This window comes from Pongo abelii, chromosome 18 (assembly GCF_028885655.2).
Source record: "Pongo abelii isolate AG06213 chromosome 18, NHGRI_mPonAbe1-v2.0_pri, whole genome shotgun sequence".
In the NCBI taxonomy this organism is placed as follows: Eukaryota; Metazoa; Chordata; class Mammalia; order Primates; family Hominidae; genus Pongo; species Pongo abelii.
This window is the reverse complement of record NC_072003.2, coordinates 34,679,614-34,744,947: the sequence shown is the minus strand read 5'-3', so window position 1 is coordinate 34,744,947 and position 65,334 is coordinate 34,679,614. Positions and strand designations below refer to the sequence as shown.

Here is a 65,334-nt window from a genome sequence, read left to right as displayed (position 1 = left end):
TATTCCTAACTGGATTCTTTGTTTTTTTACAATTGAGTATTAAAAATTCATTTTTTTCTTTATATGTCATAGAAACTTGCCCTTTGTCATGTATGTGGCTTGCAAAATTTATTTTTCAGTCTGTAGTTTGTCTTTGTATCCTCTTAACAGGTATTTTGCTGAACAGAAGTTTTTAACTTTAATGAGGTCCAATTTATCAACTTTTCCTCTTGGGAATTATGCTTTTGATGTTATCTAAGAATTCTTTGCCTAATCCTAGATCCTGAAGCATTTTTCTATGTTTTAGAAACAAATTTATTGTTTTATAATTTATTTATGTCTATTATGAATTTTGAGTTAATTATTGTATAAGATGTGAGGGTCTAGTTGATGGATTTTTGTTTTATTCTTGCCTATGGATGCTCACTGCTCCAGCACCAGTGATTGAAAGGCTTCCCTTCTGTCACCGAATTACTTTTGTGCTTTTGTCACAAATCAACTGGGAAACAATCAGTTGAAAATATTTATGGGGTCTATTTTTATGTTTTATTTTCTGTTCCATGGATCTGTGTGCCTATCCCTCTGCCAATACCAGACACTCTTGATTATTGTCACCATATTATAAACCTCAATATCAGGTAGAGTAATTCCTTTCACCTTATTCTTTTTATATTGTTTTAGATGTTCCAGGATTTGGTGCTTTTGATATACATTTTAGAATAAGCTATCCAATGCCTACAAAATAATTTGCTTGAATTTTGATAAGAATTGCCTTAAGCCTGCAGATCAATTTGGGGAGGGCTGACATTTTTACTATGTTGAATCTTCCGGTCTCTGAAGAAGGTATATCTCTGTTTAGGTAATCACTTCCTTCTTTCATTCACATTTGCAATGTTCAGCATACAGATAGTGCATATTTTTTGTTAAGTTTATGCTTAATAATTTCATTTTCTTTGGATTTATTGTAAACGTGTTTTAAGCTTGGCTTTTGTATGTTCATTGTTCCTATAATAAATCTTCTCTTAATGTCATTGATATGTTCTTGGAAACTACAATGTTAGGCTAAATGACTTACAGCATGTCCCAATAGCATCATTTTTTGCAATGTCATTTTGTTATAGCTTTGATGAGAAAAAAATTGGTTCACTTAAGTGTTGTTTGTTTAAACTTGCAGTTTCCAAAAACCTATTGATGATGTTAAGTGAGAACTTGCTGTCCATCAAAACGACATTGATTTTTATGTTGATCTTGTATCCTGTGAACTTGCAGAAATCACCTTTTTCATTCTAGGTGTTTTATTTTTGTATTATCCATGGAACTCACTAAGTAGAAAATCATGTCACTTGCAAATACAGACATTTTTTATTTCTTGCTTTTAAATCTGTATGCCTTTTATTACTTTTCTTCTTCTTTCTCTTTTTGTTTTATTGATTGATTGATTCATTCATTGATTTTTGCCTTATTGCAGTGGCTAGAAGTGCTGGTACTGTGTTAAAGAGGAGTGCTGGCAGCTGGATATTTGCCTTGCTCCCTATCTTAGAGGAAAGCATTCTGTCTTTCATCATTAAGAATAACAACTGTAAGATTTTTTTAACAAAGTTTATTTTTTAGAGCACTTTTGGGCTCACAGAAAAGTTGAGTAAAAGGCACAGAAATTGCTCACATATCTGCTTTCCCCACACATGTATAGCTTCCCTCAGTATCAACATCCCTCAAGAGAGTGGTACATTTGTTAAAATTAATGAAAATACTTTAAGTTTTTAAAGATATTCTTTATCAAGTTAAGGTAGTTCCTGTTTATTTCTAACTTGCTGAGAGTTTTTAATTATGAATGAGTATTGTATTTTGTTGAATGCTTTTTCTGCATTAAACGACACAATCAACTTCTTTAGCCTGCCAATTCCTTCTCCTCATTCTGTAAACTGGGGGCTTATGATGATAAGGTTTCCTATGAAAATTGAGTCTTGGTAAAAAGCCAAGTGTCAGTCATGAAGAATTAAAATAAAATAAAGTCCAAAAAATTGATTCGTAATACATAGTGCAGGAATTCCCTACTGTATGTTAAGACTGAGTGGCAGTCAGTGGAATTAAGAATAAATTGTTAATAAATAATAGAGCAGGCTGGGTGTGGTGGCTTGGGCCTGTAATCCCAGGAGAAGGCGGGAAGATTCCTTGAGCCCAGGAGTTTGAGACAAGCCTGGTCAAGATAGTGAGACCCATCTCTCTATATAAAAAAAATTGTATTTTAAGTTAGCCAAGCATGATGTCATGTGCCTGTAGTTCCAGCTACTCAGGAGGCTGAGGTGAGAGGATTCCTTGAGCTCGAGATGTTGAGGCTGCAGTGAGCCATGATCGTGCCACTGAAATCCAACCTGGGAGACAGAGTAAGACCTTGTCTCAAATAATAATAATAATAATAATAATAATAATAATAATAGAGCAGAAAAGAATACATGTACATTGAGTACTGGAGCATAGAGAAATGTATCACCTAAAAAGACAAAAGCCACTGTTTTCTAGGATTTACTGTGTCTTAAGTGCAGTAACTTCATTTCAATAACTAGTATTATGTAACAATACCTCTTCAACTTTACAGGGTCCTACCATCTGTTCATTCTACCTCATTTTCACTATGTTTAACCCTACACTCCCCATGTTCCATGGTCCATTTCTGTTCTTGCTCCCTTGCCAATGTCCTTATCTTCCTTGCCCCACTCTCCCTCTGCTGCAGTTGCCTGACCCTCCATCCAATTAAATCTAACTCTCCAACTACTCCAGGCCTACACAGACATGGCAGAGAGTGGCTCCACAAAAAAAACTGTACATTTGTGACTGTTCATATCCTATGGGCACTTAGGCCCAATAATCTTACGGCTCAGCATTTTTATTATCTATTTTCTGTTTACTCTTTTTTTTAGATCACTATATATATTTTTTTACCCAAAATCTTTAACACTTTCTTATCTTCACTCAGCTGATGCTTTTGCTTCCTATTTCATTGAGAAAAGAGAAATACTTGAGAAAGAAGGTTCACAAACACCCACTACAACAGGTGCCCACTTAACCATCTTCTTAGTGGTTTCTACAGATAAATTTTCTGTCCTCAAACCAAGACCCATCCATTACTTCTAGAGTTTTTCCCCTCTCAACCATTCTAGGACATAATTTCAACAATCTTCTCTTTCTTTCCTGCATCAGCAAGATTTCCACCCTGAGGAGATCATTTCTGTTAGCATATAAACATGCTATAATTAGATTTTCCTTTCAAAGATAGGAAGGATTTCTCTGCCACCCTGCACAGAAAAGTCCCTGGAATGATTCCCCTGTAGTCTTCATCTGCTACTGCTCTTTTTCCATTTACTCTTGAATGCTCTCCAGTTACGCTTTTTCCTCCAACACTCCACAAAGCCTGATCATGTGAAGACCACTAATGGCTTCCACAATACCAAATATAATGATCAATTTTTGGACCATATATTCTTTACTGTTAGTAATACTAATACAAATATCTTGACTTTACTCTACCTGATTCTCCCCAAGCTTTTGCCACCTTAATAAATTAGTGAAGAAAGTTCACTAATAACCAATCCCAAGAGAAGACTCCCATTGTGCATAGGACAACAGAAATCATCACTAGGCCAACCACCAGGAATAAGAATCTGAATACTTTTGCCCACTGCATCATGGGCTATGGTGTTACCAATTACTTGAGTTCATGAGACAGAATACACTTGTGTGCAGAATATTATAGGAGAAAGTTTTATTACTTGCAGACGGGCAACAATAAACAAAAGAAGCCTAGTGTCCCTGGTGGGTCAGTTCCCCTAAGGTCCAAGAGAGCTGCCCTGGGCAGATGGAGCCTTGCTTGTGTGTGCTTCATTTACACCCCAGCTGAGGGACCTGAAAAGGCAGCTTGCCCTTGGTTATACACTTCAGGGGCAATGTGAGTCACCAGGTAAGCTTTGAAGGCCATCCAGCTTCCAGGGAGAGAACAATGCCTAGGCTGTCCCGGAAAGAGCCTCCTTAACTCAAGATGTCACATTCCCTAAGATGGACAGAACCAATGCCCAGGCTCTAGGAAGGTCTGCCCTATCAACGTATTACATTCCCAGAACATTCTACAGTTATTCTTGAGAACTGAAAGCAAGAAAGGGGAAGAACTATGTGGGTCCAAGGCCACTCAGAGAACAGTCCTGCAATAAATGTCAATGTCTTCCTTCTGGCTGCCCAGATTAAACATCCTGGTATCAAGCTTGAGGCCTCTTACATACATCTCATGTATAATCCTTCAGCAGAACGCAATCACTTCCCACCACCCCTGTGCTATCACTCTAGTTCAAGCTATACTCACCTTTTGCATGGATTATTTCAATTGCCTTGAAACTATTATTTCTTTTTTTTATCATTCCATGAATTCCCATCCAATTCACCTAAAGGACTTACCTAAACCCAACAGATTATGTCTCCTCAGCTAAAAACTCTCCAACAGCTTTCTGTCACTCTTCATAAAAGCCACAGTACCTAGAATTACCTGCAAAACCTTACACAATTCTGGCTCCGCATTATTCTTCTGACCCCACCTCCTTTTCCTTTCTCTCTGACTTACTCCACTCTGGCCACAAAGACCTCCTTGCTGCATCTCAGACACCAGCAACTTTCCTGTCTCAAGTCCTTGCTTTTACTGTGCCCTCTCCCTCAGATAGCAACATACCTCACTTTTCACAGGTCTTTGTTCAAATGGGAGGGCTTCTTTAACTGTTATATTTAATATTGTAACCCTTCTTCCTGGGCCCTGCACTCACTATCTCCCTCTTCATATCCCCATCTATTTTATCTAATTTTAAAAAATGTTTTGTCTCGCCTATTAGAATGCAAGCTCCAAGAGATCAGAAATTTTTAATGTTTCATTCACTGTGTCTAGAACAGTAGTTTGCACACAGTTGTTGCTTAATAAATATTTGTTGAATACATGAATGGATGAATGAATGAATGCATGCATGCGTGAATGAATAGCAGAGATGACAACTTTGGGACAGGTTTCAGAAAAGAAGCCTTGTGATCTAATACTTGAATTCATGACCATGTTGTGGTGAGATTAATGTAAGTTGTGAACATATTCTAGCCCCTTGTGCTTCTCAGAATATCTAGGAAGAGCTGCGTTCCCCTGGGAGGTGGGGAAAATCCTGGGTCAAAGAGCAGACTCAAGCTCTCATCAGCACAGAGATGCAGCTTCCTAAGGGCAGCTCTACTGGATAAAATCAAACATAACTCATACCAGCTGTTCCTAAAGATTGTATCATATGACATGACCAATTACTGTGGTATGCAGTACGAGTTTCAGTAGTTTTTGTTTTTGTTTTCTGAAACTAAGTCTCACTGTGTTGCCCAGGCTGGAGTGCAGTGGCATGATCTCGGCCCGCTGCCAACTTCTGCCTGCCAGGTTCAAGCAATTCTCATCCCTCAGCCTCCCAAGTATCTGGGACTACAGGCATGGGCTACCACGCTCAGCTAATTTTTGTATTTTTAGTAGAGATGGTGTTTCACCATGTTGGCCAGGCTGGTTTTGAACTCCTGACCTCAGGTGATCCATTCGCCTCGGCCTCCCAAAGTGCTAGGATTACAGGCGCGAGCCACCATGCTGGCTTCAGTAGTTTTTGAATGTGGGGATGACAGAGGGAATTAACATGTTGAAAATAGTGCTCATGAGGCCACAAATAGTGCTGCTGGTTGCTTTATGTTTTGTCATCTTCTTTGTTGTCATCATTGTCATCTCTGTCATTACCATTATTGGAGTAATTATAAGAAGGAAAGTACTAATCTATCTAATACATGTTTAATTTCCCTAATCTGAAAATCCAAAATCTGATGTTTCAAAATCCAAAACTCTTTGAGTGCTGACATGATGCACTCCAGGTCACAAGTGGAAAATTCCACATTTGACCTCATGTAATGGGTCACAGTCAAACAAAGTAAAAACTTTGCTGTATGCACAAAACCATTTTTAAAATATTGTAATAAATTAAATTAAATATAAGGTAATAAATTACCTTATGTATACCTTATATGTATAAGGTATATATAAAGCATAAATTTTGTGTTTAGACATAAGTCCCATCTCCACGATATCTAATTATGTATTTGCGAATATTGCAAAATCTAAAAAAATTCTAAATCTGAAACACCTTTGGTCCCAAGAATTTTGAATAAGGGATTTTCAGCCTGAGGTGCATTTCCCAAGTTTCTGTGAGGTAGATTCAGGAAAGAAAGTTGAAATATTTCTTGTAATACCAGTTGGGGTCGTTGCTTCTGAGATGCTTCTGATAAATGAATATTGCTTGAGATCTGAGGCAATCTGTTTGTCATTGCCTTCTTTCCACCTCGCCTTTTATTGCTCAAGATTGGTGGCAATTTTAATGGTAGTCAAGGTAACTTTAATTTATATCTTCTAAAATTCCTTCTTATTCAACAATTTCACACATTCCTGCCAAGTGCTGTTTAGGGTAGCAGACTGTTTCATAACCCTGACTTAATGTAGGTTTAAGATGGTTTAGAAAATTAGAAAGTTTAAAAGGGGAGATATTTACATCCTCATTCCCTGCCTTTTTGTGTTTTAAGTAAGGAGTTCGAGTACTTCAGATCATAGGGCAAGAAAACTTGCTGAAACTCTACTTCCATTTAATTAATTTTCAGGACAGATTTATATCTCTGGTCCAGAGAAGAAAGGAGGAAAGTAGTGATAAAGAGCAAGAGGAAGGTGAGATGGCTGGGTAGACGATAAGGGAGAAGAAGAGTAAGTGTGTGATTGTTCTCTTTTCTTGTCTCACCAGGTGCTACTTGGACTATTTGTCATGTGGATGAGCAGGATGAGGCAAACTGTTTTAGGTTTAGAACAAGCTCTTCCAGTAAAGTGGATTCAACTTCCAAGGATAAATGAAGGAAGTAAATGTAGCATGGGTTAGAATGCCCTTCCTTTTTAAGGGCAAATAATATTCCATTGTATGGATAGACCACATTTAAAAAATTCATTCGCCTGTTGATAAACACTTGGGTTGCTTCCACCTTTTGTTATTATGAATAATGCTGCTATAAACATTTGTGTATAAATGTGTCTTTGAGACCCTGTTTTCAATTCTTTTGGGAATATACCCAGAAGCAGAATTGCTGGATCCTATGGTCATTCCACGTTTAATCTTTTGAGGAAGCGCCACGCTCTTTCCCACAGCGGCTGCACCATCATTCTCTTGGTTTCAGACACCATCTATAGGCTGATGAATTCCAGCTTCATAGCTACAACTTTATGCCGCCCCTGAGTTGTAGACAGATGTATACAATTTCCTACTTGATTTTGTCAATTAGATGTCTCATGGATCTTCTTCAAACTGCACCTCCCCCTTGCCCCTCTTTTACTTTCCCTCATTTTGGTAAATGGTGCTAACTGAGCAGTGAGTTGTCCCAGCTGAACATTTTCTACAGAGCCCAGTGCAGAGGGAAGATGTGGAGCCTCAACCAGGACCGGGGAAGTCAATCCCCCCTTCCTACAAGCCTGTGGCCCCAACCCACAGCGGACAGGCCACCCCAAAGGGATCTGGGGTGGTTGAAAGCCCTAGATCACTAGGGAAAAGATTCCTTGACTCCACTTGGAGAGGAATTTATCCGATTGAGTGTGCACCATGTGCCAGACATCATCTAGGTGATGGGGATACAACAGAGAACAGAACAGATGAAATCCTGTTGTCATGAAACTTTTATTCTGTGATATTGCACTTACTCTATGTCTATTACTAAGCTCTTGTCAAGAGCCAGGCCCTGACCTTGCACTAAGATACAGCAGTGAGCAAAATGCACAAACATATAATTACATATGGTGATAAATTAATCCATTTAACCAGTAGTCCAGATTGCTATATGAAAACATAGCAGGCGATTAGATCTGGCTTGAGGAACTGGGGAATTTCTCAAAAATGTAAATTAAATTAATTTCATTTTCTGAGCCAGAGTCTCTGTTGCCCAGGCTGGAGTACAGCAGTGGTGTGATCTTAGCTCACCGCAACCTCCACTTCCCAGGTTCAAGCAATTCTCATGCCTCAGCCTCCCGAGTAGCTGGGACTACAAGTGTGCACCACCACACCTGGCTAATTTTTTGTATTTTTAGTAGAGATGGGGTTTCACCATGTTGTCCAGGCTGGTCTTGAACTCCTGACCTCAAATGAGCTGCCCACCTTGGCCTCCCAGAGTGCTGGGATTACAGGCGTGAGCCACCATGCCCAGCCAGGTATTCAGATTTCTGTGGTTTCTATCTGATGTCATTTTTCTGTCCAAGGACCCCATCCGTGTAACCATATTACATTTAGTAATTGTGTCTCCTGACGCTTCTCTTAGCTGTGACATTTTCTCAGCCTTTCCTTGCTTTTGATGACCTTGACAATTTTGAAGAGTATTGATCAGGTAAATTTTGTAGGATGTTCTCTATTAGAATTTGTCTGATGTTCTTCTCATGATTAGATTGTGGTTATGGGTTTTGAGAGGAAGCTCACAGAGATAATGTGCCATTTTCGGCAAGGCATGGTGTGGCTCATGCCTGTAATCCTTGCCCTTTGGAAGGTCGAGGTGAGAGGACTGCTTGAGGCCAGGAGTTCAAGACCAGCCTGGGTAATATAGTGAGACTCTAACCCTTAAAAAAAAATTAGCTCAGCATGGTGACACATGCCTGTGGTCCCATCTACTTGGGAGGCGGAGGCAGGAGGATCGCTTGAGCCCTGGTTGTTGAGGCTGCAGTGAGCAGAGATCATGCCACTGCACACTCTAGCCTGGGTGACAGAGGGAGGCTCTGTCTCAAAAAAAATTTCATTTGAAAGAAAAGAGGGGTTACGGTTATGCATCACCTCCTTGACAGTGTGTTTTGTTTTCAACAGTGTTATTGAGGTATAATTTACATGCCACAAAATTCACCTATTTTAGGTGAACAGTTCGATGAGTTTTAGTAAATGCATGCAGTTGTGCCTGAGGGAACTGCTCTTTCAGCTGACCACCAAAGGATAGAAATGCTTTAATGAGACAAAGGAGGGAAAAAACTGCTCCAGGCAGAGATGATGGCACGAGCCTCTGCAGGGAGCATAGCACAGTTAAGGAACTCAGGTGAATCCTGAATTGCCATGAAAAGGCAAAATATGTCACCCCACTTCATTCACTATGCTTCCTATTTCATATTTAATATTTCCTTCCAAACATGTGAGAGTCAACAGCATTTAATGCCTAAATGCATAAACTTTAGTTATGCGAAACACTTGCCTAGAACAACTTAGTCCCTGATGGTTTACTCAAGGTTTTACTATAACAAGAAGTAAATATTAGGATTGTAAAATTCAGAATGGTCCCTGAAGGGGAATAAAATTGTCATAAAATTTCCTCCTCTTTCATGTCTTGTTTCAGTGAGAATGTAAAGTACATGTGCTATGTGCTTTGTGATGAAGTCATTGATTTTTTTCTCTTTGGAACAAGCACACCACAACAAAGTGAGAATGAGAAGGTAATTCAGAGGGAGAAGAAGGGAACAGAACTCTACTCAGAACTATATCCTCATATACACTTAGAATCTCAAATAAATCCAGGTCGTAAAAACACCAAAAGGCTGTTTCCATGAGTGAGGCAACCAAGATGCCCTCTCAAGACTTCTGTGGGACATTGGAATCCCCTGGCATATATGAAATCCAAATTAGTCAGGATAGGTATGGTAGTGCTGCAGTAACAAAGAAACCTTTTATTTTCAATGGCTTCATACTGAAGCAGCGTCATTGTCTTGGGTAAATACTGGAGGTTCGTCATCTCATGCTAAGTAACTAGAGGATGCAGGCATATGAGAAGTGAGTTTTAAAGCGGAGGCTTAATAGTGAGAGAGATTTTATAGAGAGAAAGAGAAAACCTCTCTCTCCTGCAGAGAGAGAGTGGCTCCCGAGTGGGTCTTCTGGTCCCATGGTGAAGTGCACAGGGTTTTATAGACTGGCTTGAAGAGGTGGTGTCTGATTTACATAGGGCCCAAAGATTGGTTGGACCAGGTGTGACATTTACATAGCACACAAAGAAGCTGGCCAACTCACCCTAATCTTTTATTATGCAAATGGGTTTTCTACCTGGCGAGTGCCATGTTGTCTGCTCCTTACTGTACAAATGGTTGACAAAGAAAAGGGAAGACTGAGCTGCCATGTTGAACATGTCTGGTCCACTGGTAGCCTTTTCCTATTGTCACAGCTGCTGGCATTCACTTGTGCAAGCTTCCAGCTTGCTTATCTATGTCTGCAGCCTTATCTATGTCTGCAGCTCGATTTTACAGGCTGCTTTTTGTTAGAAAAGAAATGATTTGGGGGCTGCTTTTTATTAAAAGGGAAATCTTACTGAAGACTTCCTTACCCTTACTATCTGCCTAAATCATTTCTTTTTAACTCCTATATCAATACAACAGGTTATTGTTTGATGTAGGTCAAGTGGCTTTCCTTCGTGGCTTTCCTCCAATAATTGGTTCAGAAATCTAGGCTGCATCCATCTTGTGATGGTGTCATCTCCATCATGTGCCCTCAAGAATTTGCCACAGACCAAGTGTGGTGGCTCATGATGCCTGTACTCCCAGCACTTTGAGAGGCCAAGGTGGGAGGATCACTTGAGTCCAGCAGTTTGAGACCAGCCTGGGCAACCTAGCAAGACCCCATCTCTACAAATAAAATCAGCCAGGTATGGTAGTGCACACTTGTGGTCCCAGCTATGTGGAAGTCTGAGGTGGGAGGATCTCTCAAGTCCAGGATATCAAGGCTACACTGAGCCATGATCACACCACTGCACTCCAGCCTTGGTGACAGAATGAGACCCTGTCTCAAAAAGAAATTTGCCACAGAAAGAGGAAGAGAGAGGGTGGAAGATGACATGGGAGATTTTATGGCCAGGCTTGGAAGTAGTATACATCCCTTCTGCCCATGTCCCTTTGGTCAGAATCCAGTTATGGCAGCCCAACCTAAGGACAAAAATGGCTGGGAATTGTAGTCTTCTTGTGTACATAGGAAGAAGAAAAATAAAATGGGATTTGGTGAACGTATAATATTATCTTTGCCACAAGCTCCTAATTTTGTTATTAGATGCTTTTCAAGTTATAAAAGAATCCTGCTTGTTGTAGCAGATGTAACATAGGTGTGTAAAGGTAAAACTAATGACCTCCCACCTCTCTTGTCTCCTGGCTTCTACACCCTGTGTCGTCTGCCACACCGCCCTCCTTGTTGGTGTAATTGTATTCCACATGCCTGAATGGTTCAGGAGACATTAACTCTGGAAGGCCCTTCTTAACTGAAAGTTCTCCTGATAAACCTTCTAGAGTGGCTGAAAAATGCCCAAATGAAATGTTTATCCAAGCAGTCCAGCAGGTTGACAGGGGAGCAATAGCGTTTTGCTGGAATTTAAGATCTAGTGCTTTCGTTTATGTTTTCTTCCATTGACTGCAGTGTTTGCCAGGAGCTGTGGCAACAGAAAGACCTTGGTTCAGACCTGGCTCTTCTTCCTACCCTCCATGTGACTTTGGACAAGTAGTAAACTCCTCTGAACATTATTTACCTCAGCTTTGAAACAGATATCTGGTGTCTACCCCATGTAGTATTTGCAACGCTATAAGATAAAGTCTAGTCTTAAATCTGCCAGATTGTTGGGTACCTCTGACATCTCAGCATCCACAACTAGAGAACAAGCCAGCTCTCATTTCAAATGTGTACAGTGGGTCGGGTGCATTGGCTCACGCCTGTAATCCCAGCACTTTGGGAGGCCTAGGGGATTGCTTGAGTCCAGGAGTGCTAAACCAGCCTGGGCAACATGGTGAAACCCCGTCTTTATGAAAAATACAAAAATTAGCCAGACATGGTGGTGCACACCTGTAATCCCAGCTACTTGGGAGGCTGAGACAGAAGAATTGCTTGAACCTGGGAGGTGGAGGTTGCAGTGAGCCAAGATCATGCCACTGCACTCCAGCCTGGGTGACAGAGTGAGACCCTGTCAAAAAAAAAAAAAAGAAAAAAAAGAAAAGAAAAAAATCAAATGTGTACAGTTGACCAAGAAGCTGGTTTAATCCTCTGCAGAGCAAAGTGCTATATGATGGGGAGGAAAGGAAAAGCAAATATAGACTCAAATATGTCTGGGTTTGAAGGTTTGGAGTAACCATTTAGGAAGAAAAGAAGGATACATAAGGAAATCTAGACTGGGAAAGTTGGAAGTTATTAGAAGCATGTTGAGAAGAATCAGGCCATGTTGCTACTAATTTTCCTGTTCATTAGTTAGGCATAGTTCCTATCAACAGGGGCAGAGCCCCGCTGTGGCAGATCTTGGTGTTTTTTGGGTTTTTTTTTTAGATGAAGTCTCTACATATGGCTAGCCAGTTCTCCCAGCACCATTTATTAAATCTATTAAATCTATCACAAGAACAAAAAACCAAACACTGCATATTCTCACTCATAGGTGGGAATTGAACAATGAGAACACATGGACACAGGAAGGGGAACATCACACTCTGGGGACTGTTGTGGGGTGGGGGGAGGGGGGAGGGATAGCATTAGGAGACATACCTAATGCTAAATGATGAGTTAATGGGTGCAGCACACCAACATGACACAGGTATACGTATGTAACTAACCTGCACATTGTGCACATGTACCCTAAAACTTAAAGTATAATAATAAAAAAAAAAAAAAAGAAGTCTCGCTTTGTCACCCAGGCTGGAGTGCAATGGCATGATCTTGGCTCACTGCAACTTCTGACTCCTGGGTTCAAGCAATTCTCCTGTCTCAGCCTCCTGAGCAGCTGGGACTACAGGTGTGTGCCACAACACTCAGCTAATTTTTTTGTATTTTTGTAGAGACAGAGTTTGGCCATGTTGGCCAGGCTGGCCTCGAATTCCTGACCTCAAGTGATACGCTGGCCTCAGCCTCCCAAAATGCTGGGATTACAGGCATGAGCCACCGCACCTGGCCTGTAGATCTTGTTTCTAATGACCTAGTAGAACAAAACGTTCAGCGATGCTCCCAGGTGGTAGTGTCCCAGATGAAGGGACTGGGTTGTCCAGTGCTTTAGCTGCTTTGTAGTCTAATGTAACAGGGATGTAAGAGCAAAGGAGAGCAATAAAAGGCAAGCATCAACTCTCGCCTGTCAATGTTGAGAGGGTGGTGGGAAGAAAGGATGGTAACCAAAAAATTAAAACCAGAAAGGGCAGGGAGCAGTGTCTCATGCCTGTAATGCCAGCATTTTGGGAGGCCAAGGCAGGCGAATCACCTGAGGTCAGGAGTTCGAGACCAGCCTCATCAACATGGCAAAACCCCATCTCTGCTAAAAATACAAAAAAATTAGCTGGGCATGGTGGCTAGTGCCTATAGTTCCAGCTACTTAGGAGGCTGAGGCACAAGAATCCCTTGAACCTGAGAGGCAGAGGTTGCAGTGAGCCGACGTCATGCCACTGCACTCCAGCCTCGGTGACAGAGTGAGACTCCGTCTCAAAAAAAAAAATAAAATAAAATCAGAAAGGTCACATTGAAGAACTCAGCAAAAAGCAGAAAGGACAGGCACCTGAATAGTAAAACCTTGGGTATTTACACAAATCTACAAAGGAAAAGAAATGGAAAAATGGTTTATCAGTAAGTGTTCAGTAGAAAAAGCAGAAATCACCTTAGATATTTCAAACAGAGAGAGCTTGAATACAGAGAATTAAGTTATAAAGCTGGTGGAAGGACTGGGAGAGCAAAAATGGGAGAACTGTGTTACCCAGAGATTAGAAACTACAGGAAGCTGGGAACATACTCCATGTAGTTAAATTCTGGGCATTAAAACTGCTTATCATCTGAAGTTTTATGAACAGCTGTGGGTAGAGTGTAGAGGCTCATGCCAATAATCCCACCACTTTGGGAGTTGAAGGTGGGAGGATTGCTTGAGGCCAGGAGGTCAAAGCTGCAGGAAGACCAACCTAGGCAACATAGCTAGACCCCAGTTCTAAAAAAAAAAAAAAAATTTAGCTGGGCATGGTGGTGCATGCCTGTAGTCCCAACTACTTGGGAAGCTGAGGTAGGTAGGTTGCTTGAGCCCAGGAGTTCAAGGCTGCATTAAGCTATTGATATAGGAGTTAAAAAGAAATTATTTTGGCAGATAGTGAGGGTAAAGAAGTCCTCCATAAGGTTTTAAAAGTTTTCCTTTTACTGAAAAGCAGCCCCCAAATCATTTCTTTTCTAACAAAGATCAGCCTGTAATATCGAGCTGCACGCATATATGTCTTGTTGAGTTGTCAAGTGAAAGACTCTATGTGCAATGCCTGGCACGTGGTAGGTACTCAGATATTAGCTGTTGTTACAAATCAGCTCACTGTACCTACATTTGAAGCCTGCCCAGTAGTTCATCGGAATTCAAGCTGTGGTGCAGGAAGATAAACGTCTCATCTGGATCCTGACAGCATGTGGATAAGGAAGAATCTTACCCCACGAACTAGCCTGTGATCTTGGGAAGTCACTTAACCCCCATGAACGTGTTCTCTGTGTTGCAAAGGGGAGATAATATTTCTCTTACTGGGTTGTTGTAAGAATGAAATGAGATCATGTGGCCAAGCCTGACACACAGAACGTGTTCAGTAAATGTTAGCTCTTATTGTTAGATGCACAGTTTTGGCAAAGGAGGCTCTTGGGAATGGTGGAGGTGTCAGAGGCTTTTGAACCAGAGCAACCCCATTCTGAATAGGGGCTGGGTAAAATGAGGCTAAGATCTACTGGGCTGCATTCCCAGATGGTTAAGGCATTTTAAGTCACAGAATGAGATAGGAGGTCAGTTCAAGATACAGGTCACGAAGACCTTGCTAATAAAGCGGGTTGCAGTAGAGAAGCCGGCCCAAATCCACCACAACCAAGATGGCAACAAGAGTGTCCTCTGGTGGTCCTCACTGCTACACTCCTACCAGTGCCATGACAGTTTATTTTTTTTTATTTTTTATTTTTTTTTATTATTATTATACTTTAAGTTTTAGGGTACATGTGCACAATGTGCAGGTTAGTTACATATGTATACATGTGCCATGCTGGTGTGCTGCACCCATTAACTCGCCATTTAGCAATAGGTATATCTCCCAATGCTATCCCTCCCCCCTCCCCCCACCCCACAACAGTCTCCAGAGTGTGATGTTCCCCTTGTCCATGTGTTCTCATTGTTCAATTCTCATCTATGAGTGAGAACACACGGTGTTTGGTTTTTTGTCCTTGCGATAGTTTACTGAGAATGATGATTTCCAATTTCATTCATGTCCCTACAAAGGACATGAACTCATCATTTTTTATGGCTGCATAGTATTCCATGGTGTATATGTGCCACATTTTCTTAATCCAGTCTGTCATTGTTGGACATTTGGGTTGGTTCCAAGTCTTTGTTATTGTGAATAGTGCCGCAATAAACATACGTGTGCATGTTTAAAATACCATGGCAACATCACAAAGTTACCCTATATAGTGTAAAAAGGGGAGGCATGAATAATCCACCCGTTGTTTAGCATATAATCCAGAAAGAACCATAAAAATGGGAAACCAGCAGCCTCCGGGGGCTGCTCTGCCTATAGAATAGCCATTCTTCATTCCTTTACTTTTTTAATAAACTTTCACTTTACTCTGTGAACTCACCCTGAATTCTTTCTTGGGTGAAATCCAAGAACCCCTCTTGGGGTCTGTATCAGGACCCCTTTCCTGTAACAGAGGGGTGGCAATGTGAAACAGATCTTGGTGGTGAAGGATCCCCGTTAGGGGGCACTATTTCAGCACATTTTTCAAAGGTAATATCTATCAGTTAAAAAAAAAATTTGAGAAAGCTGCTCCGTTCACTACCTTATTAAAAGAAGAGTGGTTTGACTCTAAAACCCGAAAAGTCGGTAACTGGAACGGTGTGCTGTTTTATGCTGCAGGCTCTTGAGCCAGGCTCGTGCCTCTGATATCAGTAGTCCTAATGCGTCAGAGGAGAAGGGATCAGGACTGGAGGCGTATTGTGATTTCTTGGCTGCAGCACCCCAGGCCCTACACTTCAGGTATGTCAGGAACTGCAGATCAAACTGAAATCTCCAGGATTCAGGCCCCATCTCGGTTTGCCTGGAGGGCTGTTGGGGCAGATTCCAGGCCTGGCACCAACCCGGAAAGGTAACTTTTAGCACAGCAAGGCCACATATCGTCCTCCGGACTTCCTCGGGGATCTTAGGAGTGCCTGAGAACCTACACCATGCCCCCACGCTGGGGTGCTGGGGTGATTCAGGCTTCTGTCTTCTTTAGGGAGCAAGTGCATAGCAAGGGGGCTGGATTGATGTCCTGCTTGGCCACAGGCACGTGCGTCGGAGGCAGGACTAGGATGAAGCACCTTCCTGGAGCTTCCAGGCTTTCAGAGGTTGGGGCAGTGCCTGTCCTTTCAGAAAACCAGTGTTAGAATTGGAGGAAATAGCGTATACCATGGGGTTGTTGAGAGAATCACAAATACCCATGAGATGTCCCAGAAATGATGGGAGAAGCTTTTGGGTGGCTGGGGAAACTAACAATGGTAGACAGGTTTGGAGCTAGAGAACTGTTTCTTATAGCTTTTATGGGTGATGTTTTGTTTGGGATCTGGTCTCTGCCAGCAGGCAGAGTCTCCACCCTCCTGTTGAGTGACCACCCAGAGGTGAAAGAGCTGTAGGCCACGAGTGAATGTGTATATTTTCGCTACAAGCAAGAGGTAGCTCCAGGCTCTGGAAGCTCTTCTTGAGGTCACTGGTTTGGTTTGGCTTGCAATAAGTGTGCTCTTTTTGCTCTGTAAAGCCCAGATCAAGGGTTGATCATCAAAGGCACAAGTGGCCAAGGTGGCAAGAAATCTCATTTTCATTAGATTTCTTGGGACAGGACTATGCCTTGCCCACCTTTTCATTCCCTGTCCCACCTCTAATTGGTACTAATATATGTTTTGGTTTTTTTTTTTTTTTTGAGACGGAGTCTCGCTCTTGTTGCCCAGGCTGGAGTGCAGTGGTGCAATCTTGGCTCACTGTAACCTTAGTGTCCCGGGTTCAAGTGATTCTCCTGCCTCATCCTCATGAGTAGCTGGAATTAGAGATGCCCACCACCATGCCCTGCTAATTTTTGTATTTTTAGTAGAGACAGGGTTTTGCCATGTTGGCCAGGCTGGTCTTGGACTCCTGACCTCAGGTGATCTGCCTGCCTCAGCCTCCCAAAATGCTGGGATTACAGGCATGAGCCAAGTGATCATCCTTGTTGATCACTGATTAGATTCTGGAGTCCAGAAGTAGGTCTACAGCGACCCAGTGCAGCACTTTGTTTCACGCGCTTGGTCTCCAGGAGCTGGAATGACACCTAGATTTGGGTTCTGTGTCCTCTCAGCAGGGCTGGCTTCACAAAGAGCCCATGCTCAGAAGGACCCTGGACTTGGTTAATGCTCTGCTGCTGCCATCTTGAAATTCTCCATTTTTCTTATTTTATAACTTTAAAAGAATTGTGATAAAATATATATAATATAGTAGTTTGCCACAATTAACAAAAAAGCACACACAAAAACACAGTTTTATGTGTATATGTGTGCTTTAATTTTAGTTGTGAGACATTTTGTTTTAATTGTGAGTCTATTTTTTTTCTGAGACAGGGTCTTACACTGTCACCCAGGCTGGAGTGCAGTGGCGTGATCATGGTTCACTGCAGCCTCGACTTCCTGGGCTCAGGTGATCCTCCCACCTCTACCTCCTGGGTAGCTGGGACTACAGGTGTGCACCATCACACTCAGCTATTTTGTGTGTGTGTTTTTTTGTAGAGATGAGGTTTCGCCATGTTGCCCAGACTGATCTCAAACTCCTGGACTCATGCGATTTGCCTGCCTCAGCCTCCCCAAGTGCTGGGATAACAGGTCACCACACCTGGCCATTTTCACTATAGTTAAGTGTACAATTCAGTGGCGTTGATTACACTCACAATGTTGTGGAACCGTCACCACTATCTATTTCAAAAACTTTTTGTTACTCCAAATAGAAACTCTGTACCCATTAAGCAGTAACTCCCCATTTCCCCTCCCCTCAGCCCCTGGTATCCTCTACTTTGTCTCTACGAAATTGCCTATTCTGGATATTTCGTAAAAGTGGAATAATGCAATATTTGTCCTTTAGTGTTGAGCTTATTTCGCTTGGCATAATGTTTTTGAGGTTCATCCATATCGCAGCGTGTGTCAGAATGCCATTTTTTTTTATGGCTGAATAGGATCCCGTCATATGGACATACCATTTATCCATTTATCTCTTGATTTCCACCTCTTGGCTGTTGTGAATGGTGCTGCTTTGAACATTGGCATACAGGTATGTATTTGAGTCCTTGTTTTCAATTCTTTTCTCTTTTTCTTTTGAGACGGTGTTTCGCTCTTGTCGCCCAGGCTGGAGTACAATGGCACAATCTTGGCTCACTGCAACCTCTATCTACTGGGTTCAAGCAATTCTCCTGCCTCAATCTCCTGAGTAGCTGGGATTAGAGGGTCCCACCACCACGCCCAGCTAATTTTTGTATTTTTAGTAGAGACGGGGTTTCACCATATTGGCCAGGCTGGTCTCAAATTCGTGACCTCAAGTGATCCACATGCCTCCGCCTCCCAAAGTGCTTGGATTGCAGGCATGAGTCACAGCACCCGGCCTGTTTACACTTCTTTTGGGCACATACCTAGGAGTGGAATTGCTAGCTCATGTGGTGATGCTATGTTTAACTTTTTGAGGAACTACCAAGCTGCTTGAAACCCTCAGGGCTATTGTTAGGGGATATTAAAGTCTAAGGCATCTGAATTTCCTCTCCTTTATATGGCTGAGCCCTCGATGACCAGAAATTAACCATCACCTCTATCTTGGAGCCCACTTAAGCTTTGTTTGCCTTCCTGTGAACAAACATGGTTTACTCTTCTGTATGTGCCACACTGTGGAAGGAGAACAGTTTACTTAAGGCCATTAGCTTGAGGACCGAAACCATCGAAACCCACATAAGCCTCCTCATGTCTGCATTACATGACTACTATAATGTGGCCTTCATAACATGACTTTACTATTCCACTGCCTTTACCAGTGTATTTGTCTGTTCCAACATTGCTATAAAGAAATGACTGAGATGGGGCAACTTATAAAGGAAAGAGGTTTAATTGGTTCATGGCTCCACAGGCTGTACAGGAAGCATAGTGGCTTCTGCTTCTGGGGAGGCCTCAGGAAACTTACATTCATGATGGAAGGTGAAGGAGAAGCAGTCATGTCTTACATGGCTGGAGCAGGAGGAAGTGGTGAGGGAGCTGCCAAACACTTTTAAACAACCAAATCTCATGAGAACTCACCATCATGAGAGCAGCACGGAGGGGAAGGTGCTAAGCCATTCATGAAGGATCAACCCCATGAGCCAATCATCTCTCATTGGGCCCCACTGCCAACGGTAGGGATTACAATTCAACATGAGATTTGGGCAGGGACAGAGATCTAAACTGTATCAACCAACATGATTTTACTATGGCAGGAAATACTTGCCCAGAAAGATAAAGATCGCAAATAACTTTAGTGTTTGTTTTAGGAATTTCCCCCAAACTTACTTAAAACTGCTTAACTTTGGTAGATTGCATCCAATGACTGTTAACTCACCTTGCTGTCTCCATGATCCTGGATGATATCATTATCCTATTCAAACTTAGTCTGCCCCACACTTAAAGAGCTGCCTTAAACCAGACTCTTAAACATCATAAACACCCTGAATTTACCTGTCCCACTCAGACATTATTATGACTGCCAGGGTAGTGCTCTCTCTTACTGCCGTGATCTTTGCTTTATCAACATATTGTCTTGGTGGTATTTTATGGGAGCCAGCATTCAATAAGCTGCAATTTTCTTTTCCACACTTTGTCGTTGCTCCAATCCTATTTTATCCAATATCCAATCCATCCATCCAACCATCCACTGATTTTCTTATTCATTCAACATATATTTATTGAGTGCCTACTATGTATTCAGCACCCTTAGACCCTGGTTCAGGGATGATGGATAATGTTACAGCCCTTGTCTTTACAGCATTCACCCTCTCCTTCATCGTTATGTCACTTTCCTGCTGCTAGGTGAAGCGCCCCAGAATATGCCACTTTGGTTTAAGGATTATTTTGAGCTGAAGGCAATTGGGAAAATACAGACACAGGAAAAGCTCTCTGTCCTCCTTTCTGCCTAAAAGCAGGCTGCGTTTCCCTTTGTAAAGGTAACATAAATTTCCATTTGTAAAGGATTTGTGAAGTGGTGCCTCTCTCCAGTACCAGAAGAGGAGAATAACGCTTAATCACAGAAACGACTTATCACTGGAGACAATACCAAGCTGAGTCTGCATAACAAATCCTTCTATTCATCCCTTATCTAGTGTACATTTCCTAGTTGTTGTTCCACAATTTACCACTCCTAGACGCCCAAATGATTTGCTTTCCTTTGTCTAGTCACTTCACAATTTATCACCGTTTGTTAAAATTGTATATAAGCCCCTGAGTCTGACCACTTTTTGGGGGTCTTCTTTTGTTTTTTCATTTTAGATAGAGTCTCACTCTGTTGCCCAGGCTGGAGTGCAGTGGCACAATCTTGGCTCACTGAAACCTCTGCTTCCCAGGTACAAGCAATTCTCCTGCCTTAGCCTCCCAAGTCAAGTAGCTGGGACTTACAGCTGTGTGTTACCACACCCAGCCAATTTTTGTATTTTTTGTAGAGACAGGGTTTCGCCATATTGGCCAGGCTAATCTTCAACAACTGACCTCAAGTGGTCCACCTGCCTCAGCCTCCCAAAGTATTGGGATTATAGGTGAAAGCCACCACACCCAGCCTGGGGTCTTATTTTCTGTGAGGCCTCCTGTGCAAGAAAAAATATTAGCATCAAATAAAATTTTTACGCATTTCACCTGTTAATCTGGCTTTCATCCATTTAATTCGCAGGCTTTAGTAACTGAATATAAGAGAGTAGACAAGATGTTTTTCTTCCCCTGTGTAGGGAACATGGAGACTAAAAAGTACTTTCTCCCTGAATTGATTTGAAACAAGTTTTCCAACAGCAAAAAAAAAAAAAAAAAAAGCTGCATCTTTGTGCTTTTAAAATCTGGACCCTGGACTTGATCTTCAGAAGGTCAGGAAGCAAGGGGTTTGCAATGAGTTTGTCATGCACAATAGTGATGAATTGACTTGTCAGTGCTGTGCTTCGTTGCCTCTAAGGTCCTGCCTCTTTTTTTTTTTTTTTTTTTTGAGGCAGAGTCTTGCTCTGTCACTAGGCTGGAGTGCAGTGGCACGATCTCAGCTCACTGCAACCTCTGCCTCCTGGGTTCAGGTGATTCTACTGCCTCAGCCTCTTGAGTAGCTGGAATTACAGGCGTGCATCAACATGTCCAGCTAATTTTTGTATTTTTTAGTAGAGACAGGGTTTCACCATGTTGGCCAGGATGGTCCGGATCTCTTCACCTCATGATCCGCCTGCCTTGGCCTCCCAAAGTGTTGGGATTACAGGCGTGAGCCGCCATGCCTGGCCGGTCCTGCCTCTTGCTTCTTTTGCCCTGATGTTATACCCCTGCAGCTGGTGCAGAAACAGAACCAACATCTTAAAAGTCACAAGGGGGCCCCACCCCCCAATTAGGACTGTTCTTTTGAAGCCCACTGCCCAGTTGGTAAAATGACCCACCAGCATTGCACAGGAGAGCCCACAGAGAGATATGTCCAGGATATATGATCAGTCAGGTAGGTAAGGGCCCTATCAGAGGCTTTGCCAAGAGATATGACCTGCCAAGCTGGTTTGTAAACGAGCTCTAGCTGCTTCAGAGTGATCGTGGTGTATGTGGATGAATATAAATCTGGATGCTCAAACAAATCTCTCGATGTTTGGTTTTCTTTCAATTGAGTCCCAGCAGCTTGGGAGTCCGAGGTGGGCACATCACTTGAGGTCAGGAGTTCAAGACCAGCCTGGGCAACATGGTGAAACTCCGTCTCTACCAGAAATACAAAAATTAGCTGGGCGTAGTGGCACATGGCTGTAATCCCAGCTACTCAGGAGCTGAGGCAGGAGAATAGCTTTAGCCCAGGAGGTGGAGTTTGCAGTGAGCCAAGATTGCACCATTGCACTCCAGCCTGGGTGACAGAGCCAGACTTTGTCTCAAAAAAAAAAAAAGCTGTTTCCCTTTTTTCCCTTTTTATCTTTTTTGTAGCTGGTTCTTAGATATACTGCAGCCCAGCTTATTTATCTTGCAAGCTTCAGGCAGCTTACTCTTCCCCCAACCCCTCCCATCTCTCCTTTCCCACGTGATTTCGTCTTTCCTTGGTAATGGGGTCTTGACTGGCCTTTTGTATAACGCTAAGTCACCATGACGCAGAATATTTCTCTCCTTATTTTTTTCAGGCGCTTTTGTTTCCTGAGCTGTTTTTGTAAGTGTGTGTTTTTCTGGTTTTCCTTCTGGTTGGCAAATAGACCCGGTATTCAGGGAGAAGATTGGATACCATGGTGTGTCAATTGGTCTTTAAAAGAAATAAGCAAAAGTTGATCCCATGCTGAAGCTGAGGGCCAATGCAGAGCTGCCTCCCAAGAGGCCAATCAATTTCAATTAAGGAGATTAAAAGTCCCGAGTGCACAGAGGCTCAGTCACCTGTGTTTCTGGACACCTGCCTCCTCCAGCAGCCTGAGCAGGCAATGGAGTCCAGAGTGCTGGACTGAGCCCTTTGGGGGCTCACAATAAGGAGAGGATACAAAAGGAAAAGCTAGCTGATGGAACTCAGTGATTCCTCATGGGGCCATACTAGCAGCATGGGCAGACCTTCCTTCTGCAGGACTGACTTGCTCCGTGTAAGATGTTTGGCAGTGCTGTCCTCAACTCCGTCAAATATGAGTGGCTCTGGATCCAAGCCACTGTGCTGACCAAACCAAACCCAACCTTCAGCAAAAGTGATGCCCCTGCACATTTCCTAGTGGACAGATGCGTCCTTGGTACCAAACAGCCCTGCCTCTGATTTGCTCTCTAGGTGGAGAGGAGGCCTTGTGTGCCTCCCAGGTGGAGAAATGATTTGCCTTGTCCAGGCCCTGCTCGCAGGATTCTAGGGCTTCATGTTCCCTGACTGCCAGGGGATTTGTAGAGCCTCAATCACTGAGGGGCAAGGTCAGGGGTGGCAGAGGAGGGCAAGGGGCAGACTGGCAAGGGCTGGCTGAGTCTGAGGTGGAGGAGAGGGGCTTTGGTATCGTATAGACCCAGGGCTGGACTTGTCTCTGACTCTTACAGGCTCTGCACTGGCTCTGAGCTTCAGCGTGTGATCAGCTTCTGCTTATTGCTTTGTAAGACAGTTTGGTACACCAGATATCCAGTCTGAGCCCAGAATGAAAGTGAGCTTCACTTTTGAAGTTTCTAAAAAAGAAGCCACCACCCACCTCACAGGGGTTATACCAAGCTCACAGGAGGTGGTGTGTGTACATAAAGTGCACAATAGTCCCTAGCCAGCCCTCTATTGCAGGCAGCTATCCAGTGACACTGTACAGGCAGGTGGGGGCAAAAATCCCACGCAGCTGCCCGGATGTGTGGTCTGAATGTTTGTGTGCCTTCAAAATTTCTGTTAAAATCTTAATCCCTGAGGTGATGGAATTAGGAGATGGGGCCTTTGGGAAGTGATTAGGTCACAAGGGTGGAGGCTTTGTGAAAGGAATTAGTGCCCTTATAAAAGAGGCCCAAGGGAACCCTCTCACCCCTTCTGCCATGTGAGGACATAGCATAAAGGCACTGCCTATGAACCAGAAAGCACACCCTCACCAGACACCAAATCTGCCTTGATCTGGGACTTCCCAGCCTCCAGAACTATTCGATTTCTGTGTTGAGGAGCCACCCAGTGTATGACATTTTGTTATAGTAGCCCTAAGATGCCAGAGCTGGTGATTTGTTTTAGAAGCTGACAAATCAATGTATTTTGAGGGTTCAGTGAACATGCCGTGGCAACCATGAATGTTGTGCAAATATCGGGTCTGTGGGATAGCACAGGGGCAGGAGTTAAACAGGGCCAGGGAGAAGAGCTGTGCAGGGAGGCAGGAGGGATTGAGCTGGGCCTTCAGGCTGGGTCTGGTTGGTCCCTGAAGGCAGGAAGGAGTAGGAGCATTTCAGGAAGGGGAGTAGCATGCGGCTGGTGGAAACCACAGGTGTTTGTTGGGCAGGAAAGTTAAGTGGGCTGGGATGAAAGCCAGCTGGACAGAGGCCTGTGGATGGGAACAACTGCAAAGACACACTCAGTCTTCCCAGGCAAATGACAGGAGCCCAAAACCACAGTTCACCTGGCCTCAAGGTGAGATCCTCTTTAGGAACTGACTGTTCACACAGGGCCTCTTCCTTCTTTCTGCTGTCTTTTGGTTAGGATGGCCTCGAAAATGGAGTGGGAAGAGGGTGAGGCTCTACATGAGTCTATGTCAGGCCCTGGCTGCTTGTTTGGTTATCTAAAGTGGGGTTCTCCAACACCCAGACCTTGGACTGGTACTGGCCTGTGGCCTGTTAGGAACCAGGCCACAGAGCCAGAGGTGAGTGGCAGGTGAGCAAGCAAAGCTTCATCTGTATTTACAGCTGCTCCCAATCATTCACGTTACTGCCTGAGCTCTGCCTCCTCTCAGATCAGTGGCAGCATTAGATTCCCATAGGAGCACAAACCCTATTGTGAACTGTGTATGCCAGGGATCTAGATTGCACACTGTTTATGAAAATCTAATGCCTGATGATCTGTCACTATCTCCCATCAACCCTGGATGCGACCATCTAGTTGCAGGAAAACAAGCTCAGATTTCCCACAGCTTCTACATTATGGTGAGTTGTATAATTACTTCATTATGTATTACAATATAATGATAATAGAAATAAGGTGAACAATAAATGTAATGTGCTTGAATCATCTTGAAACCTTCCCCCACACCAGGTCAATGGAACAATTGTCTTCCATGAAACTGGTCTCTGGTGCCAAAAAGGTTGGGAACCACTCATCTAAAGGACAGGAGGGGCCGCTGTCAAAAGCACCTGCCTCAAGATCCAGAGGGTGGCAGAGCCCTAAACCCTCAGGGTAGGGAGGTTCATGCACTTGCCTGAGGTCACTGGGTGGTTAATGGCAGGGCTGGTTTCCTGCTGTCCAGTCAGGAGGTCCTTCTCCTATACCCCCAGCCTCATCCCTATTTTTCACCAGATAATTGAGAAATGAATAGCCAGAGCTGCAGGCTTAGTTTTGTGGTAAACAGTTGGAACAGCCTGCTCACAGTGGCTCACACCTGTAATCCCAGCACTTTGGGAGGCAGAGCTGGGTGGGTCACTTGAAGTCAGGAGTTTGAGACCACCCTGGCCAACATGGCGAAACCCCGTCTTTCCTAAAAATACAAAAATTAGCCAGGTGTGGTGGTATGCACCTGTAGTCCCAGCTGCTTGGGAGGCTGAGGCAGGAGAATTGCTTGAACCCAGGAGACAGAGTTTGCAGTGAGCTGAGATCACACCACTGCACTCCAGCCTGGGCACCAGAGCAAGACTGTCTCAAAAAAAAAAATTAAACGTAAGTCAGATGCTTATGGAAGTCTTGAAATACCTCCTCCACAAAGGAATATCCCAAAAAAAAGTAGTTTAAAAATTGTTTCAGTAGAACTACAGGCTAGAGAAGGGAAAATGACTTCTAACTAATTGTAATAATAGTGAACACATACATAGCACTTACTGTATACCATGCACTGCTCTGAACGCTCACAAATTAAGACATTTATTCCACCGAATAACCCTATGCGGCAGGCACTAGTATTATGATCTCCAGCTTACAGATGAGAAAATCAGGGGACAGAGGATTAAATGATTGGCCCAAGGTCACACCACTAAACCAGGGCTATGGCAGATTGAGACTGCAGTGAGCCAAGACTGTTCCACTGCACTCCAGCCTGAGCGACAGAGCCAGACCCTATTTCAAAAACAAACAAAAAACCCAAACCCAGGGCTAAAAGCCAAATTCTCAACTTCCAGGCCACTGTCCATTTGACTATTCCAGAAAGTCCCTTACTAAGGGTGCAGTTGGTAGCTGAGGGGCTCACGCTGGACTTCCTGGTGGCTGGGCATCCCCTGTGTGGCTCAGCAGGGCTTCTCAAACTATCAGTGGTAAGGACCCAGGTTTTTATTTGCAGTGGGGTCTAATACGTGATGGAAAATGGAAATTTTTGTATTAAAAAACATACAAAATACAAACTCGTTTCTTTTTTATTACTAGATTCTTGCAACATAGCATTGCTCTGTTAAATGTGTATGGGTGTCCCTGAATGCTTACTCTCACTTTCTGTGTTTGCCTCATTGTGGAGCCAGAAGCAATCTTTTGGGTCTCTTTGAGTGGCACAGTTCTTTTTCATTTATTTATTTATTTTGTAGAGATGGGGTCTTGCTATGTTGCCCAGGCTGGTCTCAAACTCCTGGCCTCTAGCTATCCTCCCACCTTGGCATCCCAAAGCACTGGGATTATGGGCATGAGCCACTGTGCCCTGTGAAAAGCATGTCCCTGCCAGCCTCTGCTGTGACAGATTCTGAAACTTCCAGAGACAAAATGTCACAAGCACTAACCCGGCTAGGTCCTGGCTGGGCCTTTCCCCATGGTTACCTTGGAGGGAGAGGAGCTCAAGGCCATCTGGTCACCTCTCTCGCATTGTGTAGCAGCAAAGCACAGGCCTTAGAAACTCAAAAGCATATCCATTCCCCTCAGTCGTGAGCCATGTGAACTCGGGGCAAGTCCTTAACCCATCTGTGCTTCAGTTTCTCCATCTGGCAGATGGAGATGATGATGCCTTCCACTCAGGGAGGCAGTGAAGGTGAGATGCGATCATGTCTGGAAAGTGCTTAGCACAGTGCCTCATTACTCTCTGTTCCTCTTTGTCCACAAAAAGACTCGAGTTAGGGCCGCTGGGAACTGGTCGGACTCAGAACAGGGCGGCGTGGCTGTGAGCCTTATAAGAACAATGTGGCCCTCTTGAACAAAACGTCAGAACAGAGGGTCTGGGTGGGCACAACCTCCTCAAGTCCACACGTGAATGAGGATCTCCCAGGAAAACCTTACCCCAGCCAGAGAATTATCAAGAGAAAGGCAGGAGGTCAACTCAACCTCAGACCAGTTGGCCAAGAAGGCTCCAATTTCACACCTTCCACTGAGATTTGCTGGGGAGGAAGCCTGGTGCTGTGTCTCCAGGGTATCTAGGACAGACGTGGGGTGTGTAAGCATCAAACAACTGGTCAGTCTGTGGTTTCTGGATTTGGCACTGTTAGCTTCAGAGGCACCATCTTGGGGTATAGAGCTCAGCATCAGGACACCTCAGGCCTCTGAATCATCATGGGTAAGGCAGCTGCAATGGCCCAGGTATTGGTATGCTCAGGCTGCAGTCACTTAAAGCAACAGAAATGTATTTTCTCACAGTTCTGGAGGCTGGAAGTCCAGGTCAAGGTGTATGCAGGGCTGGTTCTTCTGAGGGTGTGGGGGAAGGGTCTGCTCTAGGCCTCTCTTCTGGGCTTGCAGATGGCCGTCTTTTCCCCGTGGCTTCTCACTTATCTTCCCTCCTTGTGTATCTCTGTCAAAATCTTCCTCTTGTAATTGGAACACCAGGTTTTAGAATTAGGATTAGGGCCCACTCTAATGTCTTCATTTTAAATTAATGATTTCTGCAAAGACCCTATCTCCAAACCCGCTTGCATTCTGAGGCACCAGAACTTAGCATTTCAACATATGAGTTCTAGGAGATTGAAGGGGGCACATAATTCAGCCTGTAACAGCCCCTAACCCTACTGGCTTCTGCAGAACCAAGCAAATTAGTCCTTAGGACAGACCATCCAGAGGCTGATCAACAACAACAACAAACAAGCTTTCAGACCAACAAGAGAACACAGATTGCAATGTCTTCATAATGACATTGCTTTATTGATGCAATGCAATGAAAACTACATTAGAATCTACTGATTCTCTCTCTCTCTCTCTCTTTTGTTTTTTTTTGTTTGTTTGTTTGTTTGTTTTTTTTTTGAGACGGAGTCTTGTTCTGTCACCCAGGCTGGAGTGCAGTGGTGCGATCTTGGCTCACTGCAACCTCTGCCTCCTGGGATCAAGTGATACTTGTGCCTCAGCCTCCTGAGTAGCTAGGATTACAGGCACCTGCCACCATGCCCAGCTAATTTTTATATTTTTAGTAGAGATGGCTAGGCTTGTCTCGAACTCCTGGCCCCAACTGATCCGCCTGCCTCAGCATCCAAAATTGTTGGGATTACAGGTGTCAGCCACTGTGCCGGGCCTCTATTGATTGTCTTTGAGATCAGCAGTAAAGTAAGGGATGAGCCTGGGATCCCCCAGATTCTTCCTGTCTTTGGTATGTTAAGGCTCAGCGTAGAACTGTGCTCAGCCTTCCCATTGTGGCTGAATGTGGGACTCAGGGCATGTCATGTAATCTTTCCAAGTTGAAATTTATTGATAAAGTCCAGATGACAAAAATAACTTCTATTTATCTCCCTAGGTGTTCTGAGCCTTAAGGTGTGGTTGCAGCAATGATGCATTGCAGAACCAAACGATTTAGTCCTTAGGGTAGACCATCCAAAGGCCAATAAACAACAACAAAAAACAAGCTTTCAAACTAACAAGAGAAGAAAAGATTGCAGTGCCTTCATAAGAGTGTTGCTTTATTGATGCAATGCAAGAAAAGGTACATTAGAATCTATTGATTCTCTTTGAGATTTAGTGATATGCTTTATTCAAATTCTATTCACAAACCACTTCCTCCACTGGTCTTTCACAGGAACTGAAATTGGCCAGTTACAAGCAGAATTGGTTTTACTGTCCTTTGAATCACAGAAGCAGACATCTTTTAGAATACAAAACACACTAAGCTTTCTTTTGGAAACACGTCCTGTTTAGAAAAAGAAAATCTCACTTCTAGACACAAATTAAAAGCATGGCTAACTTCAGATTTATTTGCTTACAGAGTCTTTCTCGGGGCAGTTTTAGAACAGGTTCCTATTGGCATCAGAGAGCCAATAAAAAATCCAGGAGAAGAAGTAACACAACAACTTAGAGAAACAAGGTTGTTCATTTTTTAAACAGCATTGAATTCATATTTACACTGGTGAGTCAAATTTTTTATACATACCCTGTAGGTTTTGCATCTCCAGAATTTGTTAGCATTCAGAGGATGATAAACTGTACCTTGAATTATTTGTGAAAAAATAGTAGATGACACCTGGTGGTGTTTATTGAAACTTTTATTCAGGTGTAGAGCCAGAGAAACTCAGCAGAAAGGAAGGAGGCCAGGATTTTAGATGTCACGATGGATGGTTAAGAATTTCAGCTTTGGGGCAATGTTATAATACTTGAGTTATTTGCCTCTAGCCCTCATTTTCTCCATCTCTAGCATCGGTTCTGAACTCAGGGCTTTCTGCAAGTATTAAATGGAATAATGCATGCTGAGAGATCTGTGTGGGCCTACCCAGGGTTAAGAATCCAATAAATGGTAGCTCATATATCATCATTATTACAGAGAATCTTTGCATGTTTATATTCCATCTTTGGAAAAGAATTAAATTTGTTGGGGAAAAAAGGAAAGAAAGTCTCAGACCTCCTTAGCATGTGTTCTCTCTCAGTTCTAAGAAGGGATGTTGTCTCCCTACGCCCCCAGCATGGAACTGGCAGGACGGAGGGGCTAGTTAGCAGGCAAGGTGAGGAAACACGCAGAGGTTTCACGTTTTCCATCTTCCCTGTGTAGCTGCAGCATTTGGCTTGATAACTTGTGAATTCCAAGATCAGAAAACCCAGCTGAATTGAACTACCAGTGCCCCAATCTTTCCAAATTCTATAATGATTTTTTAAAATTAATTAATTAATTAATTAATTACTTTTATTGAGACAGGGTCTTGCTCTGTTGCCCAGGCTGGAGTACAGTGGCACGGTCTCAGCTCACTACAACCTCTGCCTCCCAGGTTCAAGGCACTACCCTGCTTCAGCCTCCTGAGTAGTTGGGATTACAGGTGTGCGCCACCACACCCAGTTAATTTTTGTATTTTTAGTGGAGACGGTGTTTTACCATGTTGGCCAGGCTGGTCTTGAACTCCTGACCTCAAGTCATCTGCCTGCATTGGCCTCCCAAAGTGCTGAGATTACAGGTGTGAGCCACCATGCCTGGCTCATGGTAATAATTATAATAATATTATTATCCTTTTTTTTCCATATCACTGTGTCATATTGTAGCACGGAACACTAAAGTTGGACCAATGACCATTGGCTAGAAGGAGCCCACTGGGATTCTGATGGTTATTGACTGCATTTGTATGTCCCCTGCAGATTCACATGTTGAAATCCTAACCCCCAACAGGATGATATTAGAAGGTAGGGCCTTTGGGAGGTGATTAGATCATGAGGGTGGGCCCTTATGATGGAATTAGTGCCCTTATAAAAAAGACAGGAAAGGCCAGGTGAGGTGGCTCACACCTGTAATCCCAGCACTTTGGGTGGCCAAAACAGTGGATCACTGGAGGTTGGGAGTTCAAGACCAGTCTGGCCAACACGTCAAAACCCTGTCTCTCCTAAAAATACAAAAGTTAGCCGGGCATGGTGGTGCATGCCTGTAGTCCCACCTATTTGGGAGGCTGAGGCAGGAGAATTACTTGAGCATGGAAGGCAGCGGTTGCAGTGAGCCAAGATTGTGCCACCGCACTCCAGCCTGGGTGACAGAGTGACTGAGACTCTATGTCAAAAAAAAAAAAGAAAAGGAAAGCGCTTGCTTCTCTCTCTGCTCTCCACCATGTAAGGTCACAATGAGAAGGCAGCTGTCTGTGAATCAGGAACAGGGACCTTGTCAGGAACCCAATCATGTTGGCCCCCTGATCTCAGTCTTCCAGCCTCCAGAACTATGAGAAATAAATGTTTCATTGTTTAAGCCCCCCAGCCTATGGTAATTTGTGACAGCAACCTGGACTGACAAAAACAAAGATCATTCCAAAAAATAAGAGCTCTTTTTTTTGTTTTTCATTCTGATGCCGGCTCTCAGGTAACACCACGGCAGGTTATTTGGGCTCTCTAAACAACTGATCTGGGATCAAGAGAGATACAGATTTCCCATTTGTCTGTCTCCCTCCGTGAATGAGAACTCTGGATTTTATCTAATATCTGTGGGAAAAACATTCAGCAAAGGGAGAGGCCAGTCCACCAACATGCAGAGGCAGCAATGGTCAGGAGAGTCTGCCTCACATCATGCAGCCTTCACCCTACCTTGTCTGAAAATGATAATCATGCTGCCATTTATAGAGTGACTCTCTTAGGGGTCAGATGGTGGTGGTAATTTGACAAATTTTATCTCTGAATCTCACAACACATTTTTAGGCAGTTATGATTGCTCCCATTTTACAGATGAGGTAACTGAGGCCTGAGCGTCACAGCTAACAAGTAGAAAGGCCAGGATTTGGGCTCCAGAGCCTGCATTTAAACAATTATTCTATTTTTACTACGTGATTTTTGGGAAGGCACATAACCTTTTGGAGGATCAGTATCCTCTTAAGCAAGACAGAAATAAGAATTATATCACACCTGTAATTCCAGCACTTTGGGAGGCCGAGGCGGGTGGATCACAAGGTCAGGAGATTGAGATCATCCTGGCTAACACAGTGAAACCCTCCTTCAACTAAAAATATAAAAAAAAATTAGCCAGGCGTGGTGGCAGGCACCTGTAATCCCAGCTACTTGGGAGGCTGAGGCAGGAGAATGACATGAAACTGGGAGGCAGAGGTTGCAGTGAGCCAAGATCTTGCCTCTGCACTCCAGCCTGGGTGACAGAGCGAGACTCTGTCTCAAAAAATAAAAATAAAAAAATAAAAAAACAAGAATTCTATTTTGCAATAAGCACAGATAAAGATGTTGAGGTCAGAGAAATGCAAATTAAGGAATCCTTGCCAGAGCAATCAAGCAAGAGAAAGAAAGAAAGGACATCCAAATTGCTGAGGATATGATTGTATACATAGAAAACCCTAAAGACTCCTCCAAAAGACTTCTAGATTTGATAAATGAATTCAATAAAGTCTTAGGTTACAAAATCAATGTATACAAATCAGTAGCACTGCTACTCATCAATGGCCAACCTGAGAATCAAATCAAGAACTCAATCTTTTTTACAATAGCTGCAAAAAACAAAAGAAAACAAAAACAACCCTAGGAATATACTTAACCACGAAGATGAAAGATCTCTACAAGGAGAACTACAAAATACTGCTGAATGAATCTGTAGATGACACGAACAAATCGAAACACATCCCATGCTCATGGATTGGAAGAATCAGTATCATGAAAATGACCATACTGCCCAGTGAAATCTACAGATTCAATGTAATTCCTATAAAAATACCAACTTTGTTTTTCACAGAATTAGAAAAAACAATCCTAAAATTCATATGCACCAAAAAAGAGCCCAAATAGTTCAAAGCAATCCTAAGTGAAAGAACAAATCTGGAGGCATCATACTACTTTACAAATTATACTGCAAGGCTATAGCTATCAAAACAGCATAGTACTGATATAAAAGTAGATACATAGACCAGTGGAACAGAATGGATAACCCATAAATAAAGCCAAATACTTACAACCAACTGATCTTCAAGAAATCATACAAAAACATAAATTGAAGAAAGGACACTCTATTCAACAAATAATCCTGGGAAAACTGGATAACCACATGTAAAAGAATAAAACTAGATCCCTATCTCTCACCACATATAAAAATCAACTCAAGATGGGTTAAAGACTTGAATCTAAGACCTGAAACTATAAAAATTCTAGAAGAAAAACTAGGAAAAACTATTCTGGGCATTGGCCTAGGCAAGGAATTTGTGCCTGAGATCCCAAAAGCAAATGCAATAAAAACAAAAATAAATTCATGGGACCTAATTAAACTAAAAACCTTCAGCACAGCAAAAGAAATAATCAGCAGAATAAACAGATGATTCACAGAATGGGAGAAAATATTTGCAAACTATATATCTGACAGAGGCCTAATATCCAGAATCTACAAGGAGCTCAAACAAATCAGCAAGGAAAAAACAAATAATCCCATCAAAAAGTAGGCAAATGACATGAATAGACATTTCTCAAAAGAAGATATACAAATGAAAAAATGCTCAACCTCACTAATCATCAGGGAGATGCATATTAAAACCACTGTGACATACCTCCTTACTCCAACCAGAATAGCCATTATTAAAAAGTCAAAAAGCAATAGATGCTGCTGTGGACACAGTTAAAAGGGAATACTTATATCCTGCTGGTGGTAATGTAAGTTAGTACAACCTCTACAGAAAACAGCATAGAGATTTCTCAAAGAACTACAAGCAGATCAACCATGTGATCCAGCAATCACACTACTGGGTATCCACCCAAAGGAAAAGAAGTCATTCTGTCAGGAAGACACCTGAATGCATATGTTTATTGCAGTACAATTCACAATTGCAAAGATAAGGAATCAACCTAAGTGCCCATCAGGTGATGAATGGGTAAAGAAAATGTAATATACATATACCAGAGAATACTACTCAGCCATAAAAAAGAAAGAAAGAATGTCTTTTGCAGCAACTTGGATAAAGCTGAAGGCCATTATTCCAAGTGAAGGAACTTGGGAATGGAAAACCAAATACCACATGTTGTTACTCATAAGTGGAAGCTAAGCTATGGGTTTGCAAAGGCATATACAATGGTATAATGGACATCAAAGACTCAGAAAGGAGGAGGGTGGGAGGGGGTGAGGGACTGAAAAACTGCATAATTGGGTACAGTTTACACTGTTTGGGTGATGAGTACACTAAAATCTCAGACTTGACCACTGTACAATTCATCCATATAACCAAAAACTACTTGTACCCCTAAAGCTACTGAAATAAAAAGAATTGCGAGTGAAAACCACAAGGAGCTGTCACCTCACACCTGTTAGGATGGCCATTATCAAAAAGATCAAAGAAAACAAGTGTAGCCAAGGATGCAGAGAAAAAGGAACCCTTGTTCACTGTTGGTGGGAATGTAAACTGGTACAGCTGCTATGGGAGACAGTGTGGAAGATCCCCCAAAACCAAAAAATAGAACATGATCCAGCAATTCTACTACTGGGTATATATCCAAAGGAATTGAAATCAGTCTGTTGAAGAGATAACTGCACTCTCATGTTCATGGCTGCACTATTCACAGCAGCCAAGATGGGAAATCAAGTTAAGTGTCCATCAATGGATAAAGAAAATGTGGTTTATGTACACAATGGGGGCATATTCAGCTATTAGAAAGAAGGAAATCCTGTCATTTGTGACAAGACAGATGAACCTGGAGGACACTATGCCAAGTAAAATAAGCCAGGTACAAAAAGACAAATACTGTGTGACCACACTTCTTCTTCTTCTTCTTTTTTTTTTTTTTTTTTTTTGAGATGGAGTTTTGCTCTTGTCACCCAGGCTGGAGGCAATGGCACAACCTCGGCTCACTGCAACCTCCGCCTCCCAGGTTCAAGTGATACTCCTGCCTCAGCCTCCCGAGTAGCTGGGATTACAGGCATACACCACCATGCCTGGTTACTTTTTGTATTTTTAGTAGAGATGGGGTTTCACCATGTTGGCCAGGCTAGTCTCGAACTCCTGACATCAGGAGATCCACTCGCATTGGCCTCCCAAAGTGCTGGGATTAGAGGCGTGCGCCACCTTGCCCAGCCCTGTGTGATCTCACTTCTATGTGGAACCTAAAAACGTTGAACCCTTAGATGTAGAAAGTAGAATAGTGGTTACCAGGGGCTGGGAGTGGGGAATGGTGGAGTGGGGAGGGAATCAGATGTTGGTCAAAGACACAAACTTTCAGTTAAATATAAAGCATAAGTTTTTGAGATCTATTGCACAGCATGGTGGCTGTAGTTAAAAATAGCACATAGTATATTTCAAAATTGTTAAGACAATGTATTTCATATGTTCTCATCACAGAAAATGATGTGTGTGAGGTGATTAATAGGTAAATTAGCTAGATTTGATCATTCCATAATGTACACATATATCAAAATGTCACATCATACCCCATAGTTATATACAATTGTTATTTGTCAAAGATAAAAAATATGTAAAAAAATATTTTTAAAAAGATGCTCAGCATTATTAATCATCAGAGAGATGCAAATTACAACCACAACGAGATACCACTACACACTCACTAGGACGGCTATAATAAAACAAACAGACAATCACAAGTATTAGCAAGTGTTGGAGACATCAGATCCTTCATACATTGCTGGTAGGAATGTAAAACAGTTCAAATTCTTTGGAAAACAGGTGTTTCCTCAAAAAGTCCAACATAGGCCAGGCATGGTGGCTCACACCTGTGATCCCAGCAGTTTGGGAAGCTGAGGCAGGAGGATGACCTGACCCCAGGGATTTGAGACTAGCCTGGGCAACAGAGTCAGACTCAGTCTCTAAAAAAGAAAAAGTTAGTGGTGTGTGTCTGTAGTCCCAACTACTCTGGAGGTTAAGGTGGGAGGATTGCTTCAACCCAGGAGGTTGAGGCTGCAGTGAGGTATGATTGTGCCACTGCATTCCAGCCTGGGAGACAGAGCAAGACCGTCTCAAAAAAAAAAAAAAAAACATAGAGTTACCGTATGACCCAGCAATCCCACACCTAGGCATATACCCAAGAGAACTGAATATATATGTCTGCACAAAAACTGGTACACAAATGCTTAGAGCAGCATTATTTATAATAGCCCAAAAGTGGAAACAACTCAAAGGTCTATCGCCTGATAAATGCATAAACAAAATGCAGTCTATCCATGTAACGAAATAGTATTTGGCAAAAAGAAGCAATTAAGTGCTGATACGTGCTATAACATGGGTGAACCCTGAAAACATACTGAGTGAAAGAGACCATTCACAAAAGACCACACGTTGTATGATTCCATTTATATGAAATGTCCAGAAGAGACCAATCCAAAGGGAGAGAAAGTAATTAATGGTTGCCTCGGGCTGGGAATGGAGCAATGTTGGGGAGAGACTGCTCCTGGGTGCAGGGTTTCTTCCTGGGGTTATGAAAATGTTCAGGAATTAGATGGTGATGATGGTTGTGCAACTTTGTGAATAAACTAAAAACCAGTGAATTGCACGCTTTAAAATAAAGTGGTGAATTTTATGGTATGTGAATTATATCTGAAAAAAAGTCAATGAATGCTTAATGCAGAAAATAAGAAACGAAGGAAACAGAAATTGCAATTGCAGGATCCGGAGATAATCACTGCAAATGTTTTGATGTTGATTTCCAGACTCTTATGTAAGTCTATACATCTTTGGAAGATAAAGTGAGATCATATAGCCCATATGCTTTAGTGAAAGTTTTGTTTTTATATTGCTAGTACTTTTCCTCTGCATTAAGAAATAGTCTCCTGGCCGGGCGCGGTGGCTCACGCCTGTAATCCCAGCACTTTGGGAGGCCGAGATGGGCGGATCACGAGGTCAGGAAATCGAGACCAGCCTGGCTAACAACGGTGAAACCCTGTCTCTACTAAAAATACAAAAAATTAGCCGGGCGTGGTGGCAGGCGCCTGTAGTCCCAGCCACTCGGGAGGCTGAGGCAAGAGAATGGCGTGAACCCGGGAGGCGGAGCTTGCAGTGAGCAGATATCTGGGCACTGCATTCGGGCCTGGGGAACAGAGCAAAACTCCGCCTCAAAAAAAAAAAAAAAAGAAAAAGAAAAAAAGAAATAGTCTTCCTAAGTATCTATCGGTTTCACCTCTATGCCTTCTCAAATGTCTTGCCTTCCCACATTTCTTTGCCAAGCCATGCTCCTCTTCCCTACTCTCTTCTTCAGGAGAACTTTCCAAATTTATCTGCTCCACCTCCCTTTGGTGCCTCCACCTCCCCTCAGTGCCTCTGTCTCCCCTGACCGCCTGCCAGAGCTGCTAGAGGAACCAAGGGGAACTGAAGCCTTCCGGAACATAAGGTTTGTGGGACTCAATGTGGTTCTGGAGGACAGAGTGAAGGTCAAGACCAGCAGAGTTAGGTGGGCACGTGCACTCCAGAGCATGCATACAAGGAGAGGGGAGAGAGCCAGGTCCAAGGAACACACAACTGGGCCCAAGAAGGAGTTGAGGAAGGGTGCTGACAGGCAGATTATGTGGCCAGAGGTTCTGGTGTCAGGTCCTGGCTCTCCTTCTTCCTTGCCCTTGGTGGGCCTCAATTCCAACAGCTCTAAAAGAGGGAACCAAGTGTTAAACTTTTCCCAACAACACCACCAACTGTCCAAGCTCCGAGGCTTGACCCACCTCCAGAGGTTCACCCAGGGGACTGGCCCTTTCAGATGCTTCTGTCATGCCACCTAGATGTCTCCATCAGAAGGAAAGGGACAGTGATGCTATCACAGGGAAAACCGAATTTGCTCTAATTCACTGAGGGAGAGAGTTCCCATCTAATTATTACTACTTCCAAGTTACTTGTATCCTACTCAGGGCTCTGAAGTTGCGGCCTCGCCTTATCTTCCACATGTCCTCGGGCTGTGGTTCCCAAACTTGAATATGCACCAGGATCACCTGGAGGGCATCATGAAACACACCAGCCCCACTCCCAGAGCCTCTGAGCTCATGGTCGGGGCTGGGGCTGGAGACATTGCATTTCTGGTATGTTTCCAGGTGACGCTGGTGTTGCTGGTCTAGGGAATCCCATTTCGAGGAGCACCATTCAACAGCCTCACCTCTTTCCTGCTCCCCCAGCCACCTGCAGCAAATGTCTCCCCACTAAAGTGGGGGCTCCCAGTGATTTTGGTGGCTTTCACCATTCTGGGGATAGTTTGATTGCCATTTCAATGTCCTCTAATTCTTTTGGTGGATAGATGGATGATGGAGAGGGTAGGGGTGAGGGGTGGGGATGAAGGAAAAAAAAGGCACCAGAGCTTTATTAATAAATGGTAGATTGATAGACCAAGGTGGGCGGATCACTTGAGGTCAGGAGATTGACAACAGCCTGGCCAACATGGTGAAACCCTGTCTCTACTAAAAATACAAAAATTAGCCAGATGTGGTGGCGTGTGCCTGTAATTCCAGCTACTGGGGAGGCTGAGCCAAGAGAATCTCTTGAACCGGGTAGCTGGAGGTTGCAGTGAGCCAAAATCACACCACTGCACTCCAGCCTGGGCCACAGAGCAATACCCTGTCTAAAAAAAAAAAAGTATAGCCAGTATTTATTTGCACGCTGATCATTCTGATCACAAAGCTCCCTCTTGGAATCATTCTACTAGGTTCCCTTGGAAACATTTTGATTTTTCTTTTTGAGACAGAGTCTTGTTCTGTCACCAGGCTGAGTGCAGTGGCTCAATCTAGGCTCACTGCAACCTCTGCCTCCTGGGTTCATGCGATTCTACTGCCTCAGCCTGCTGAGTAGCTGGGACTACAGGCATGCGCCACCACACCCAGCTAATTTTTGTATTTGTAATAGAGATGGGGCTTTACCATGTTGGCCAGGATGGTCTCGATCTATTGACCTCGTGATTCGCCCACCTTAGCCTCCCAAAATGCTGGGATTACAAGCGTGAGCCACCGTGCTCGGCCCACTCACATTTTAATAGAGAACCAGCTGTTAGGTTGAAGAAACTACTTTCCAGCCAGTTTCTGGCAGTGTGTTAGGGACATTTCCAATGAGATGATTCAAATAACACACTTCAAACAAGGCCTGACATAGAACCAGTATACAACACATTTCCCTAGAAGTACATCCCACAGCACAGAGATCAGTAGTACAGGCTCTAGATCAGAAGGCCTGGGGTTGGATCCTGGCTCTACTACTTGTTAACCACGTGACTTTGGGCAAGATACTTAAGCTCTCTGTAACTCAGTCTTCTCAACTGTGAAGTGGGGATGGGGATAATAGTACTCCCAGGCTTATAATGAATAATGGAATTGTTATCTGTAAAATACTTATGACAATGCCTGGCTCAAAAGGAGCATTTAATCAACATGGGCTGTCATTCCTGGTTCAATGCTTTTGTGCAAACTGAAGTATAAAGATCACTGTAAAGGCAAATCACGTGGGCTGGGCCCCCACTGGGGTTATTCTGGTTGCTTCTCTCCACTAATAAGGCTACTTGACAGGCAAAACAGATGCTAAGAATGTGAGTTGGAGTCATGCTCCCTGGGTTCAATCCTGGCTAAAAAACTCCTTCTTAGTTATGTGAGCTAGAACAAAGTTCCTCACCTCTTTTATCTGTTAAGTGGGGACAGTAGTGGTATCTACTTCATAGGATGGTGTGATGGTTAACACTGAGTGTCAACTTGATTGGACTGAAGGATGCAAAGTATTGATCCTGGGTGTGTCTGTGAGGGTGTTGCCAAAGGAGATTAACATTTGAGTCCGTGGGCTGGGAAAAGCAGACCCACCCTTAATCTGGGTGGGTACCACCTAATCATCTGCCAGCATGGCCAGGATATAAAGCAGTCAGAAAAATGTGAAAAGGCTAGAATGGCCTAGCCTCCCAGCCTACATCTTTCTTCCATGCTGGATGCTTCTTGCCCTTGAGCATCAGACTCCAAGTTCTTCAGTTTTAGGACTCGAACTGGCTTTCCTTGCTCCTCAGCTTGCAGACAGCCTATTGTGGGACCTTGTGATCATGTGAGCTTATACTTAATAAACTCCTATATATATCCATCCTATTAGTTCTGTCCCTCTAGAGAACCCTAACTAATACAGATAGTTTCAAGGATGACCCGAGTCAAACTGCAGGAATGAAGCTTAAGAACAGTGCCCAGTGTCCAGGCATGGTGGCTGATGCCTGTAATCCCAGCACTTTGGGAGGGCGAAGTGGGCAGATCACCTGAGGTCGGGAGTTTGAGACCAGCCTGACCAACATGGAGAAAACCCATCTCTACTAAAAATACAAAATTAGCCAGGTGTGGTGGCACATGCCTGTAATGCCAGCTACTCAGGAGGCTGGGGCAGGAGGATTGCTTGAACCGGGAAGCAGAGGTTGCTGTGAGCCAAGATCATGCTGCCATTACACTCCAGCCTGGGCAAAAAGAGCAAAAAAAAAAAAAAACAAAAAACAACAGTGCCCAGCATGAACTGCAAGTCCAATACATGTTTAACAATATTCAGAGGGAATCAGCACTACACATGGTTTGAGAGTCACAAATCTGTTTCTCCAAAGCACGTCACCTGCCAGGTCTGTGTAAAACTGCATAGATTAGGAAGAAGCATATGAGAGCACAATCATGGCCTGAACTCATTAGGTTCTTGGACTTATTTGTTTACAACAGTCCACCCCATGTTTTATTTTTCTTAGGTAGTCTTTCTCTCCAAATTCCAAAGGGCTTGGCGGTATTGTTTTTTGAACTGGTGTGTGAAATGCACTACACCTCAGATGGGTTTCTTCTTGGCTTGCAACTAATGCATTTTTTATAAAGCTCTGTATCCAGTTTCCTTTCAAACTACAGAGAGGATATCCTTTTCCTGATAAGCTGCAGAATTATTTTTTTTCCTTCAAAGTAAAGCATTAACCTCCAGAGTTCTGTAAAATAGGTTTGATGTACATATTATGGGAGTAACAAGGAGCTGGAAGCTGAAGTTTTCATTGGCGTTTATATGATACATGAGAAACCTGTTATTATATTTCAAGATATTTCAGGTTTTCCTGACAGTATCCAAGAAGCAAGCATTACATATATACTGATACATATACCACTGAGTTTTTTCCTTTACCTTGTTTTTTAGTAAATGATACGTGTTCATTTTAGAAAACTTAAAGCATATAATTTTTAAAAATCACATGTAGTGCTACCAGCCAGAGATAACCACTTTTTTCTGTACATGCTTGTAAATACTCCTTTTAAAAATGTGATCAGGCAGCCGGGCATGGTGGCTCACATCTGAAATCCCAGCACTTGGGAAGGCCGAGGTGGGCAGATCATGAGGTCAGGAGTTCGAGACCAGCCTGGCCAACATGGTGAAACCCGGTTTCTACTATAGTCAGGCATAGTGGCGCATACCTGTAATCCCAGCTATGCAGGGGGCTAAGGCAGAAGAATTACTTGAACCTGGGAGGCAGAGGTTGCAGTGAGCTGAGATCATGCCACTGCACTCCAGGCTGGGTGACGGGGCAAGACAAAGAAAGAAAGAAAGAAGGAAGGAAGGAAGGAAGGAAAGAAAGAAAGAAAGAAAGAAAGAAAGGGAGGAAGGAAGGGAGGGAAAGGAAGGAAGGAAGGAAGGAAGGAAGGAAGGAAGGAAGGAAGGAAGGAAAAAGAAAAGAAAGAAAGGAAAGAAAGGAAGAAAAGAAAGAGAAAAGAAAGGTCTCACCATGCTGCTCAGGCTGGTCTTGAACTCCCAACCTCAAGCAGTCCTCCTGCTTTAGCCTTTCAAGATGCTGGGATTAGAGGCTTGAGCCACTGCACCCAGCCACCCTCTCACATTTTTTAAAGCATTTTTTGGGGGGCTTTTCTCCTGCTGATATGGTTTGGCTCTGTGTCCCCACTCAAATCTTATTTTGAATTGTAATTCCCATGTGTCAAGGGAGGGGCCTGATGGGAGGTGGTTGGATCATGGGGGTGGTTTCCCCCAAACTGTTCTCGTGATAGTGAGTGAGTTCTCACGAGATCTGATGGTTTTCTGTTTGGCAGTTCCTTCTTCATTTTCTGTTTCCTGCCACCTTGTGAAGATGTGCTTGCTTCTCCTTCACCTTTTGCCATGACTATAAGTTTCCTGAGGCCTCCCCAGCCACATGGAACTGTGAGTCAATGAAACCTATTTCCTTTATAAATTACCCAGTCTTGGGTGTTTCTTTATAGCAGTGTGAAAATGGACGAACACACCTGCATTCAATCTTTCCAATGGTTTCGACTAATTTTGCCAACTTCCACCACCTCCTAAAGCTGTATGCTATCATAATGACAGGGTCATGGTGCCTGCAGGCTCCTGGCTAGGAGCTGGTGTCCAGCCAGTGTCCGGGAGTCAGTGGGACATTTAAAATAAGTCCACTCTGCCATGACTAGTGAACTGATCCCATTGGGGCAAGGCATGGAAGGAACGGGCTGTGGTTATTGTTGCCAGGCAATATTAATGGGGGCAGGTAGGAAGGACAAATGCACTTGAACACCACATGGTATAATGATAGAAACAAACACAAAATCTTAACAAGAGTCAAAGCTGCCTGTGGCTGTCAGTCCGTGTTCTAGGAAGCATCAGTGAGAGTCAGGAGGGGGAGAAGGTGGTATAGCTTCATACTAGCGAAATATTTCCCAGAAGGACAGCACCATTACTGTGTGCATCACCAGAGGGGGATGGGGTTAGCCTGGGTGTTGTTAATTGAGTCACTTCTGATGTTTTCTGTCCGATAGTTACAAATACATCATATTTGGAGGGTACTTAATTTAGTAATATACAGAGTAAGTATCCTCTATTTTAATGTATTCTCTTTCTCCCTCCATTGCTAGAGTATAGCAGAAAATAGTTTTTCTAACTGAATATGCAACTGGGCCACCACTTCATGGAAACAACTCAGGACGCTTAATTTCCCTTGTAAAATTGATTTTCACTCCATGTTCTCAGGGAGGGCACTCCATGTTTTGAATGTTTTGGCACCATATTAGAGGACACGCACAAATGGAAGTCTAGGCAGCTGGTTTCTGACCACTCCTCCCCTGATTGTGCTTGTATCAACTTCACTTTTGGAAAGCATTTTAAAGGAATGATAAAGTAGCTTAGTTTCAGAGTTTAGGTTTAAAATGTCTTTCCATTTTTCAGTCAAAAGTCCAAAATGGCCAAAAATCAAACAATTAAAAAGGTCTTTAATTATCAGGTCTATTTGGAATATCAATGTGTGTAAAGCATGTGGGGCACTACCCACTCCAAGCTCCATTTCTAGAACATTTTTTTAAACTGTGATTCATTTAAACTTTTTTAAATTTCACCAATAACAAAATAGAAATAAACAAATATGTATATACACACATATCTGTATATATTATTTTAGGGGGGATAATCAATTTCACGCATTTGAGGTTACAAAACACAATAGGAGTTGATCCATGTAAATTCAAGTTGGTCTGAATCACTAGCATTTATTAATTATCATGGAGCACAACCTGCATCTCTTTGGTCGATTTATTGACACAATTTCCTCAATTATGAAGAGCGGTGAGGGGGCGGCATTAGGGAAAAGGCAAGTCCACGTGATCTAAGACAATGGGATATAAGGGAAAGGAGAGGGCCGTAAAAGTCTCCTGATGCATCCCATGATACAGCCACTGTCCAACCAGCCTGACCCTCCCCTCACTCTTGGGTTCTGTGATAAAGGTTCCCGGTTTGGGCTGATGGGAGAAGGCAAGTCACTTCCTGTAACTGGCAGCACTGGGAGGCCGTGGCTCACTCTAGTCAGAACAACTCGGTTTCATATTCATAGAAACCTCAGGTCCAAATTTAATCAGTCCACTCTTGCTGGGCAAAGGGGAGAAAGGGTATCCTGGACATGTTTTCACCAGGGACTGAAATCTTAACAGCCTGACATCACAAGGCTTAGATTCCAGTGGAAAGATGGGTAATAAACATACACATAAATAAGCAAGATAATTTCAGAGAGAGGCAAGCGATGTGAAGGGTCAGAGGCTGTGACTTAATTGAGCTTGGTGTGGGATAGTTGTGAATCCTTCTCTGACGATGAAGTGTAGCTGAGACCTGAGTTATGAGGAATGAATGGTGCTTGAAGTCTTGGCTGGTTTGGGACAAAGCTCCCATTTCAGCTGTCTCTCTGGTAAGGTTGTTCAGGAACACGAGCTGCTGCTCCTCCCAGGGTTCCGCCATCTGTCCCTTTTCTTGTGACGTTGTCTGAGGTGAGCTCTGCAAGAGTAGGGACTTTGGTTCACCACTGCACTCCCACCCGGCAGAACAGTGCAGAGCCCACCATAAGCACCTGTGGAATGAATGAATGAGTGAATGAATGAATGAATGGAGTAACTCACCTGTCTTCTCCAAATTGCCACACCCCTGTGTTCCTTATCTTAGTGAGTGCAAGTGACACCCCCCCGGTTCCCAAGCCAGAAACCTGGTGTCAGCTTTGACTCGTTCTCCCTCCTCCAGCCTGAGCTGATTCTTTCTCAGGCATGGCTTTGTGGGTTTTGGGCATATTCCAACAGCCTCTTCATGGGATCGCCTGTCTTCAGCTCGCCCTCTCCTGCGAATGCTCCCGGCTTCAGCCAGGTGGATCGACATAAGATAAGACTCCGATCAAGACTTTTCTCTTCAGGTGTTCCGGGGCTGCCCACGCTGTCCCAGCCCCTCGGGATGGTGCAATCCTTGCACAGTTTAGTGCCAGGACGTGCCCCCGCCTTCCCTCTAGCCCCCTTTTCTCTTTTATCCTAAAACCGGTCACCCTAAACACCCACAGTGTCTGCCCAGTTGGCGTTTGGTAAATGGTGCAGCTGAACTCGGTTACTGGTGGGAAATGAGCCAGCTGAGTCCCCAGATCCCTGGGGGGAGTGTGGGGGGCGGGGAGTTATGGGGGAAGAGGATAGGAGAGGTGACAACTGAGACAGGTGTGCAAGCGTCTTCCAGGGGAGCCTACTGTGGTGAAATGGGGTCCCCTGGCCATTGGGTTAGAGACGTCTTTGGGCTGTTCTGCCAGGATACCTACAAAGCACCGATCCCGATCCCTGCCAGCCCTGTGGGATCAGGGGCATCCCAGAGGCCTTGGGCCAAAAGATATGACATGGGCCCCTGACACACGGGACCCCAGGAAGCTGGGGGCATCAGGGCAGAGGCGAGGACAGGAGCCAGGCTCTAGCTTCAGAGCAGCGCGGACACCTGCAAGACTCATGAGCTGGAGCCCACATCTGTTTTTGCAACAGTTCGCCCTGGGCTCCCAGCCCAGGTGCGGGTGCCTTCCTAGTCAGCAGCTCGGACCCCACCCTCCTGCCCCTCCTCACAGCTGTCCCAGGCCCCTCTAAAACCCAGGCCCCTCTAAAGCCCAGAGTCAAACCCTAAATTGAACCTACGATGGAGCCAGATTCCAGCCCACTGATGCGGCCAGCTCAGAGCAGGGGAGCCTAGCACGCCCGCGGGAGTCGGCGGGAGCAGGTGCCTGGCGAGGAGTGGCGCCCCTCTGTGTTCAAAGAGGGGAAGCGAGCGATTCTGCGGCAGCAGCCGCTCTGCATCTGAGAAGATTGATTTGTCCATCTGATGTGTTGTTTCCACAGAAGGAGGGCTTAATCTTTTAAGTGAAGATTAAAAAGCTACCTAATTCATTTCAGATTAGGCTTCAAGCATCTCAGTACTTAACGCTCAAGTGTTTCTATGGGACTTGCTGTAGCCATTGATCTAACCGCCAGACACAGCCTTTCCAGCATCTGAAGGCTCTCACTCCGGCAACAATCTAGGTTGTTGATTTATTTTTTAAAATTAACTTCATCAGGAGATATAACTTCTGTGGGAGATCATCAGAGTATTAATAATACCTTTTAATTAATGAACAGTACTGATTTCTCTTCATAAACACAGGAAAATCGGCACACAGGCATGATCCGCACACACGTTCAGTTAATTTATTGTATTCTTCCAGATCGGACATAAAAAGCATTTTGGGAATTGAGATCACAACACAATGCTATACACCATTTTCACAATCAGGCTTGCATTGAATTATTTTTTAAAAAACATAGTAATTTTTAAAAATCTAAATATTTACATATGAATAACACATATATACAGAAGATTGAGACATTATCCATAGATATGGTTTTTTTTTTTTTTTGCTAAGGAAGCCTATGAAAATGATTTCTGAATAAAGTCAACAGTAGTCACAGTAAGTAAACACAATTTTAATTTATAAAATATGATTTTTTTTTGAGATGGAGTCTCACTCTGTCACCCAGGCTGGAGTGCAGTGGCGCAATCTCAGCTCACTGCAAACTCCATCTCCCGGGTTCAAGCGATTCTTTTGCCTCATCCTCCTGAGTAGCTGGGACTACAGGCACACGCCACCACGCCCGGCTAATTTTTGTATTTTTAGTAGAGAGGGGGTTTCACCATATTGGCCAGGCTGGTCTCGAACTCCTGACCTCATCATCCGCCCGCCTCGGCCTCCCAAAATGCTGGGATTACAGGCATGAGTCATCGTGCCCAGCAATATGATTTTACTGTTGCAGTTTGGATACGTATTTCCAATGTGTGGATCCATTCATTGCACATATCTTTGGGTTGAACAAGCCCCACCCGTCCCCAAGTGCCGAACACTCCAAGCTGTGGCCCCGCCTTGGAAGGCAGGTGCTTCTAAAGGCTCCCGGCGAATCTCTAAGAGACCACAGTTGGAAGTGTTTCTGCCTTTACCAGCAACATACTCATCCTATTTTAACAGAGTGAAAGGTCACTAATTAATCTTTTCCCTTCCCTTGGGTAATATTACCTTCTGGGAGGTACAGGACTGATTTTAAAACCCATGGTGCAAAAAACGCAAGAGCCACGGTTCGCAGTACTTCATCAGACCACTTGATAAAACAAAGGGACTGTTTTCAGGAAAGGGATTACTTACTGGCCAGAAATGGAAAAAGACTAATGGAAAGGTATGATGGAAATAATTTCTCCAAACCTTCCTTGTAGCCCCAAAAAGAAGAAAAATAAGCCAAACATATACGAGATGTGACTTGTCTAGTAGTTAGACTGATTCCACGAGCCACACCTAAAGCCAGCTTTTTGTCACTACTGTACAGGGATGCCTTCTCTCATCTTTGATGACTGGCTGGTCTTTGGTGGAATAGGGATTTATCCCAGAGAGGTGGGACTGAGTAGCCTCTACAAAAACTTTTAGCTTTTAACAGTCTGTGCTTTCCTAAATCCAGGGCTAGGGGAAGGCATTGGAATTGCCAGTAGGCAGGAGTGAACCCCAGGTTTGGTGATCTTCAGTCCAAATTGTTTTCATGTCAATTTTTGGCCTTTGGGTCAAGTGGCAAAGATTTAATGCAATTTGCTTTATACAATAAATGAAATGTAAATGCAATGTTTCTAAATAACACAGTATTTTAAATTCACCATCTTATTAGAGAAAGAAATCTGGAGGTAAATATTTCTATAAAACAAATACCTTCGTGGCAAGATATCTTTTTAAAATAAATCCAGATTTTCATATATTAGTTTTATATAAAGCAAAGGGCAAGTATACTAGGAACCAAATAAATGATATAATATTAAGTACATTTTTAGCTAGTTGCCACATGGTGCCAAAACCCTGTACCACTCAGTTAAAACCATCTGTTAAAATGGCTGTTAGGTATCACATAGATAACTGATTGATTTTCTCACCTTTTAATTAGTTATTTTGTCATGGTGTTGACACAACTTAGGTGAAAGGTTTTTCTTTCCTAAGAACTCATAGGTCATTTGCACTTAGTTACAAATGGCTATTTGGGGGGCACTGATGTCATGAATGATTTCATCTAATGGGTCAGAGCTATCCTTCTCCCAAAACAACTTTTCATCTTCTAAAATGATGGAGGTCTAATTAATCTTGGCCTTCACAACTGCTCTCTCAGCACTGGAAAGAGCCATGTTCCTTTATACTGCATCTAAGCAATTTACATTAAAACAAATATGTTTCAAAGCTCTATATATTCACACTGAGGTGCTGAATGAAAACAGGGAAGAGACAACTACTTTTTAATTGACAATGAACTCACTGAATCATATGCTGGACTTTTAAAGGGTAACAAATCAACCCTTCAAATGATTTTAAAAATCTTATATCACATTGAAGGCTTGATTATCACACATTACAAAGAAAGTATATGAAACAATTCAAACATGACAGGTAAGCTTGACAGAACACCCATACTTTGCAGGAACCTGAAATGCTCGGTGAATCTTTGCGGAAATTCAAATGGAAGTTACATATGCCACTGAACAATGTCACTAAAATCAAAGTCTAGGCAATGAAACCTGGTTCTGTATCCTCCGTGTTTTCTCTCCTAGTGTCAAATATATTACCTACAATAGAGACAAGAAAATGAAGGGGTAGAGCCTCTTCTCTAAGGAAGAGTTGTACATGTTTCTGTGACATGGCTGGAGGTGGGTGTTCTGGACAAGTAAAGAACTTACTGAGGATGTGTCTGTGTTTCACAGTTAGTCGCTAAGTTTTTAGCCAAGGCTTTAGTTGTCCTCCATGGGCAATTGTAGAAATTTGAAATTTGTAATGATGATTTTTTGTGAGAAAGCCTATGAATGTGTGTTACTATTAGAGTATATCCACATATTATCCAGTAATAGAAAATGGCCTAATAAAATATAATTTACCCGCAAAACAGAATATCCTGCAGCTATTAAAATAATGCATACGGCACCACTGCACTCCAGCCTCGGCAAGAGTGAGACTCCGTCTTAAATAATAATAATAATAATAATGCATATGAAGGTTTGCCATAAAGTGGAAAAATGCTTGTTAGGTAAAAACAAAGAAAAACTTAGGAAACAAAATTTTACATGTTTGATCTCCACCATATAAATAAATAAAATGGAGAAACATTTGCAAAAAAATCATCCAATAATGGTTGTCTGTGGGTGGTAAAAGCAATTGAAATGTTCTTTCTTACACTTTTCTTTATTAATTTTTGAAAGAAAAGTCTGTAAAATGCCAATTTATGGCAATTGCCAAGTCCAGACGAACATCCCCCATTTCAAATTTGGAAGCCCCATTTTAAATTTTAGAAAGCATTGTTTTGATTTCACTTTCTCTATACTTTTTTTATGTGAATTGTCTGCAGCTCCTGGGTGGCTTTTCTTGAGCCCCAGACCCTTTCCACACGTCTGTGCTATAGCATTTATGTAATTCCTTCTGCCTCTCACGCTAGTCTGAGGGCATTTGTACAACAGCACCCAACACAGGGCTGATTCCTGGTAATTGTTCCAAAAGGCTTGTGAATAGGGTTAAGGGAAAATAAAATGGATGCACTATAGAAGTTCCATTTTGTTAAAACATGATGAATAGAAGGTTGCTTAAATAGAATGCATCCAAACAAATGTCATCTGACCTTCTGCTGGTAACCCTGCCCTAGTCACTTCTGGTTCACAGAAACACTTAAGGATTTAAACCCCTTTCCCTGCCCTTCCCCCAAACACACAAATTTGGAAGGAGGAAAAAAGAGCTTAAAAAAGCAATAAAAGCATTGCTGAATCTTTGAAAAGAACAAACTGTTGCTAGCTCAGATAAATTGGGTAATGAGAGTCTGTATCAGAGCCCTTGGTCGCTCCTGTGGTTCTGACCAGTGAGGCTCAAGTTCAAGGATGAAACCACATGTGCAAGAAAGGTGGGATCCTTAAAGGGATAAACGTTTTCATTTATCATGCTGCTTAGTGATTTGTATCAAATATCTATCAATAGTTTAGTAAAAAGACCTGCAGGTGTGTTATACTATTTTCTTCATTATGACCTCACAGCTTTGGGTAAAGTTTGAGAAAAGACTGGAAGAACTGAGTTTGAGCTGCAGTGAACTGGGCCAACTGGCGACGAACATTTTAACTGTGAAGACTGAGACAGTGAAGTGGACTCTTAAAGGCATCAGCACATCCATCATCTCTTGGGATCTTTAAGAAATATGCAGAGAAAAGCTGGCTTTTGCTGAGGTATGAGAAAGCTATATGGTATCATGGCTGGGAGTCGAGGGACCTGGGTTCTGGCCAGGCCATCAACCAGCTGTGAGACCTTGGGAAAGTCACTTAATGTTTCTGGGCCTCAGGCTTTTTTTCCTGTAAAATAAAAGGACTGGATAAAAAGAAGGGATTGGACTAGATGATCTCTCAAGTTACTTCTCATTCTCAGATTCCTTGACTTTTGTTTTCAGTTCCATAAGGCTCTTCTAGCACCCTCTGTGCTCAATTTTCTCATTGGAAACAATATCTCCATCTTCAGATAAGAAAATACAAAGGCATTCTGTACTCACCACTTGGAGGTGAATATAAACTTCAAGGGGAGTGGTTTTCAAATAATAAAAGCTCACTGTGTCACATGACATGGGGAGGACAGGCAGTGCAGATGCCCAGGGCAGGGCAGCGGGGGGCCCTTGGGTGAGGGAAACCACTTGGGAAGCACAGCTAGAAAGGCATGGTGCTCCCCTGAAGGGCCTTTTGAAGGGCAGGTCTATTATGATTAGGATTTCATAGATCTGCTGGGATTGGACCTGGGTGATAAGAATGAGGCTGATATGAGTGCCCTGATATTCAGAGAATGACAAATTGGGAAGGATCAACAGAGATCACATATTTCAATTCTCTTAATTCACAAATGTGAAAACACAGCCAAATAAGAAGAGAAATCCCTTTTATACAATGACTATATGTGGGAAGAACTTGATGTAAGCAGGTCTTTTTGCACTATGTAGCTCATTTCATTTATCTGTCCATCGATCTGTTGCTTAGCTACTCAGTGGCAGAGAAAGCAATGTGTCACTTACACGGCTGAATTTCCCTGTTGCTCTGAAGCTCTGAAGTTCACTAACACATGCCCATTTTACACCTGTGAACGTGGCTTTCCTTGCCATTTTGGGATATGTGCTGTCCATGAACACATGGCCTAGTGAAGTTCCTACACAGCCTAGATACTCTACTAATATTTGCTGAATTTAACTCAAATAGACCACCCCAAATCTAGAGGAAAAAACATTCAGTTGAGCTTTTTCAGTAAGAGGGCTTTTGGGGGCACCTGGGTTTTCTGGGCAGAGAATCTTCAGATATCCTTTTGAGGGCAATCAGTAGAGTCCTGTGACCAATGGAGGAAATACATTGTTTTCCACAAGGCTCATTGATCAGTCACCTGCCCCTCTGGCTCTCAGGTATGAGCTCATACGCAGGTAGGAAGCCAGGGTCAGAAGCATTACTTGAGAGTCAAATAATATGAAGTTGGAATTATGTCTATGGCTTAACACAACAGTGTGCAGCTTTTGCTTTCATGAAAGGGGGTCTTCAGCTGATCTGGTCCTGGTATTAGGAATGTGCCACTCATGCCAGACGGCTGGGCTTGTTCAAATCACTCAATTAAAACACAGTATTCATTAAGTGTCCACTGACTGATTGCTCAAGGCTCCAAGGCCATTTGGAGGAGGTGGGAGAGGATAGCCTAGCCATGAATTTGATCACACAAAATTACTGGTCCCTGTTTTAAAGTGAAATCTCATTTCATGTTAAAAATATTGTGTAATGTCCAAAGGTTTGGGGAGGCAAAATGTTGTGATACTTAGCTCTCAGGATTTGCTCTTCTGAGATTTTTATGAAAATAAGAGTGTGAGAAAAACGCTTTTCTATTCAATATGAAATCATCTCTGCATATAGGGCCTTGAGAAGCTCTAATATCCAGGGCCTGGGTCCACTGCAGAAGCAGTTTGCTCAAGCATCTGCATGTATAACGTTAAAATCATTTTCAATGCAAACATTTTTGTGGGCTGTATTTTCCAGGGGGTGATGAAAATGTAAATGCATTTTATTTACCTGTTGGTGGTAGAAAATGCCATCCAGTCTTTCATCACCATCAGCAATCTCCGTTGGTTACAAACATAAAACACAAATCTCATTAGTTTCAGGGAGCACACTCATTTTACTGAAAACAGTGATAGAATTTTCAAAAGTCCAGTATGCATAACAGTTTTCACCATTCTTTTCCCTTTTCAGCTATCATTGGTTCATATTATAGATGTTAATATCATTATTTGAATACAATATTTTTTAATAATAGTGATATAAAATAAACTTTCCTGTATTACAATTTTTTTTAATCTTATGAACCTCATTCTATTACTCACTGATGATTTCTGTTTATTTTTACTTATTTACATAGGCTTAAATATCGAACCAGCATGTGGGCTGAATTGTTTAAATAGGGTCATTGAGGGGATGTGTCAGTGAATTCCTGCTGTAGAATTGCACTTGGCATTGCTGGAACCACTCCTGGGGGGGAAGCTTAGGAAATCTTGAGAATGAACCTTGCTTTGGAGGTGACTGATTCAGATCCTAGAGCTGCCAATCTAACTCTGGCATCAATGTGGTCATGAAGAAGGAACAGGCATTGCTTCAACACATTCTCCATTTCTACATTTTAAAATGCAAACCTTCGCTCATCTCTGATAAATGTATCCATCTCCTTGGGAGTTTTCCAAAGCTAGATCCTTCAGTCACAAAAAACCTTCTGTTAAATGCAAAAATAAAAAGGTGCTCATGTGTCTCCTGATAACGGATGGGCTTGTTAGTTTCCCCTAACATGTGGGGACAGGGGAAAACATCACATTATGGCCCCTGGGATAGTTGTGGTGGTGCCCTCCAAGGCCCAGGGTCTGTGGTCCCCACAGGAAGGCCCCTGCTGACTGCATAATGTGCGTGGGCAGCCCTTGTGAGGCTGTTGAATGAGGTCAGCCTTGGCACCATGTTGTAACACTGAGTCGGTAGAAGGCTAAACCAGTACTACATACTTGTTTTTATTGTTGTTGCTTTAGACATAATCAGGGCTTAGCTATGGCTAGAAACATTGTAAGGCTCCCCCGTCTCCTTCATCCTCCAACATCTTGTCCTGAGATGAACACTCACTGGCATTAGCGAAAGACCCCTTGTCTGCTGACCTGCTAGATCCACCACAAAAAGAGATCACTGAGAAGGGACAAAATATGCAAGACTAATCTAGGTTGGAGAAGATTAGCAATCACCAAAAATGATGTTGTAGGTGAATATTTAATAACATAAAAATATTCAGTCAAACCATGGGATAAGTAGTGTGATTAAAATTCTGGAAGCAGGTTTATAGAAAAAAATACAGGACATACTAAAATGTTAACTGTGTTTCCCTCTGGATGAAAAGCTTTAGGTATTTTAAATTTTGTTCTATGGCTTTTAGAAATTATTTTATATATGAAAAATAATGAACATACGTTTATATTTAGAAGACATTATTTTCTTCTAATTGGTTTGAATGAGATGGAATAGACAGATGGTCTGCATGGTAGTTCTCTCATTGCCTAGGATTTTAAAAATCCTTCAATAATAATCATAATCATGATAATCTCCACCATTTATTAAATGCTTGCTGAGCACTTGACATGCAATGTGTCACTGAATCCTTAGGAAACTCTACAAGGTGGGTCTGTTGTTATGCCCATCTTAGCAAATGAGGAAAGTGAGACAGAGGTTAGGAAACTCACTCCAGGTAACACAGCCAGTAAGTAACAATGCTAAGAACATGAATTGGGTTAATGTCTGGGCTATTCATCTGTTTGCTATTAATAGTCCAAATATACCACATGCATGAATATGAGCTAATTTCTTAAATCTTTGAGTTCTAGTTCATTTTATATTTTAGCAACTTTCTTTACATGTATAATTGCTTTTCATTTAGTTATAACAAGATTGGTTTGGGGTATAAACGGATCTTCTTTTGTAATTCAGCTACCCTCCCTTTGAAAAGAACAGGCCTATGCCATTATGTGCTTTAGTAAGAACAGTACACATATAACCAAAAAAAAAATTGATGATTATTTATAAATTAGAACATGCTAGCTGCGTAAATAGGGGCCAAGAGTCAAGGAGGAAGAGCATTGTTGTAATTGTTGTATTATTCAAATTTAGTTATAACATGTATCTGCAACAACAAGCTCACAATCTTTCTTCCCTGGTGACAATCAAGTTTTTAAATTTGGAAGATTGAGCAATCCAATAAACATTTAACAGCAGTGACATCTTTACTCTGAGATTAACAAAATTAATATATTATGATTTCAGCTGTGAGAAAATCATCTAATGAAAATGATAAAAATGCATACAAGGAAAGGAATCACTGGAGTTATAGAACAAAGATTATTCCATGTTATGAGAGCCCCAAAGGAATTTCTACTTGGATTCACATAATGGCCTTTCAAATCTGTGTGGGGCACTTCTTTTTTTTTTTTTTTTTTAGAGGCAGAGGCAGTGCAGGCTTCCTTAAGTGATAGCCAATTAGCTTGTGGAGTCAGAGTCTACCTCATTCCAGGAATGGAGCTAGATATGATAAATAAGGTTGAAGTTGTGCAATATCTATGTGACACTGTTTGTATTATCATTTAGACTGAAAATCATCAAGACAAAAAGCATGAGAGCACGTAATATTATTGATCCAGACCTCTCGGTTCCTATTGGCATCATGGAAAGAAAGAAAGTGGCTCTAGTTTGAATCTGCTGGGGCCCCACTTCTGTGCCCTAAAGGAGAACGATGTGTAACAGGATTTGGCAAAATGGGGAGACGAACTGTATTTGGCAGGTCACTGCTGATATACTGTCGTTTGGGTCTGCATGTTAGGGTTGGTTTTGTCTTATAGCCATCTTCCACTTCTCTGTTGCTAATAGAACCTGCTAGGAATGCAGAAAAGAAGGGCAAGGTGCCGATCACAAGTATCTGGGCAGATCATCTAAACCAGTGGTCAAAAGTTACAATGTTCGACATCAAATATTCTGATGTCTAAGGGGCAGGAGTGGGCAGCCTTCCAAGTGAGTGGAGGCTCCTCGAGGAGGGGAGGAGTGGGGAGCAGGCTATGGCTTGGATCTCATCCTGTAGAAATCTGCAAACCTGGGGGAAAATGGGCATTTGTGATATGAATTATTAATAGAAATGTGACATGGTTAGGGGATGTGTTCCCCGGCCAGTCTGCTTGTGGGAAAGAGAAGAGCGATGTGGCAGCACATCCCTACTGGGTGCGTGCCTCTGTGCTGGTGGGACGGGAGAAGGGAATAGAGACCAGAACTCATGATGATCGCTGTCAGCGTCTGATGACAGAAGGATAATAAAGTGTGTTTATGTCTAAAATATGCAGCATAAGGAAGGCACCAGAACAACATTTAAACTCTTTCTTAGTCATGTGATCCACTGCCAGCAAAGTCTTTCTGGGTCCCTAAGAATAGCCTTCTACAGAATTTCCCCACTTTTTTTTTTTTTTTTTAAGAATGCATGAAAGGGCCCAAGCATGGCTGGGCAGGCAGGAGGGGCGGGGAGAGTGGTGAGAAGGCCAGTGAGTGGTTCTAATCATTAAAAACTCAGGAAACAACAGGTGCTGGAAAGGATGTAGAGAAATAGGAACACTTTTACACTCTTGGTGGGACTGTAAACTAGTTCAACCATTGTGGAAGACAGTGTGGCGATTCCTCAGGGATCTAGAACTAGAAATTCCATTCGACCCAGCCATCCCATTACTGGGTATATACCCAAAGGACTATAAATCATGCTGCTATAAAGACACATGCACACGTATGTTTATTGCGGCATTATTCACAATAGCAAAGACTTGGAACCAACCCAAATGTCCAACAATGATAGACTGGATTAAGAAAATGTGGCACATATACACCATGGAATACTATGCAGCCATAAAAAATGATGAGTTCATGTCCTTTGTAGGGACATGGATGAAATTGGAAATCATCATTCTCAGTAAACTATTGCAAGAACAAAAAACCAAACACTGCATATTCTCACTCATAGGTGGGAATTGAACAATGAGAACACATGGACACAGGAAGGGGAACATCACACTTCGGGGACTGTTGTGGGGTGGGGGGAGGGGGGGAGGGATAGCATTGGGAGATATACCTAATGCTAGATGACGAGTTAGTGGGTGCAGCGCACCAGCATGGCACATGTATATATATGTAACTTACCTGCACATTGCGCACATGTACCATAAAACCTAAAGTATAATAATAATAATAATAATAATAAATAAAAAACAAGAAACAGTGTCTCACTCTGTCACCCAGACTGCAGTGTAGTGGCCAATCATAGCTCACTGCAGCCTCAAACTCCTGGGCTCAAGCGATCCTCCCATCTTAGCCTCCCAAGTAGGTGGGACAACAGGTGCGTGCCATCTTGCCTGGCTAATTTTTAAGGGGTGTGTGTGTGTGTGTGTGTGTGTGTGTGTGTGTGTGTAGATAGGGTCTCCATCTCCATAAAACATCTGGAGATGTTGCCCAGGCTGGTCTTGAACTCCTGGGTTCAGGCAATCCTCCTGCCTCAACCTCCCAACTACTTTTAATTTTTGTGGAACCTCCATACTGCTTTTCATAATGGCTACACTAATTTATATGAAATTAAAAAATAATATCTAGAGATTTGTGGCCTCCTAGAGATAATTATTCCTATTTGATGGGAGAAAGCTGACTACACAGGGATTCTTCACTAGTAAACTGGCCCCCACTGTCACTTCGGAGAAGCTGAGACTTCAATGACCAAATCTGAACAGTCACAATTCAACTGGTGCTCATTTTTCCTGGAAGAATAATCCCAGAAGCTCCAAGCCCAGAATTTTAAACCCACACACACAATCTGTGCATGCACACATGCACACATCCGCACCTTACAATCCCTTTTACTTGATGTGTTGTTGCTGGTAGAAGAGATTGTTTCTTCTTCTTCTTCTTCTTTTCTTCTTCTTCTTCTTCTTCTTCTTCTTCTTCTTCTTCTTCTTCTTCTTCTTCTTCTTCTTCTTCTTCTTCTTCTTCTCCTTCTCCTTCTTCCTTCTCCTTCTTCCTTCTCCTTCTTCCTTCTCCTTCTTCCTTCTCCTTCTTCCTTCTCCTTCTTCCTTCTCCTTCTTCCTTCTCCTTCTTCCTTCTCCTTCTTCCTTCTCCTTCTTCCTTCTCCTTCTTCCTTCTCCTTCTTCCTTCTCCTTCTTCCTTCTCCTTCTCCTTCTTCTTCTCCTTCTTCTTCTTCTTCTTCTTTTTTCACCTTAAGCAACTTGTACTTTTATGAAGTCATGCAGATCCAAACAAATAAAAATCAATAGGCAAAGAGAAACAAACCATAAAAGAGAGACCCAGTTTTCATATATAAGAGCATTAGGCCACAAATGAGATTAGCAATCTTTTTCACTTGTACTATTCAAAGCAAATGGCCTGACATTTTTACTATTTAGTCTGAAGGTGAGTTTCAAAATTCATTTGAATAAGACTTTAAGAGATCAAATCACAGCACATTATACATAGTATTTCCTTCAAAAGACAAGACACTGAAATAAACTAGAGCCAAGTATTGTACTTTATAAAGTCTAAGAATTCATAAGTGCTTCTCCAATTATTGTTTTGCACCTTAGTCATACCTGAGCCTCTTTTAAACCTTCTTCTGGCCAGTTTAATTTGATCCTGTAGAATCTGTACCCAATCTCTTGAGCCAGGAAGCTTATCCACATGGTTAGCTGTACAGTACTTTTCTGTGAAGACTGAAAAAAAAATGTAAAATATTGTTAAATACCTTAACAAGTGAAATATGCAGATCTGAAACAGAAATATATTCTAAAAAGAAAAAAGTATATTTCTAAAGGATGTCAGTTCTGCACGATATATCTTCAGTATCTCTATTATACTTCTTTGTCAAAGATGGAGATTGGGAGTTCCTGGCTAGGTCCAATGCATTGTGCTTCAAAATGAAACTGGTGATAATCACTAAGTAGTTTGTATGGAAGCTGCTCTTTCTACTGGCTCCACATCCATGTGTGTGTGTCTTATAAGCAGAGAAGAAAATATCTCCTAAGGGTCAACTGACCTTATAACAAGGTATAGCAAATGTATTAAAAGGGTTCACTTTTTTGTTGTCAATTCAAAATTGAATGCAAAATTACAGGAAAAGATGGCATTTCTCATGGTGATTTCTACTAACTCAATCAGTACTCAAATAATAATGCAGTTGGTGTCATGATGAAAGTTCCATTTCTACTTCAAGTCAAACCCTTGTACATCACACAATCTCCCAGGAAAGAACTACCTGATTAAGCACAAAGGGAACTAAGGAGAACCCCATGGCAGGACACAAGGGAGGCAGGACAATGATTGTGGGAAAGCTGGGCACAGTGTGTGGCTGCACACGTGGTGCTGGGGTTGACATTTCTGCCTCACACTCACTCCGGAGCACTTTTAAATTCATCTTTTCAACTTGTTTTTCGTAAGGTCAAGATCTGGGAGGCCATCACATCACGTTGCCTCCTTGGTATTTAAAATATTGGTAATTTCAATGTTTTGAAAGGTTTCTCTTAAAAAAAGGCGAAAGAAAATATTGACAGATTTAACTACAGAAAAAGGTAAAATTTCTATTGAATGAAAAATAAGACATTTCATCAGAATGAGAAAAGCTACTTGTACTAAATGTGACCAAAAACGTACACTATCTACCATCAGATAAAGAGCTCATTCAAATAAAAGAGTAACTTCAAAAGTCCCTATAGACAAATGGGCAAAAAATATTTAATAAAAAATATTAGGTAAAATGTTCAATTAATATGTAAACCAAAGAACTGCAAAACACACTTTATGCCTACTAAAATTAGAAAAACAATTTAGAAAGCTAATACCCGATACTGATAAAATTGGTACATTTAAACATTACTGTTGCTGCAAACAGGCAAAACCCTTTTGAGAAATCAGAGTAATATTTAATGGGAGACATAAAACTTTTATACTTTTGGACTGGTAATCTTACTCCTGGAAATTTATCCTAAGGAAATAATTTGAAAAAGAAAAGCAGCTATCTGTGATCTGTACTGTCAAACACATGGAAACAATCCAATTGTGCAGGAAGAGATCCATGTCAGTAGTGTGGCGGATACATTTCAGGGAGCACAGAGTGAAGCAGGGGGCTCCCCTTCAGGAAGCTACTGTGAAAGTCTGAGCTAGTGAAGCACCTAGGGCCTCTCAGAGAACTGGCATTATTTGGTGAATCACATGATGTGGTAAAAAGAGAAGAAAGGGAAGGTGTGTGAGCTAAAAGAACATCGCAGGCTTGGTTTGGAGCATGCTGAGTTTGGGGTGTTTGTGGAGCACCCACGTGGAGGTGGCAGATATAGTCCTGGATCCAGGACCCCAGCAGATACCAAAGTCTGCAGATTTTCAAGTCCCTGATATAGGCCAGGCATGGTGGGTCATACCTGTAATTTCAACACTTTAGGAGGCTAAGATGTGAGGGTTTCTTGAGGCCAGGAGTTTGAGGCCAGCCTGGGCCACACAGTGAGACCCTGTCTCAATTAGTCAATCAATCAATCAACCAGTCAGTCAGTCAATCAATCAATAAATAGATAAATTCGGGAATGGTGGTACAAGCCTGTGGTTCCAGCTACTCAGGAGGCTGAGGCAGGAGGATCACTTGAGCCTAGGAGTTCGAGGCTGCAGTGAGCTATGATCACACCATTACACTCCAGCCTGGGCAGTCAAGCGAGACCTTAAGCAACTTGTACAATTGTGCCCTGAGACACTGGAGCATACAACAGCAGTGGAGGGGTGCCCAGCCTATTTGTATTATTTTTTATTGTTGCATTGAATTTTTTTTTCTTAACATTTTCAATCTGCAGCTGGTTGAATCTGTGGACACAGAACCTGCAGACAAGGAGGCCAAGTGTATTTAGACAGAGAAATCTATAGTTCAGAGAAGGGGCCAAACTGAGTACACTGGTTTAAGAGGCACAGACATACATGTTGTGGTTAAAATAGTGAGAGAGGCTGGGCACGGTGGCTCACACCTGTAATTCCAGTACTTTGGGTGGCCAACACGGGTGGATCACTTGAAGTCAGGAATTTGACACCAGCCAGGGCAACATGATAAAACCCCGTCTCAGCTAAAAATACAAAGCATTACCCAGATGTGGTGGCATGTGCCTGCAGTTCCAGCTACTCAAGAGGCTGAGGTAAGAGAATCACTTGAACCTGAGAGAAGGAGGTTGCAGTGAGCAGAGATCGCACCACTGCACTCCAGCCTGGGCAACAGAGCAAGGCTCTGACTCAAAAAACAACAACAACAACAGCAGCAACAAAACAAAATAGTGAGAGAGAGAATGCTCACCAGAGAGAACACAGAGAGTGGAAAGGGGATAGGCTCGGTTGGGAGCCCTGGGGCATGCTATGCTGCCAAGGAGAAGGTGGAGGCAGAAGAATGCATGAAAGGGCCCAAGCATGGCTGGGCAGGCAGGAGGGGCGGAGAGAGTGGTGAGAAGGCCAGTGAGTGGTTCTAATCATTAAAAAGTCAGGAAACAACAGGTGCTGGAGAGGATGTAGAGAAATAGGAACACTTTTACACTCTTGGTGGGACTGTAAACTAGTTCAACCATTGTGGAAGACAGTGTGGCGATTCCTCAGGGATCTGGAACTAGAAATACCATTTGACCCAGCCATCCCATTACTGGGTATATACCCAAAGGATTATAAATCAGGCTGCTATAAAGACACATGCACACATATGGTTATTGCGGCACTATTCACAATAGCAAAGACTAGGAACCAAGCCAAATGTCCAACAATGATAGACTGGATTAAGAAAATGTGGCACATATACACCATGGAATACTACGCAGCCATAAAAAATGATGAGTTCATGTCCTTTGTAGGGACATGGATGAAGCTGGAAACCATCATTCTCAGCAAACTATCGCAAGGACAAAAAGCCAAACACGACATGTTCTCACTCATAGGTGGGAATTGAACAATAAGAACACATGGACACAGGAAGGGGAACATCACACACCAGGGACTGTTGTGGGGTGGGGGGAGGGGGGAGGGATAGCATTAGGAGATATACCTAATGCTAAATGACGAGTTAATGGGTGCAGCACACCAACATGGCACATGTATACATATGTAACAAACCTGCACATTGTGCACATGTACCCTAAAAATTAAAGTATAATAATAATAAAATTTTTTTAAAAAAAGGAGGGACCAGCAGGCTGCAGGGCAGAAGAGGGGTAGGAGGCTTGGAGAGACAGCTTGGTGCCCTCTGAAGGTCAGTAAGGGCCAGGAAGGGTGGCCACTCTCAGGATACCTGGCCCAGAGGGGAGGGTGGAAGAAGAGGGGAGACAGGAGGGTCGAGGGACGGGGACTTGGGCATGGAGTGCAGGCTGAGGGAGCAGTGGTGTGGCAGAAGAGAACAGGATAAAGGGAAAAAGAGGAGATGGTCAAAGGCACCATCCTGGGGGACTGGGGCTGATGGATCTGGAATAGATATGGAGGGGTTTCCTCTAACAGAAGGAGAGAAACGTCGTTTTCTGAACCCACGAGAAGGGAAGATGGTCAATTCAGAAGTGGTTCTAGGCTGAAGCAAACACTCCTGAGGCCTCAGTGGGCTCAGGGGTGAGGGGCTCTGGAGGATGGAGGATGTGGGGGAGGTGAGGGATCCTCTCTGAGAAGAATCAAAGAGGAAGCAGACCACAGACAACTAATACGGCTGCCAAGCTGCAGACGAGCTATGGGGTAGGGCTATGCAGTGTGGTGACAGGCTACAGGCTTTCCACCTCGGTCCCCTGCAGCTCCTTTAGGACAATGAATGATAGGGCTGGTCTAGGCTCAGGATTTTGCTGGACAGCTTTGGCAGAAGAACAAAGATATAATCCTTTGAAGTTGCTGAAGGTGTGGCCTAGCATAAATGAACTCAGCTCTCCTGTCCCTCCCCTCTCCTTCACTCCCCAAATCTAGGAAGGATGGAAGGACGTGAAGACAGAAAAAGGCTCATGGGCTTGGAGATATCTATAGAGATCAGGGAATGCAGATGTCAGTGGGTTGGCAAGCAGGGGTCACGGAGCTGGGAGAATTGTCCCCTGAGATACCCGAGCATACAGCAGCAGCTGAGGAGCAGCTGCGTGTGAGGATGCCAAGGTGTGGCCAACAGTGTGGGGCTGAAATGCAGCAGAGGTGAATGTCACCTTGGATAAGGTCCAGCGACTACATAGGCTAGGCCGTCTGTCATGTGGACAGAGAAGTGATCAGGACGACAGTGGGACTGGGGAGCGAGAGGAAGACGTAGGGCTCTGATAAGAGTCTTAGTGGAAAGGTTCCATTGAAGCCCCACCTGCAGAGAGGGGCAGTAATGCTTAGAAAGCAGAATTAATGACTGGTGAGAAAATCAACCAGGCTGCCCAATGTATGATATGGGGGGACCGGGAGAGCAAGGTGGGGAGGTGCAGAGGAAAGGCTATCCCTGGGGGTGCACATGCTTTCAAATCTCTGCCACTAGATTCTAAGTAACTTCAGGGTCTTCATCTCTTTTGTCTCCCTCAAAGCACCTACTATAGTGCCTTTTTCTGAAGAAGAACTCAAGCATTTGATAAATAAGCAAACATATTTTCCAGTTTTGTTTCTAATGGAAGCAAATACATTAGCTTACAAATTTAGATTAATTGGGGGAAAATGGTCTATCTGAATTAGCAGGAAGTCTTTAATTCATAGGATCTATCTAAAGAAGCAAGGTCTTATTGCCTTCAAATGTCCACAAGAACATTTACTAGTCAGATAATTTCCAAAAGGTTCTTGAAGTCCTGTTTTAATAAACAGAACAAAATATTTCCATTTAGCATCCTGTTTATTTATATAAAAATGTTTACTACAAAATGGCTGAATCCACTGTCTTAGCAGGTAAACATCTCCCGCCTTGTAATATTATTTATACAGTTAATTTCCATAGCAACCCCCCTTTTCTTGTGTTGTGAAATGCATGTGTCCAAATTAGCACACATTAGAAAGTCATGGCTCTAAATTAACAAAGTGGATTTGTACTACACCACATTGAATGATTCCCATGTGTGCAGACAAGCAAGTTTAAGATAAGCCAAAGGAGACTGTGGACTCTCTGCTCCCACGTCGTGAGGAGGTTCAGATCAGACCTTTCTAGTCCAACCTTGAGCTCAAATATTCTCTCAGTCACTAAAAGGGCAGCCGTGTCTGGTTATTTTTTTCTAGTTTCAATGAAAACTTACTTGGTTTCAATAGAAAGAAGCCAAGAAAATCACTGTCTCCTGGGTCTGTGTCTAAGATCTTTGAAGGTGCAACAATAGGCTTTTCAAAAAATACCTATACAAATAAATATTTCCACTGGGCACATTATTGATACTCTAGTTCATGGATTACATCTAAACTTAAAAGAGACTTTTAACTGGAATTTACCTACTGAAGACGAAATCCTATTCTCTCCATTACGATAGTAGATGAGGCCTCAAGAACAGGGCCAAAAGATTGTCATTGCATTGATCTGCAAACAGTCAATATGCTATGTGAATAGAGGTATCGGGGAGACAGAAGGCATTTTTGCTACCTAAATCTATAGCTAAAGGTCAAGCTATCATCCTTGTAACAGTTCTATGAGTAGTAAAGATGTGAAAAGAGGTATTGCATTAATGTACTGAGTTTTCTACTATGCTAATAGTGGGTCATTAAGAATCATAATCAAATCATTTGCATTCATCTTTGGAATGCAATATGTTCTAAAAAGAAATTTCTCTCCTTTCCTATTTTAATACATGAAGAAGAAGCAAGGGCTAATTTTAAAAGAGCCCAGATAATCTGAAAGAGTGGAATAAGATCAACAATTAAACTAAATAAGAGTTAAAGTTTATCTTCTGCTTAATTTAATTTGAGTCTCAAGGCACAGGTAGTATGTGAAGTCACCAGAGAAACGACAAATGTTCAGTCTGATCCGTACATGAATAATGACTTTTCCCAGATGCTGGCATTCATTTGAACCCTGACCTTTAATTGTATATAGATAATGAATCAGCTGCTGGTGGCTGGGCAGACCCTTCCTTCAGAATGCTGCTCCTCATGTAATCATCATCAAGTGAACACAGCAGCGTGTGGCGTGTCTGACATGCTGAATGGGCCACTCTGTGAATAGGGTGGACTGGTCATGTTCCCCAAACAGCAATCTATCCACACTGTCGTTCTCCTGAGGGACTTTTAATTTGGGTTTTTCTGGCTGGCTGTGCGGGGAAAAGCAGAATATGGCATGGACTTTGAAAGGAAGTCACTGTGTCTAGCAGACACTTTAAGAAGCAGGGGTAGGTCGGAAGAGCTTTCATGTTGCTGTGAAATCCTCTAAGAACTCCGGCCAGCAGTCACAGCCCAGCTTCAGATTTGATGACTCAGTTTTAACTTGTGGTCAAATCAAGGTTTACGTCATGCAAGGAAATCAAGGTTTACAGCACGCAGAACTGAAAACCAGGTCTTCATTAGATCTGACAAACTCCTAGAGCTCGCAAGGGGTAAGGGACAATAGTCTCTGCAGTCAGGGCCCAGGGGACAAGCAGAGGGACCCAACTGGGGACCACTTGCAGCCAGGGATGTACAGAGGGAGAGGGAGTCGTGGGAGGCAGCCCGCCCACACGTCTGAGTGAGTGGACCACAACCAGGGTCCTTCCCACTCCTTTTCCTCTTACTGTCTTAGAGCTATAATTTGAAACTCCCCATGTGCTAGGCAGTTTATACACATCTCATTTAATCTCTCAACAGCCAGTGGGGGTAGGTATTGTGATCCTAAACTAACGATGACAAAATTCAAGTATGGACAGTTTAAATAACTGGCTTCAGGCTGCACAGCTAACAGGAGTTATTTTCCACATAAATGGCTTACGTTTACAGTTGTATTTGTGCACACAGTGATTGTAAATGAAAAATGGTTGACTCGTAAACATAAGGAAACTCATAGCTAAGTGAATCCTCCCATATTAAACTTGAGAATGCTGGGTGTTACTTTCAACCTCACAAAACAGACTTGAATATAAACAGGCTAAATGCTCCCCAATTAAAAGGCAGAGTAGCAAGTTGGGTAAAGAAGCAAGATCCAACAATATCTTCAAAAGACCCATCTCGGATACAATAACACCCATCGGCTTGAAATAAAGGGACAGGAAAAAATCTACTAAGCGAAAGGAAAACTAATAAAGCAGGAACTAATAAAGCAGGGGTTGCTATTCAAATTTCAGTCAAAACAGACTTCAAACCAACAAAGAACAAAACAGACAAAGAAGGACATTACATAATGAAAAAAAACTATCCTTAACATATATGCATCCAACACAGGAGCACACAGACTCATAAAGCAAGATCTTACAGCCTTACGAAGAGACTTAGATAATCACACAAAAATAGTGGGAGACTTCAATACCCCATTGACAATATTAGACAGATCATCGAGGCAGAAAGCTAACAAAGATATTTGCGACCTTAACACCTAACTAATGGTCCTAACAGACTTCTAGAGAACTCTCCACCCCAAAACAACAGAATATACCTTCTTCTCATCTGCACATGGCACATAATCTAAAATTGAACAGACATCCAGCCATAAAACAATACCTAGCAAATTTTTAAAAACCAAAAGCATACCAAATACACTCTGAAAACATAATGCAATAAAATAGAAATGAGTACTAAGAAAATATCTAAAAACCATACCATTACATGGAAATTAAACAACCTGCTCCCGAATGACTTTAGGGTAAAGAATAAAATTAAGGAATAAATCTAGAAAATCTTTGAAAATAATGGGAAATAATTTGAAAGAATAAATAAAATTAATAGACTGCTAGTTAGACCAATGAA

General features: G+C 42.7%; 1 protein-coding gene and 1 long non-coding RNA gene across 2 annotated transcripts in view; both read left to right on the top strand.

Annotated features, from left to right (window-relative positions):
• Nucleotides 1-28,290: 28,290 nt before the first annotated feature.
• LOC129050747 (uncharacterized) lies at nt 28,291-49,748 on the top strand. Its single transcript, XR_008514484.1, has 4 exons — nt 28,291-28,697; nt 28,977-29,117; nt 41,637-41,745; nt 49,432-49,748. It is a non-coding gene; the product is annotated as an uncharacterized LOC129050747 (long non-coding RNA).
• Nucleotides 49,749-61,504: 11,756 nt separating this feature from the next.
• Nucleotides 61,505-65,334, top strand: part of LOC112131494 (uncharacterized) — a 10,201-nt gene continuing 6,371 nt past the window's right edge. Inside the window, exon 1 of the mRNA XM_054534411.1 lies at nt 61,505-61,653. Coding sequence (XP_054390386.1) covers nt 61,505-61,653 — 149 coding nt within the window. The remainder of the gene's footprint in view (nt 61,654-65,334) is intronic.